This window comes from Marmota flaviventris, chromosome X (genome assembly GCF_047511675.1).
Source record: "Marmota flaviventris isolate mMarFla1 chromosome X, mMarFla1.hap1, whole genome shotgun sequence".
Taxonomy (NCBI): domain Eukaryota; kingdom Metazoa; phylum Chordata; class Mammalia; order Rodentia; family Sciuridae; genus Marmota; species Marmota flaviventris.
Genome location: NC_092518.1, coordinates 44,075,280 through 44,147,368, shown reverse-complemented (window position 1 = coordinate 44,147,368; position 72,089 = coordinate 44,075,280). Strand labels below are relative to the sequence as shown.

The following is a 72,089-nucleotide window of genomic DNA, read 5'->3' as shown; positions in this document are numbered from 1 at the left end:
GAGGCTGAGGCGGGAGGATCACAAGTTCAAAGCCAACCTTAGCAACAGCAAGGCACTAAGCAACTCAGTGAGACCCTGTGTCTAAATAAAATACAAAATAGGGCTGGGGATGTGGCTCAGGGGTTGAGTGCCCCTGAGTTCAGTCCCTTGTACTCAAAAAAAAAGTATAAGGGATAGACTGAAATTATATGTGTGTGTGTGTGCGGCGCGCACTGGGGATTGAATTTAGGGCCTTGTGCATGTGAGACAAGCACTCTTCCAATTGAGCTATATCCCAAGCCCTTGAAATTATATTTTTAAAGTATTTTTTTTAGTTGTCGATGGACCTTTATTTAGTTAGTTTAGTTAGTTTTTTTTAATATTTATTTTTTTAGGTGTAGATAAGACACAATACAATGCCTTTTTTTTTTTAATGTGGTGCTGAGGATAGAACCCAGGTCCCGCCCATGCTAGGCAAGCACTCTACCACTGAGCCACAATCCCAGCCCCAGTTAGTTATTTTTATGTGGTGCTGAAAATTGAACCCAGTGCCTTACACATGCTAGGCAAGCACTCTACCACTGAGCTTCAGTCCCAAGACCAAACACTAAATAACAGAAAATAAAATAAAACCACAAAATACAACAACAAAAAGCAGAACAAGAGGAAGAGGTAATAAAGGATAAATGGAACAAAGAGAACAAAATCAGCCACCAGAAGAATCCTTTGCCCCTGGGAACAGTGCCATCCTGTGGGAAATGTTGCTTAGTTTAAAGTTGTAGTTGCATTTCAGAATACAGTAGTTTGTACCCACAGAACTTGCCTACCACATAAATGATCCTCAATAAAAATTTGAACTTGGTGGGAAAGAAGTGTCTGGTGCAGAGAAGGGGCTCAGAGAATTATTACTGTCTTCCTTGTTGTGTAAGGCCAGAAGCTACTAATGAGGGATCAGTGCTCACCGCTGAAACAGAGAGGGGACATTGTTTGAACGTGTTCTCCACCACCCACCAAGCTGTTCAGACCAGGCTCCTGGAAGTCCTTGTCTTCTGAGCAGGTGCCTCTCACTCTCCAGAGAAGTGCCACCTTAGAATATCCACCCCCCATCCCCAGCTTGGAGAGGAACCCTGAGGCAGAAAGCAGGATATGGATTCCTTTATAGGTCCCTCCCTGACCCCTTGACAAGTCTCAGGTTTTCTTTCTAAGTGTTTCAAATTCCCAGCCTCTCCATGTTCAGTTATATGTATTAACAAGGGTTATATAATACCCTGAAATATGAGGGTTATCACTATAATATGACCTTTCCCTTCTACTAAAAAACAACCAAGAATAATGAAAATGATTGTTTTTTCCTAATTACTTAATGTTGAACTCCCCAAACTATACTAAGAATTACTAGGCCCAGTTAAATTAGAACAAAGCTAAGGCTCAGCAAACAAAAGTAAATGGACCAAGGTTAATATAGCCAATAAGTGACAAAGCCCTAATTTAGCACCTCAGACTATGAATTTTCTTTCACTTATTACAAAAAATAAAGGGAGAATATTATAACTGAAAGGAAGATTATTATAAATGAAACACAAATATTGGGATGGAACTCATAGTCAGATATGAATCATTGACCGGTTTCCTGTTCAACAGAGGTTAAAGCTGATGAAGAATTCACAAATAAAAAACATAAAGTTTTACTTGTTAGAATATGGGGGAGTCATTAAAACACTCTGAATGGAAAAATTTAATTTTGGCTCACTTAAAGGTAATTAGAAGTATAATTTTTAAATTATTGATGTATTCACTCTACAACGTATGTGATATATCATATGAAATATTATTTTGCTTGAATAATCTTTAATGTTATTTAATTAGCCATTTTTGTCACAAAGGTAGAATAATACTCAGGGTGTCCTATAACTGCAAATACATAAAGAAGAAAATATCTCAGACACAAACACTATAAATTTTTGATATACCTCTATATAATCTTTCCTCTATTTTTTATGTGGGTATATATATACTTATGCATACCTTACAACATTCAAATTATACTTTATATAAAATTTTTCCCAGCATGTTTTGTTAAATTCTCTTATTTTCCCATTATTTTTATTTTATTTTTTAAGTTGTAGTTGGACACAATAACTTTATTTTATTTTTATTTATTTTTATGTGGTACTAAGGTTTGAACCCAGCACCTCGCACATGCTAGGTGAGCAGTGCTCTACTGCTGAGCGACAACCTCAGCCCCTCCCATTCTTTTTAAAGTATAATAACTTTAAAAGCAAATATTTTTTAGAGGACATCTAGGAGAGCAATAAGGAAAGAAATTTCTCAACACAAATCCCACATTAAAATCTGTGTAAAATAAAAATTGAGTCACTGGCTGGGTGCAGTGGCGCATGCCTGTAATCCCAGCAGCTCAGGAGGCTGAGGCAGGAGAATTACGAATTCAAAGCCAGCCTCAGCAACTCAGCAAGGCTGTACACAACTCAGTGAGACCCTGTCCCCTGTCTCTAAATAAAATATATAAAAGGGATGAGGATTTTTGTGTAGCCTGTAAGGATCATTTGCCTAGGATATCAAGAGACTCAGTGGGAAAATATTTTATAACAGTGAAAAATCCTAAAATGAAATCTGTAGAGCTTCATAGAAGAAAAATATAACTTACTTACCACTCTACAAGAGAGTTTAAATAAATCAAGAGACTCACAGGATAACTTGATAGTAAGGCTGGTGGTTGGCTGGAGTGTTGATAAAGGGACAATAGTCACCATGGCCCTCAATGGTCATGAATCCCCCAGGACCCACTGACATCATGGGTCTACCTCACAATCCCATGGCTGTGTTGCCATGGCACATCATGGCTGCCTTGTGGTGAAGTAACTTCATCAGAACCAGATCAGACGACGCCTCTTCAATCCTAATGCCCCTGCTTGGCCTTGCTGGAGTGGGGAATAAAAATATAGGAGGTAAGAAGGAGGCATGGGGGTATTCGTGCCCCCAATGCGATTGACAGAGATTAGACAACTCACCACAATAAATGAACCACAAGTTATTATGCTTCTCCCATTACCACCCTTGAGGGAATGGAAGCTCTTCTGGGACTGAGATCTTTGTTTTGTGCACTGCTGTATCCCAAATATCCAGAACATTGTCTGACACACAGTGTCACTTAATAAAACATGTAGATTAAACAAACATGTCTGACTCTGCCAAGACACATTGAGAACATTCAGAGCAAAGACCCTAGTCTTTAGAAATCCTGCTAGGCACCTTTGAATATCACATCAATCAATGAATTACCAGATTTAGGTCATTAATTATCACCTTCAAAGTCATTATTTTCTTGATGCTCTATGTGACCATGGCTTGATGACTTTATTTCAGCAAATAGCTTCACCTAACCAAAACAAAACTGAAAGAAGAAAAGTGGCACAGGATTGACCACACACACCTGGGATAAGACGCTGGTTTATTGTCAGGAGCCTGACAAGGCTGCTCTGCACAAAGACAGGGACAGCAGCAGCAAGCTAGGGAGAGCAGCACAACAACCCCTTGAATGTTACCTTTTATAGGCTAGAATCATGGCCTCGTGCTAGGGGCAGGTTTAGTCTGGACTGACATAGTAAGTATCCCCTCATCTTGTGGAAGGCGAGTTTGTTTCTTGGGAACAGAGACAGGCAGTTTTCCTATCTCTCAGAGGGCAAACAGGGAAACCGGCATGTCCCTTTATCTTCTCAAGGAGAGAACAGGGAAACCAGTACGTCCCCATCTCAGGGGCCAGTAAGTTGTCTCCTATCTCTCAGTGAGAGAAGAGGGAGAGACCAGCAGGTGTCCAGGCCAAATGTTTCTGGCCCACTTCTGAAATTCATATGTTGAAATACTAACCCACAAAGTGATAGCATTAGGAAGTGGGGACACTGGATAGGTCTTTAGTTTATGAAAGTACTATTCTCATTAATGGAATTAATCCAATTAATACATGCCTGTACAAAGGGTAAGTTTTTCCCTTTCACTACATGAGGATACAGTGAGAAGTTGCCATCCATGAACCAGAAAGCAGGCCCTAACACAACATAACATCTCCTGAAGTAACTAAAAGATTAATCCCTGTCGCTAATGCCAATCAGTGCCAATTTAATAATGAGGACATGGTTTTGAGAAAAAGTAAAAGAAATTTTATTGCTTTGCTAGCAAACCAGAAACACAGGGGGCTCCTGTCCCAAAGACTGTGACTCTCTGGACCAGGAGAGACAGGGGCTTTTAAAGGAACTCATCAAGGAATACATTCCAGGTGTGCTCTGATAGGGGGTTCCAGGGCGCCCTGATGGCCTGCTAGGATTCACTTGTTAATTTGGGAGATATTCCCTTCCCAGATCCTCAGCAAGCATCTCCTTCCTGTAGTTGGTGTGTTCAAGGGCAGTTAACCAGGGGAAGAAAAGATGACACTGTCTCCCTAATCTTGTTAGGGAGGGGGAGAAGGGAGAAGAGAGGGGGAAAAGCATTTTTAAAAATAAGCCTTAGAACAATGAGGGCAACATTCAGAAGGTAAAGGGTCCTCTGTTACACTGATGCCTTCCTTGATCATGGCCTTCTCAGTCTCAAGAACTGTAAGGAATAAATTTCTGTTGTCTATAAACCACCCATTCTAGGTATTGTGATGGCATCTGGACACAGGAAGATAATAGTAAAATCCTACACTTTCTACAAATTCATAGTGAAAGAAAGTTGAATGGTGGTTGCCAGGAACTGGGAGGAGGGAGCAAGGGGGAGTTGTTGTATGGGTACCGAGTTTCAGTCTTACAAGATGCTCTGGAGATTGTTTTAAAATAATATGAATTTAAAGAACAGTACTGAACTATACACATGAAATGATTAAAAAGGGAAATTTCATGTTATGTACCTTTTATCACTACTAAAAACTTTCAAGAATTAAAATTACAGAAGACAACCTGCATAATTATATGTGGTTTATGTTTTATAGTCATAGATAAGAATTCAGAGATCCAGAGACATAGGTAACTTTCTCAGAATCAAACAGGTAGAGTAAGGGAAGACTGGGACTCCAACCCAAGTCTATTTGATGCTAAAGCCCATTGCAATACAGAAAGTCCCCAAGTTTATTACTTCCAAGTGAATCCCCCTGGTTTCTTGCACCTTTTTCTCACTGATCCAGCACTCCCTGGCCCTCAGTCCATCTCCTCTTCACAATTTCAGCTGCTCCTCCTTTCAGGGAACACCCACAAGATCCTCTGACAGGCTGCCAATAAATCCAACACTGAAGCCTGCTACAACAGAGAAAGAGGGGAACTTAAATGTCTTTGGGGAGCATTAAACAATAGTTCCTTCCACTTGACTACAGACCATTAAGGAGTGCACACTCCTAAGAGGAGGGCTCTTAGTTGCAGAGCTACTTTGAAGAGTGAGAACTGAAGTAGGGGCCCTGCAGAGAGTGGAGCAGTGCCTTCCTTGTGCAAAAGGCAGAGAAGGGGGTTAGCCTGGAGGGTTTATGTGCTTCTGTGAATGGGAGGAGCTGAGGCAGGATTGCTGGGCTGCAGGAAACACACAGGGACAAGAGAGGGCACAGGGCCTATCTCAAGCGGGCACTTAGTAAGTGTCCTTAAGCTCCAACCCAATAGAAATGTGGCAAATTTCTATATAATAAGGAAGTCACCTTCCAAAATGAAACTGTGACCAGGAACTTTCTCTCTGGTTCCATAAAATTATTCCCTCTGTTCTTTGAAACTGAGTCATCAGATGAAGGACATTTGAGGCAAGGGCGATTTAAGCAGAGATTTGGTCTTCACCATCTAGTAAGTGAAACCAAGAGATAGAAAGCTCAGTAAGAGAACCAAGGAAGGGAACTATTGTTTATTGGCACTGTCCCTCCAATGTGTCAGGTAAGACATTATGTGTTCTTCTATGAGATCTTCATGAGCCAATTCCCACAGCAGATCCCACCACACATGACAGAAGATAAAATTGGTACAGGTGATTGAATGTATTGCTAAAGGTCACAAAGATTGAAAAAGGGAGAATCCAGGGTTTACCTTCTGGTGATTTGTTTCCTAAAAAAAAAAAAAAATGTAAGAGGACTCCTGGATTGTCGAATGGTAATGAATGTTTGATGAATGTTCCTTTACTACCATGGCAGAGAGCTGTGCATGATCCAGGGCAACCACAGGGAAGATTTAGTTTTTGGAAATCACATAATTGTGGTCTAGGCGACAAGTTCTAAACTGCTGAAGTGGAAGCAAAATTTGTTAAGTGGAAAGAAGTATTTCTGTCAAGATTCTTCTTAAAGATTGCTGTAAGAGGAGTTGGCAAATTAGTGCTTCCAACCACTTTCCACAGACTGCACTTTGTCTTTCTTGGGTGATGAAGCAGAGACAGGGATTTTCTACAGCAGTAGCATTGGCAATAGTACTAATCGAATTTATGATGGTTTGTTGAACATGCACTCTGTGCAAGCAACTATAATAAGTAGCTCATATTTGGTCTCATTTAAACCCTTCTCATGTTCCTCATCAGGGCCTCCTCCAGGCAATACTTCCTGTTGAAGCTACTGAAAAATGAACATCATGCATATTGTAATTAATCCCATTTTGTAGATGAGGAAATTAAGGTTCCTAAAATGGAACAACACCAATACAACATCATATAGGCATAATCTGGAAAACCTAAGATTGACAAGTCATGGCAAGTCATTTCTCATCTCTTCATCTTCTGTGTAAAATGAGAAAAGAGTACCTACATACCTACAATGTTTTGGAGGCTTACTGGAATAGCACGTTTGACTCCTTAGGTCAGTGCTTGAACATGCACTCAATGAGTGTTTAGAGTAACAATGATAATGAGGGTTAGAGATGCTGTATGCCTAGCATCTCCTCTGAAAATCAAGTCCAAGATGACGGCTAATCCAATCAACAAACAGCCAAATTATACTTATAGTGACAGAGCAATGACAAGGGTTTTCATATTGTTATTTATCAGAATATTGCACTGAGGACCTAACTTTAAATAAAAGTTAATGTTGGAGAACTAACATTTTGACATTAAGATGTAACACATGGCACAGTAAAGTTTAAATCAAATCCATATCACACTTGCATACCTATTTTAGAAGGTATTATAAAATCTATAGTGGGATGTTGAGAAAATAATGGAAACAGAATTTGGAAGCACAAAGGGTGATGCATGCCACATAGTAGGAGCTATGCTTATGGTCAACAATTCATTTAACCAGAACTTGCAACCTTCCCAAAGGTGATATAATAGTGGTATATTCTGCCCTTCCTCCAAAGACATCACCAGCCTGGAAAAGAAAATGATTTACTTGGTAACCAGGGGTGTGTATTGAAGATCTATCACCACAGGCCAGCCCCTACAAAAAGCAGAGAGATTCCCACAGTCATGAAAGAGCTCCTCCAATTTCACAGGTTTCTAAGATGAAGATGATAATCAACACACAAGTATTTATTTTGCCCTCAAAATCTGCATTCAGGAAATTACCCATATTTCCTGTTCTGCAGTCAAAACCTCAAATACCATCCAAAAGTGAGTATGATGAGGTACAGTCATTAAAACTATGAGCTCAGAGATCAGTATGATACCTGAGCAGTCAAGTTTAGGAGAGAAAGCCTTCTTTTTTCAACTTATTTGGGGCTATTTATGTCAGAACTAATTTTAGCAATCAGCAGTTGTGTCAAAAGAGCTTTCAAATCAGAGACAGAGTGTATTTTAATGAGGCCTTTAGATTCTGACCTTTATTTATGTTTTTCTGGATCTTCTTTTCTTCAAGAGAAATGATTTTTTTCATTATACACATGTGTGTATGCACAAACCCACACACACACAAATTTTGATATTACAATGTGATGAACCATGCCTAGATCCATTAACCACACAATGATGTAGAACATTGCCAGCAACCATGGAAGCTCCCATCATTATTATTTCTTAATCATTACCACAGAAAAATTTACCACGGTTCTTTTTTTTTTTTAATGAAGACTATGTATTTTAGAGAAATTTAAGGTTCACAAAAAATTGTGTAAGAAGCACAGAGAGTTCCTGTAAGCCTCTTCAATTAGCTTTATCTTTAAAATCTTGCATTATTGTGTACATTTAGTAAGATTAATGAATCAATACTGATACAATATTGTCTAAAGTGTATACTTTATGTTCAGATTCACTCTGTGTTGTGCAGTTCTATGGGTGTTCATAAGTGCCTGGAGCCATACATCCACCACTATAGTATCACACAGATGAGTTTCACGACCCTAAATATTCCTTTTGCTCTACCTGTCAAGACCATTCAAATCACCAAAAAAAAAAAGCCCCCATCACAATACTTTCCCAATGCAATCCTTACCCAACAGAAAAGAACAAATTTGCCAATTATTGAATGCCATGTGAATGGACTGACACTATACATAAACTTTTCTTGTCTAGCTTCTTTTAATCCATATTATGTTTGTGAAATTAATTCACCCGTGCTGGTGTGGGTATGGTAGTTTAATATGTTTCATTTCTTGTGGTATATATACTCAATGGAATATTTCTCAGCCTTAAAGAAAAATGGAATTATGGCATTGGCCAGTAAGCGGATGGAGCTGAAAAATATCATGCTAAGTGAAATAAGCCAATCCCCCCCCAAAACAAAGGCTCAATGTTTTCTGATGATAATTCACAGTAAGTGGGGTGGGACTAGGGAAAATAGAGGTATTTTGGATTAGACAGAGGGGAGTGAAGGAAGGGGAAGGGGGTATGGTGGTAGGTAAGATTATAAAATGAATCAGACGTTATGACCCTATGTACATATATGATTATATGACCATTGTTAATCCTACATCATGTACAACCAGAAGAATTAGAAGTTATAATACATTTATGTGTAATGTGTAAAAATACATTCTGTTGTCATGTATAACTAATTAGAACAAAAAAGAATGTAACAAATATTTTTCATTTCTTCTTAACAATCCATTTTTAAATACTTAACAGTTTTATTATTTATTCTAAAGTTGATACACATTTGGATTATTTCCAATTTTGCCATTATGAATTAATATTACTATTAATATTTCTGTACATGTCTCTTAGGTAAACATATAGGCACATATCTGTTAGGTATATACTACTATTATAGGAGATGCTGTTTAAGTATTGTTTTAACTGGTTCTACAAAACAGTGTCAACAGTTGGCAACAAGTGGTTGAAATAAGCTATATTCTAAAAGCACTGTGGGAGATCTTTTTAGTTGCAGTTGTTTTGGATCCTTGTCAACAGAAGGATTTCTATCTCCTTCTCCCTCCTCCTCCTCTGTCCTCTCCTCCTCTTACCTTCTCATCTTAACCCTTACTGTAGCTGAATCTCCTTGTGGTTTTAATTTGTATTTCTTTGAAAACTTAAGACATTAAGCATTTATTGTGCACATATTCATACTATTTATTTTCCTTTTGGTTATTGCAGGTGTTAGCAGTGTATTGACATGGCACTCTATACATGCTATTGAAAGGTGTTTCCAGATTTGATGCAGTGAGTACAATTTTGTAGTGAAAATTAAACATTATTTCCTTTAATTTGTAGAACTCTATAAAAGATGGTATTTTTTAGGCACACAAGAGAATCGTTCAAGAAAAATGGAAAATACTTCACAGTGAGAGACTACATAAAGTTGAAAATTATACTCTTTCCTTTTCTAATCAACTTTCAGGAAACCTTTGAGGTCCTTTTCTAATGTCGTCTTTCCTCCTGTTTCTGGTGATGTCATAAAGCATGATGCACACATACACCTTAAACACTCTGGCATTTTGCCTTCTTTTCCCTTTACCTGGAGCCTTAGGCTCTCCTTCCTGGCCAGGTATATCATTTTGACTTTTAGTTAATGGCTCTTCTTATTGAGGTTGTTCATTACCAAGATGTTCAGCCTGTTGGAATATGTGCATATAAATAAAACTTGTTTTATTACATGTTTTGTAATAAGTATACATAATATATAAGCCTATCTAATCACAAAATTAAGTCTAAAGGCATTAATTCAACATGATTCTAAGTTATTCTTTTTTGTTTTTTGTTCTCAGTACCAGAGATTGAACCTAAGGGTGCTTAACCACTGAGCCACATCCCTTTTTATTTTATATTTTGAGAAAGGGTCTAACAGCCTCCCTGTGTTTCTCAGGCTGTCTTTCAACCTGTGATTCTCCTGCCTCAGCCTCCCAAGTCATTAATATTATAGGTATGTTCCACCACACACGGCCTAACTTATTCTTTTTTTTTTAAGAGAGAGAGAGAGAGAGAGAGAGAGAGAGAGAGAGAGAGAGTTTTTTAACATTTATTTTTTAGTTTTTGGTGGACACAACATCTCTATCTTTTTATTTTTATGTGGTGCTGAGGAATGAACCCAGTGCCCCATAGATGCCAGACGAGCGTGCTACCACTTGAGCCACATCCCCAGCCCCCTAACTTATTCTTTTTTAAAAAATATTTTAGTTGGGGCTGGGGTTGTGGCTCAGTGGTAGAGTGCTTGCCTAGCATGTATGAGGGAGGCATTGGGTTCAATTCTCAGCACCACATATATACAAATAAATAAATAAACAAAGGCCCATCAATAACTACTAAAAATTTTTAAAAATATATTTTAGTTGTAGAGGACACAATACCTTTATTTTATTTTACAACCCTAGCCCCTAACTTATTCTTAATAAACTTATTCTTCCTACAGTTTTCACTCCCAAAATACTTATGTACAATGATTTTAGAAGGTATTTTCATCTATGGTGAGGTGGATATTTGCCATCTATTATTAGTCAGCATAAGAAGGAAGTCATCAGGCATAATTCCCATGAATGCCAGAGCATCCGTCCAGACCTCAGCAGAATGAAATCCTCCTGGATAAATGTTTCCTTCACAGGACCAACTATCACTCTTTGTCAGCAAGGAAGAAATTTATCAGTGTATCTACACCATTCTACATTTTCCCAAGCATATATTTCTGTCAATAGAAAACATCAAATAGAGAAATCCTCACAACCAGAGGCTCAAGCAGCTGAAAAGATGCTTCTTTGCTGCTTCTTCCTCTAGATTTAGGTCTTCATCTTACTTTCTCACTTTGTATTGAAAGCAGAATAATATGAATTACAAAATACACTGAAGAAGATAACTATATTTGGCCATGTTCATGGCCAAATGTCTACCTGTATTGTTTTAAAATTTAGAAAATACTTTAAAAATAACTCCTAGGATAAGTATATGTGTGGATGCTTCCCAAGTGTTTGCAAAGGTATTTATGTTGGCCATACTGGTAGAGAAATTGTCTTAAGGAACATGGCAAAAGAGGGCATTTCCAATGATGATGTTTAGCTGGGCAGCTAGATTCCTTCTCATGGAGACAGTTGGGGAAACACTGATGGAGAATTAAATTTTGAGTGACTACTCCTTTGTCAGACTCCCACTAAGTAGGCCCGTTTAACCCATAAAATAAAGTTTGTTTGGATGCATAACATCACACGTCCTTTTGGTACCTTGTATGGCTATTTCTGTACCATCCACAGCAGAGTTGAGAAGTGGAGGTACAGAGCAATGGGCATGTTCCTCACTAGAACTCTACATGTCTCCAGGACTCAGTAACAACCCTACATTGTCCCCAATTTCCAGCTCCTTTCCCCACCGTCCACACTACCCCTAACCAGAGTTCACACTGGGGACTCACGAATCTATTTTGTGGACCCAGATGACACCTCCAAGATTTGGATAACTCCATCACCATCCCCAAGCCTTTCCCTATCTATAATAACAACCTTACTGAAGGCCACCTTGCTCCTTTTTCCCAATCCTTCAACAATCACAAATGCCCATGACAATGGTATCATCTGCAGAAGGACAACATCCTCCAGATCCTTCCTACCACCAAGGCCATGGAACCCTTAGCTGAACCTTCCAAACACAGGCCATGAAGCACCCACCAAACCTGCCAGAAGCTCACAGGCACCTCCTCACACTCCTGGACACTAGGATTTCTGATAGGGATGATCTAAGGACCTACCTTCTAACATTCAGCAGGAAAGAAGAAGACACTACCTGCCTTGGCATAGCTTTGGGCACAGAAGACAGACAATAGGGCACATGTGCAATGACAGATATGCAGCAAGGATCAGTAAGCACAAAGTCACATAGTAAATTTTACTTGCTTTTTTTTTCTTCTTCTCTGAACCCAGTTTCTAGTGTAGTGCACTAAAGAAGTCCTCAAAGAAATAGTATTTATTAATTTCTGGATGTAGCCTTTCTGTGAACCCCTACCCAGGAGATGTCCAAATTCATGTAATCAGATGCCTCAACAACTGTAGGTCATAACAGTCTCTTGTTAGTTCCACCTATAGCTCCTTGATTTGCAGCCCAGAGAGAGATTTTGGGTCAATTCTTCTTTTCTCTATAATGTTATACATGCTTTATAATGTATGAGAGCCATTTTGAAACTTGGTTTACCCATATATTAGTGCTATTCAGCCATAAAAAATAATGAAATCCTGTAATTTTCAGGAATATAGACTATATATTAAGTGAAATAAGCCATACTCAGAAATACAAGTATCACATATTTTCTCTCATATGTGGAATATAGAAAAAAATACAAGGGGGACTATTAGAGAAAGGGAAGAGAACCAGGGAGAAGCTAGGGGAAGAAAAGAGGTAAATAGTGTGAATAAGATCAAAGTATGTTATATGCATGTATCAAAGTACACCACATGCAATATGAAATGGTAACAATGAATCCAATTGTCTACAATTAATATGCATTAATAATTATATTTTTAAAGAAGCACAAAATAGCTACAAGAAATGAGAAATTATTCTGATTCATACATTTATTCTGTCCCTACACTGGTAAATTTTTTAAAGGTAACTGAAATACACTTGGACTTCCAAGACAGTTGGTGGGAACTGTGAAATTTACCTTTTACCCCCAAAAGATCTGTAATTCAGATTGGTTGTCCATAACTTATTGTCTTGTTAGTTCCATTTAAATAACATCTTTAATATGTACACATTTGTGAGTTTTCTCCATCAGACAGAAGAATATTGCCTCTCATACCAAATCATTTAAAGCTAAAATTTAAGAGAATACTCCATTGAAGTTTTTTAAACCAAGTGGGTTAGTCAGCTTTCATTGCTGTGACAATACATCTAAAACAAATCAACATTTAAAAAATGAACGATTTATTTTAGCTCATGATTTGTAGGCTTCACTCTGTGGTCAGTTGTTCTGTTGCTTTGGGACCTATAGCAAGGCAGTAGCACATCATAGTAGAACCATGTGGCAACAGAAGGTGCTCACCTCATGGCAGTGGGGAAGCAAAGACAGAGAAAGAGGAACTGTGTCCCAATATGCTCTTCAAAGACATGTCCCTCCCCAAGTGATGTAACTTCTTTCCACTAGGCTTTATCTCTTACAGTTACCATTACCTCCCAATAGTGCCAAATAGTGTTTTTCTCAGGTATTTTGTTCCAGTGACAAAAAGCTGACTAACACTGGGTGGTAGGCTTCAGCTCTTCATTTTCTGACCCACTTATGCTCTGTGTTTGCTACATGTTTAAAAAAGTGCTTTTCTATTTTTGAGAATGCTGATTATCCTCCCTCTGATCCCCGTTTGAGAAAAAGGTGGAGGTATTTCTAGAGTTTCTGAGTTAGCTTTGCTGGCACAAATGTGTGATTATTTCCTCATTGAGTTCTGACACTTCAGCAGAATTGGATTTGGCTTAATCCTACTGATATCATTTTATTTTATTAAGGAGGCTTCTGTGCTGATTTTTCTTTTTCCTTTTTTTATACTGGAGATTGAACCCAGTGGTGCTATACTACTGAGCTACATCCCAAGTCCTATTTATTGATTATTATTATTTTTATTTTTAGACAGGATCTTGCTAAGTTATTGAGGAGCTCACTGAATTGCTGGGGCTGGTCTCAACTTGTAAATCCTCTTATCCAGTCTCCAAAGTCACTGGAATTACAAGCATGCACCAGAGAGCCAAGATGTTGATTCAACTGATTTGGGAGCTTTCTCCATTATGCAAGTCATAACAGGAATTTGGGTCTGTAGGGCAACTAGTTCATCATCCATAAGTGGTCAGCATGCTGCAAAGTGATGCCTATCTAATGGCAAATACATTTGAACTGAGTCTAGGAACTTTTTTTTTTGTACCAGGGATTGAACTCAGAGGTACTTGACCACTGAGCCACATCCCCAGCCCTATTTTATATTTTATTCAGAGACAGGCTCTCACTGAATTGCTTAGCACCTCACTTTTGCTGAGGCTGGCTTTTTAATCACCACAATCCTCCTGTCTCAGCCTCCCAAACTGCTGGGATTACAGGCATGTGCCACTGCGCCCGGCTGAGTCTAGGAACTATTTACAACAAAAACCTATGAGTAGGTGTTTGCCTGACTATGTGATCCAGAGTCTCCAAGAAACAAATTTTGGAGTGGCGGAAAGCCTCTAATTGTAAGTCCTACCTTCAATATGCTAGTGAGAGAAGGCAAGTAACAGCCTCCTTAAGTTTATCTAGTGCCTGTTGCTCAGGTCCTACTGGAAAGTAAAGAAAGATTAAATATCTATTGAGGTGACTCATAAACAGGGACATCAGATGTTGGAAGTGAAGAACTTGTTTAGCACCAGAATCCAAACATTCCTACCAAATGTTGGGTTTCCCTTAACAACATAGGAAGTTGGAGTTCTAGGAGCTTGTCCTTCACCAGATCAAGCAAAATAATACATCAAGAGGAGCCTTGTATCTTATAGAAGGACCTTTGCTTAGCCCCTCCCAGTGATGTGTTCATTCACAGTTGTGATGGTGTGTGAGAAAACATCATTAGACCTTCAGTAAGGAGAGTGTCATTAATATTTCATTGATAAAATATGCCTTGTGCTTTTTGTAATTTGGAATCTGCTTGCATTCTTTCCTCATTGGTAGCAGTCCCTGCTTTTACATCATGTCACTGTGCTCTTCTAGGCTGCAAAGAGTGCTCCTGAGCAACTGCACATTTGCAAGGACTCTTGTGTGACAAACATTTACTAAGAATCACAGTTTCATGTCCATGGGATACTTCCCACAATATATGCTGTGTCTCATTTTCCACTCCTTTGTTTATTTTTCTCTTGAGTCAGGTGGATTCAGCTTCAGTTTCCCTGGTAACCAACTTTGGGTCTTTGTCTCAACCTCTGCTCACAGGAAGAAAAGGAGTTGGCGAGTCACCAATTCCCATCTGTCCTGGCCTTTCCACTTAGATGGTTCCCAGAGCTGAGTGACCCAGTGCTGATGAGCAGAAGAATGTGGACCAGACAACAGAGTTCATGTCCAGCATGGAGGTCCTTTTCCCTCTCCTGCCTACCTCCATCTCAGTTAAGAATGGAATGTGCCTTGGTTAAGACCTGAGTCACCGATATATGATAGAGAGGTGAAATGTTGGGATCTTCTCAGAAAGGATCTGAGAGACCAGAGTCACAAAAAAATACCTGCTGTCCAGCACTGAGATCCCAGGAGATGAGGATGACTATTAACATACAGTGGTTCTAAAGTGGGGTTCTGTGATTTTCTTCAGCAGTGCATGGTGCTACAACTCTATTTTTGCCCAAGGTTGCAGGGATCAGAACCTGAGAAATGGATTTATGTTTTTAAACATAAATTGGTATTACTTGGGGAGGGCAATGAAAGACTCTGAGGAGGCTCTAGTCACCTCAGTGACAACTCTCATTAGTTACTCTCCACTGTCTATCTTCTGGTCCTCTCCTCTTTCAATGTTCTGTTTTCTGGAAGTTAATTTTTTTTCTAGGTTAAAGGAGAAGAAGAGGCCCAACACCCCATTATCCTGCTCACTTGGACTGATAAGATGCTGGACAGAGGGGTTGCTGTGAGGCCAGGGACAAAAAATCAGTGTAGGTAATAAATAATTGGGTCTGATCCGGAAGATGGGGACTGGTTGGAAAGAAAATAAAATGCTGATATCTCTAACCTGTTGATCCTGCTGATGCTCTAACCTGTTTCCAAGATGACCTGCCTCCAGGAATTTTTTTTTTATATTCTTTTCTTAGTTGTAGCTGGACACAATACATTTATTTTATTTATGTGATGTTGAGGATCGAACCAAGGGCCTTACATATGTGAGATGAGTGCTCTACCGCTGAACCACAGCCCCAGACCTCTAGGAAATTATTCCTCCCTGTAGGGAGTTGTAGGAGTTGTTAATTAATGCCTCCTAGGCTGCTGGCTTCCTGCCCAGGATCACTCAGTCTTTGGCCCACCTTTTGGTCACTTAGGCAGGATGGGGAAGGAGAGGCCATGAGAACAAAAGAACTCTAAAAAGTATAAAAGGGGTAAATACCCCACTTCCTTGGTCACCCATCACCCATCTCTGGGACCCCTTCTCTACAGAGAAGTCTATCTCTGTTTTATCCTTTAAATAAAACTTGCTTTCTATGCTTGCCTCAGCATTTCTCAGGTGTTGAGTCTTCACATGTGGGGAAATGGAACTCAGTCTTCGTTCTCATCACTTGTATCAGCTGGTGGAGATTCTATATGGAGACTTTGCTCATGCCTGTAAGACCCAATGAGCACTTTGGATCATTTTTTTTTTCTCTGACTGATCTGGTCCCCATTATGGGTGTCTACCCTCTGGACTGGGAGGTAAAAGGGAAATAAACACTGAATTTATGTGTAATCTGATGTCATCCAGTACAGTCTCATGAATGGTTCATTTGAGTAAATAATCTGTTTGAATGAAAATCCTCAGTGTCTGATCATCACCCCACCTTCCTACTCTTCCAAGATAGGGATAGGGTCTGTATGGCATTTTTTAAAGTATTTATTTTTTATTTGTAGTTGGACACAATATCTTTATTTTATTTATTTATCATTATGTGGTGCTGAGGATCGAACCCAGGGCCTCGCACTTGCTAGGCAAATGCTCTACCGCTGAACCATAGCCCCAGCCCTCTGTATTTTAATGTCCATGGTGATGTGGGAAGGGGTCTGTGACATTCTGATGCTGCCTGCATTGTCCTAAATGATGTCTGAGGAAAATAAGACTCTAAGTTTTTGGGTCCTGCTGGTGATGCTGCCTGCTCTCCTATGTCTGTGGCTGCTTTAACTTGTATTTTTGTCTCTCTAATCTTGGTCAGGACCTGATGCTCCTAGGCTGAGTAAGTCTCGTTCCACCTTTATTGACATCTGCAGACCCTTCTGAATCTGGGTCTTATACTACTTCCTGCCCTTGTCTAGGGATGTCCATTTCACAACACTGGCTACAGGGTCACCTGTCACCTAGCAGGTATAGGCTTCCTTTATGATAGCGTAACAGTGGTCCACTTTATGCTTTGAATATAACCCTTGCTGCTCAGCCACTGAAGCTTATTTTTAAAACTGGACCTGTTTCTTTCTCTTCCCCTCTCCCTGATCCTCCCTAATCTCTTCCCCTCCCTAATCTCAGGGGAAACAGGATTACCTTTCTTCCCCATCCTAGGCAGAGTTATCTGTCCCTGACTACATACCCACCATAGGAATGAAGCAATCCAGACTTTGGGGATGGTACAGATCTCAGAAATGACTATCTCCCAAATTAACAAGTGTATTACAACTCCAGACAGAGAATACTTGGATTGTAGCCTTTGAGTCACCTCTTTAAAAGCCCCCTGTTCCTGCTGATGGGCAGAATCACATGTGCTTTTCTTTTGCTAACAAAGCAATAAATCTTCTTTTTCCTTTTTCTCACAAAATTGTGTCCTTTTTCTCACAAAATTGTTATTGGATTGACATCAGGAACAAGGATTGAGCTTTTAGCAACAGTATCACCCCTGGCTTTTGAATCAGCTACTTTCCACACTCCTCCCTCAGAGAAGTCAGTTGTTGTTGGTGGGGGGGATATCACCTACAACACAGCAGGAACCAAGATCAGTTCCTGCCAAGACATTGGGAAGATTCTGGCATCCTGCAGCTTTCTCTCAGGCTTCTCAATTCTCCAGCTGACAGCAGCCTACAGGAAAGGCATTGACCTGTCAAACACATTTTGAGAGCTCACACATGCTTATTCTGTTCCAAAAAATGGACCGTGTCAGTCCCCATATGTGTATGGATCCTGACTGCTCCTTGTAAGAATAGGAAAACCAAGGTACAGGGAGATTATTTTTGTCCATTAATCCATGATAAATGAGAGAGAGGAAGAAGAAGCAGCTAGACAATTATAAGGTCACCCAGGGTGACCTTATGACTTAATCTGAAAAACACTGTGTCATGGAACCATGACATTTGCTACAATGTTATTTTAAATAGTGTGGAAAAATGTGAAATTTGTAAGAATAAAACTGGAGTCACTTGTGTCAATTTTAAAAAGAAAATATACATAAATGAAGCAAGGAGGTCATGAAAAAAGGAGTTTTATGCATGGTTTCTTAACAATAACTATCAGAGAAGATTCTGCCAGACTATAAGCTTGCACAGAAGACTGCAACCTTATACAAAAGGTTCTTCTACAAGGACATCTGCCCAGTAACTGTCTGTCCAATCTCACATGGCTGTCCAATTATTAATCATCATGGCCAGAGATTGCTGTTTCAAAATATCTGATGTAAACATTCTCATTTTTGTCTCTAATTTTTTCCATTTGTTCCAATCTCTTTGAATATGTTCATAGTCTACTATCGTATTGTGTTAAACAGCTTGAGATTAAATCAACTTATAAAGATAAAAGGTTTCTTTTGGCTCACAGTTTTGGGGATTTTGGTCCGTGATTGCTTTGTTGCTTTGGACCTATGGCAAGGCAGAACATAATGTCAGAAGTGTGTGGCAGAGTAGAACTGTTCATCTCAAGGTCTAGAAGTGAAAGGAAGAGAAAAGGGTCAGGATCCTGAAATCCCCTTCAAGGGCACATTACCAGTGAACTGAAGACTTCCCCAAATGCTCCATCTTTTAAATATTCTACCACCTTCTAAAAGCACCATCTGGTGGGGAACATCCCTATAATCCATGAATTTTTGGATGACACTTAAGGTGCAAACTAGAGCAGGCATGATTATTTCCATTGCAATGCTCTGCTATTCCCAAATCAATATCAGTATTCTTTGGAGAATCTCTCTTTGTTTTTTTCAGACAAAAATAAAGAATTTACTTATTTGGATGGGAAAAAAGGTAGGGCAAGGAATTCCTAACAGCTTTAATAGATGCATCCAAAATTCTATGGGAGTTATTATGGAGGACATATGCATCGCAAATAAACTGCAGATTTGAAGACAGTTTCTTCAGTACCAACCCCCTCTCCTGCTCCCCCCAACAAAAAAAATGCAAGGAAGCAATAATGGGTCTCAGGTGGTCCTTTATTCAGCATTCAGTGGATATTAATAAAAACTCTTTTAATAGATGTACTCTTGTAATGGCTGGTAATTTGCCAATTATCTGGGGAGGATATAGAAGACCAACTAACCAATGAATAAATGAGTTAGATAAGTGTTAGGAAGAAAATAGTCCAGATCCTGGGCTAAGAACAACCTACTTTACACAAGGTAGTCAAAGAGAACCTCCGCGAAAAGGTAAATAATGCAGTAGAAATCCTAAGGCTGAGAAGGAATCATCCATGTAAAGCTCTGAGGGTAGACTTTCCAAGCAAAAGCACCTGCTATATCAAAAGCCTTTATGATAAAATGTTCTTGGCATTTTCGTGGAACATACACAGGCCAGAATAACTGTAGTGAAGGCAAGAAATTATGGGATTGTTCAGATACTAAAATAGTGATGGATAAGCAAAGAAAGAGATGGGTACAGGATATATTCAGAAGATCAAACCAAGAGGACCTGCTGAGTTACCCTACTGTATTAGGGTTCTCTAGAGAAACAGAACCAACAGGAGATGTATATATGGATTTATTAAGTTGGCTACACAACCAGAAACTGAATAGTTCCATAATGACCATCTGGTGGCTGGAGAGCTAAAGGAACCAGTAGCTGCACAGTCCAAGAATCTGGAACATCAGGAAAAGAGAAGACCATATGCTACCCCAGTCCAGACTGAAGGCTTGGAAACTCCCTGAGGAGTCACTGGGCAGAGTCAGCTTTGAAAGAGTGTAGGAGCTGGAGTCTGATGTCCTCAGGCAATCACAGCAGCAATCAGAAGGATCGAGAAGAGAAGAATCAAGCTTGCATCTGCTGCTGCTTCCTTGTTTTTCCCATTTTTGTTCCACTGAAGCCTCTAACCTATTGCACAGGGCTTCCCACACTTAGAGTGGGTCTCCTGCTTCAGTTTACTATTCCACATGCCAATCATTCCTGGAACACCCTCATTGATACACCCAGAAGCCTCTTAGGTGGCTCTTAATTCAATCAAGTTGACAATTCAGACTAGCCTTTACACCTACCTTTCAAAATATTAGCTCTCTTCCTGTTAAATTAGGATAAAAACAGTCCTGGCTGCACAAACTTTGTGAGAGGAGTAAAGCACAGGGTAATGCATGCACTCAGCATAATGTCTTACATATTGTAAGTACTCAATATTAATCTGAATTATAATTTTATATTACCATTTTAATGAAGATAAAAGCACTTCTCAAAAAATTCAATTTGAAGAAAATCAATTATATTATTACATAATTATTTGATATTTGCCTGCTATTTACAATTACCTGATGTAATGGTCAAGTAATGATATAAAATATATTTCTCTAGAGATGCATATCAAAAAATATTAGGGCAAAATGGTCTAATGTGAATTTATTTTAAAATACTATAGCAAAAAAGAGGGGTAATAAAACAATTGTGGCAAAATTGATTACCTTTGAATCTGGAGGACAAGTTTGTGGGTTTATTATACTAGCCCCTCTGAATTTTGAAAACTTTCCTCACTAAAAGTTTCAGGAGAAAAAGAATGACATGCAGATGGATTGCAGTGGAAACAAACAAGATACAATACTTTGAGGACCTGTGCTTGGGACCTGTTCAATATATGATACCTCTTGTTCAATCAAACAAACGGACAAATTGAGGTCTCAGAGGTCCTGTTGGTGGGTGAAATATAAATGTTGGAGTCATATTACATCCATGCTACTCGAAGCAAAATGGATTAAAAATAATCAAGGAAGACAGAATGGCATGAGAAGGAGGCCTGTTAAAATTCATGCAGAAAGCAAGAAGTAATATCTACTGAGAAGGGGTAATTGTTGCCATTGTGGTTGGAGGAATACCGGGAGAGTATATGGTCACAAACCCAAAATTAAAATATAAAATTAAAGGAAGGAGAGAGAGAGAGAGAGAGAGAGAGAGAGAGAGAGAGAGAGAGAGAGAGAGAGAGAGAGAGAGAGAACAAGTATGAGAGGGCAAGTATGAGAGGGGCCATTTTAAAAAGGATAGGTTTATCAAAGGTACCAAAGGCCTCTGAGATATACTAAGTGGAGGATGAGGACATAAGATTAGACCTTGGTAACCTGGATAAAAATCAGTTTTCTTGGCAGTGGAGGGAGGTATAGAAGAAGGACTCAAATGGTTTGCAAGAATGATAATCAAAGTAGAGATAGATTTCCTCTTTGAAACGTGAAGGAAATGTGGCAGAACCTTGGAGGTACTCAGGATAAGAGAGTGGTTTTGTTTTATTTATTGAAATTTAATAGAATTCTTCAAGCACATATCTGACTTGAACACCTTCTTCCTCCCAAAAGGAGAAAAAAAAATGCAGGCAGGTACATGAGATTAGACCCTGGTAACCTGGATAAATAAACCAGGTAACCTGGAGGCAATGAGATAAGGGTTTCTTCACTTCAGCCTTTGGAAAAACAAGTCATTACTTCTGACCTTTTGTATCTGACCTAACATTCTTGTGACTACTAGGTAAACATTCCTGGATGTATGTTGGACTTTGTTAATTATCCCCTCCTTGACAAAAAACAGACCCTTGACTTAACCAATCTTCTAAAAATTCAGTATTAGCTCAATAGTCAGATTTTCCCCTCTTTATCTTAGTCCAATGTATTAATTTATTGTCTTTGTTCCCTGCCTGTAAGGTTGTTACAACGTCTTTTTCCTTAAAGCACCTTTCAGGGCAACTTGAATCTGTGTTTCCAGATCATGGTGACTCATATTTGGTTCGGAATAAACTGTCTTCTTATTTTTATTTAGTGATTGTGCCTGTGTTAATGGGAAGTAGTGAGTTCATGTCCAATTGCTTCTTTTTACTCAACAAACTATTAGCGATTATCATGAGAAAAGTTGGTGTTGGTGTTGGTGTTGGTGTTGGTGTTTGTGAAGAACTATTGTCAGTGGACAAGAGAGAAGATACAGATGTGGAGGGTGCAGAGAGTTTGTCCTTACCACTGTTACTAGGGATTAGGGAGGAGTAACAGCAGAATCATGTTTGAGAGGGAGAATTCATATCTCTGGGTAAGCTGAGCAAGGAAGGACCTAATGGATGATAAGGAATTTTATGCAGTCAGTGGCCTGGGCCTCTAAAAGGTTGAAGGCTGTCTATGCAGAGACATTATGGAAGAAGCTGGAGGAACCCAAGGTGGTACTGTTGGTAATGAGGGGAAGGATGCAAGAAACACATGAGGCAAGTGCCATTTGTCCTGATGCCCAGGCATGACTGGGGGCAGGGAAAATTAGGAGGGAAATAGAACATCCGTGAGGATGGAAAGGCTATGGTGGTGGTCTGCTCAACCTCCTAGGCGCTGAGATCACCAGGAAGGATCAGAGGGGTGAAGGCTGAAAGGAAGTGTGTGCATGAGATGCGTGCTCAAAGGTTGGGGTGCGTGGGAGACAATGTGCAGGGGACTGGTATAGATCTTGAACGTGGGCAATAGGTTCTAGACATTACTGGTCTCATCCCTCCTCCGACAAGTAATCCGAGCATTTGAAAGAAAAGCCTAGGACCAAAAGAAAGAAGGAGACTGGCCGCAACCTCACTGGGCTCCCAGGCGCAGGCCCAGAACCTGCCAATCGTAGGTCAGTCCTGTTAAGCCCGGGCTGCGTTTTTCCGCTGGCGCCGGGACTTCCTGCTCTAGTTGCTATGGTTCCAAGGACGGGACTAGGCGAAGCTTCAGTCCGGGTAAGGTTCGCCTGGTCCGAATTGGCCGGTACCAGTCCGTTCTGTGGTTCTTGCGTTCATCTGGCTTGGCTTCCCTAGCCAAGATTTCCGTGCTTTTGTCAGATTAAAAGCGGAAAAAATGAATTTTCCCGAGGTTGTTGGCTGTCCCCGGCCTCTAGATGGCAGTGTTGCTCCGTCTGGCGGACCTGGGAGCGTTTTATCCCCGCCCTTTTGTTTGAAAAAAAATGCTGTGGAGCCTTTTTCTAGAAAATGGTCTCCTTCCCTTGCCTGTGAAGCTCTGGAGCTGAAAATTGAGATGCGGGTTTCTGGGCGGTCCCTAGGTAAAATTCGCCTCCTAAGGACAAAGCCTTTTGCTTTTCAAAATTTTTTTTTTCCTGAGGGGCTGCCTAGGTACCCTAGCAACACATATTTCTGTTTCTCTGAAATGTCTTGTCTTTCTTTTCCCTAATAGCTCTGGGGTTTATGGACCTGGTCTTATGTGGAGAGCATGTATTCTCTCTTTATAGATGTAGCTCAGTCTCACTGTAAAAAAAATTGGAAAACAGATAAGGTGTAATAAAGCTAATGTTATCCACAATCGCATCACCCACTGATGACCATTAATACCAGTTTGTAATAATAATAATAATAGTAATAATAATAATAATGAATTTATTATAAATTCCTTACAGGTTTTTCATTTATAAAGGTGCATTTTATTTCATTTTATTTCACTTTACTTTTCATTTAAGTTAAATTTATTTTTAACTGATACATAGAAACAAAAATTGCATATATTTACTGGTATTTTGATGTTTTGAAACACGTGTACATTGTGTGATGTTCAAACGGGAGGAACATTATTTCTTTTTTATAGAAACACTTAAAATATTTTCTTCTAATTTTTAGAATAAAGGTGCATTTTAAATACAATAAGGATAGTGTTGGGTAGTGACATATTTTTAGCACGTCTTAAAAATCATTTGAAAAAACATTCAAATGTTTAAAAATTCATTTGTCTTCCTAAAGCAATATATAGCCTAGAAGAGTGGTAAATTATTTAAAAACTGAGATTTAAAGCAAAACTAACTCCTGATCCCCTATCTGAAAAGTAAATATAATATAACCTTCCTAAGGATAGGAGGGAGGTAGGGGTATTTTGCATTGCTTTTGCTCAACACTGCATTTTTAGCATACCAACAAAAGGGTATCTAGCAGGGTGTTCTCAGTACATATTTGCTGGATAAATGAGCAAGTAACTTATTTATTTGATTCTTATCCTTGCAGATATCATGTATTTTTTCATATTATTAATGAATATTATACTTTCTGAATACTGTATGAATTACGTGGCTTTTTTACTTTCAATTTAGCACTTTATTGATTGGGAGCAACAATTATTACTATTTAAAAAAATGTTTTGCTGACTGTTTTACACTTTCCCAGTGTATCTTTTATTTCATTCTTTTACTGGATTCAGGAAAGCATTCTGCAAAACAGTGGGTGATTTCAAGTCTGAAAGACCAGGGACCTGAATCTTGGTGCCCTCTTCCAGGAGCCCTGAGACCCTCTTGGCAATTTACTGCTCCTTTGCATACCACAGTTTACTCGGGTGAAAAAATGAAGATTGTAGTAGCATCTGGTTCATTGGGTGGTAGTCACCATAAAGTAACAACAGGTTTTTATTTTGTTCTTGGCAGTTGTAGATATGTAATTATTGTTGTTGTTAACTCCACCACATGTATTAAGTATGTATTAGGTACTTATTTTCAAGTATGAGACTGAGTTTGGTAAAACATACTCTTTAGATTTCCTTAAAATAGATATCTATTCTTCAATTTCTTGTTTCTGCCTTCTGGTAGAAAACTCACAGGAGTAACTTCTAGGAAAATTCAGTCAAGGATTTGTGTAGGAGGAAAACACTTAGATACAGTCATCAATGTGTGTCTCTCTGTAAATGAAAGGAATATTTTTGCACATATATATTTTTCGCCATCTTTGATTACTTATAATAGAGATCCAGAGTACTGGGTTAAAAAATGTAGACATTTTTTAAACTTTCCTGGTGCATATTGCAGACCCATTTTTATTGCCACTTACATACTATAAGAATTCTTATTTTATACTCTTCCCACATTTATTAATGTTTTAAAGTAATTATCTTATTTATTTTAACAGGTATGTGTGAAGATATTGAACCCCCTCCCTGAATCTGTCACATAATTACAAATACTGTTTCTGGTTTTTGCTTATTTACTATAGCAAATTTTGTCAATCTTTCCTTAAGTAACTTTACTCTTTGGTGCAAAGCTGAAAAGGACTTTCTAACCCATCTGTCCTGTTTATTTTTATGGTTATTCTTTTTTTATTTTTTACTTGTAGATGGTCACAATATCTTTATTTTATTTTTATGTGGTGCTGAGGATTGAACCTAGGGCCTCACATGTGCTAGGCAAGTGCTCTACCACTGAGCCACAACCCCAATCCACAGTTATTCTTTGTGTTTGACTCAATTCCCCCACTAAAATGCCTTGCAGATGTAAAACAAATGAAAAATTACAGTAACTACATAGAGTTACAGTTGACCTCCAAGTACTTGGCAAAATCTAAGAGGGTTTCAGAGTAACCAAGAGGTTGGCTGAAATGGCTCTCAGATCTGTATCAGCACACCTTCAGTAGAACCAGGAAGTTCCAGAACCTGATGTGATAAAGCCAAATGGATCATCATAAATGAGTATTTAGGGCTGGGTTTTGGCTCAGTGGCAGAGCGCTAGCCTAGTATGTGTGAGGCACTGGGTTTGATCCTCAGCACTGTTACCGCTGTTGACTGGTGACGAGTCCTTGCTTCCCCGATGTTGAAGAATAACACCAAAGAAGCATGCTGAGGCAAGGTCAGAGTAGAAATTAGAAGTTTATTAAAGGACAGCAGAAAAGACTTCTCCCAGAGGAAGAAGGGGACCCAAGAGATGGAATCTGTGGAAGGGATGTTGTCTCCCCTTTTTATAGTTCTTTCAGTGATGGAATGTAGGTGGGAAGGCCCCAGGGGTGGGACACAGGTGGGCCAAAGAAGTAATCTGGTCAGGAAGGACTTCTGAGTCAGCACCTTTTTGCTGGGGGCTGTTCATTAACATTTCTTTGAGGTGGACTTTGGCTAGGGCCTTTTCGGGACTTCATTAACATTCCATGAGTTGTCCTGTGTTTTCCCTGAGTCATTCAGCATGGCCTCCATTTTAGATTTCACTCAATATTAGACGCGATTTACCTAACTACACTGACTACCTAACTTTAAATCTGGCTTCAGCACCACATAAAAATAAATGAATAAAATAAAGGTCCATCAACATCTAAAAAAAATTAAATGAATATTTAGCTAACCCTGATAGAAATAACACCTCCCTGGTGTAAAGGGCAAAGGTCAGTGGTAGAACTCTTCTTGGGTTCTGTCCCCAGCACTGCAAGAATATTTTTTTTCCTATGATACTAGGTGGTGTAATTCAGTTGTAGAGCACTTGGTTATCATGTGAAAGGCATCAAGTTTCATCCCCTGTGCCAGGAGACCATCCCCCCAAAAAAAGAAAAAGAAAGAATACCTCCTCCATGCTGAGAGCCATAGCCAAGTAGGAATGACGCATGGCATTTTTGGTTGAAAGGTGACCCTGCTCAGGGATTAGGGTGGCTCCAGGTTTAGGGTGGATCCTGCTGGATTAGGGTGGCTCTGGGAATAGGGCGTATCCTGCTGTGTCAGCCCCCCCCCCCCTTGAGTTTCCCTGGAGTTCTGGGAGAATTGGTATGCAGAGCCCAGTGGAGGGAGTGAATTTTGCCAGAACGTGCGTGTAGAGTGCCAGTGAGAGTTCGGGAATAAAGAGTTGCTGTTTGAATCTACAATGTTTTGTGGTGGCTCAGTTATTTTGTGCCCAGCCAGACTGCGGCACCTCCACATCCACTAAAACCCTAGAGATAGGAGAAACTCTTTAAAATGGTATATTGATGTCTTCCCTTTCTCACTGAGAAACAATCCAATCCTATTGACAGGGACAGGATGAATCTTTAACAATAAAGACCTATTAGAAACCATTTTAAAGAGTGTGCTGGGGCTGGGATTATAGCTCAGTGGTGGAGCACTTGCCTAGCATGTGTGAGGCACTGGGTTTGATTCTCTGCACTGCATAATGATAAATAAATGCCCATTGACAACTAAAAAAAAATTTTTAAAAAGAATGATCTGGAAGTGGGCATTAATGCTAACAATACCAATGAGATTTCCACCTTTTTTTTGTTGTTGTTGTTAAAGCCCTAAGCCTGAAATATCAGAAGCAGAAAATAGGCTGGCAGTTCATGCATATGGGTGAGTTACAGGTACTTGGCATTTTGAAGATTCCCTGAAAAAAAAAAAAGAAACAAAGATACAAACTTACAGCACTAATAACTTAAACAAATTGAGAAAAACACAAGGCCCTCCACAAATATAGCACAGATAGATAAGGACACTTGCATATATTGGAGAGGCAGGTGCATTGGCATTACAATTGCATTGTGTTAACCAAGACACATACAGCCTAAAAAGCTGCTCATTTAGAAATAAAATTACTCCATTCTAAGGAAAGAACCCTTCAATGTCCCCAATTACCTTTGGTGTAGCAAAGAGTAATAACCTATTAATAAATGGTCATTGTATGTTTTTCAGAAAAACAGAACAAACATGGAGTGTGTGTGTGTGTGTGTGTGTGTGTATGTGTTTAAAGTGATTGTCACACAATTGTGGATGCTGGCAAGTTAGAAAAAATACAGGTAGTTTAGCAGGCTGGACACTTAGGGAAGAATTCATCTTGTAACTCATGTCCAAAGGCTGGCTGCTGTCACAATTTTTTCTTCCTTGGAGAAAACCAGTCTTTTTTGTGTTAAGGCTTTCAACTGATTTGGTGAGGCCCACCCACATTATAGAAGGTAAACTGCTTCATTCAAAGTTTACTGAGTTGTGTCAGTGTAATTTTTAAAAATACTTTAATTTCAACATCTAAAATAGTGATGCAGTGGCCTAGCCAATAGCCATTGCAGTCATCAGTCTAAATTTTTGTACCCATTGGAGGCATAGACTACCAGTAATTTTTGCCAAATTCCTTTCAACTTTACTTAAAAAGTGGAGGACTTACCAATTGTATAGATTCTCTTTCTCTCTGACCCTCTGCCCCGTTTGATGGATCAATTAACTTCTCAACATGTGTCCCCAGTTCAAGAGAATTATTATAGAATTCTTACCACTAGAATTACCATAATTTTCTGATGTTTTTTCAGTACCGGATATTTTCTGTCCACATCATCTGTAAACATGTTTCAAATAAGCAGTATTGAAGCCTTATAAGTCAATATCAACACCACAATCCTTCTGCCTAAATTGACCTATTATCTGCTTAAATCCTAAATGTTAGAGGGACTAAAATCCGTAGTTGCAAATTTAACAGCTAAAGGCTGACTCCTTCTTTATACTTATCCCTCCCTGCAGTACTCCTATCCTTTAGATAAGAAGTAGAAATGGATGTGAGTAATTCTGTGCACAAGATTTAATGGCTACAAATTGTATAATGTGTACATTTCCCTGTGGTCTGCAGCCCAGATATTATGCTGGCTTCTCTACCTTTAAATTAAACATAGTAGTATATCTCTGCTTGGCCTTCTTTAGTGTTCTTTTATCTTGACTCCCTTTGTCTTTTTGCTTTCATGTAGAATAAACAACAATGGACTTGTATTATTGCATGCTTCTAGTCTTCACTGAAGTCCATTTGTATTTATCTCAGGTTCAAAAACCATTTACATAAAAAAGGAAGAACATTGGGAAAGGAATAAGTATAGGCAAAATAACATTGTTTTTAATTGATTTCATAGAAGATTTTCAAAATAGTAATAGAAACAAGCTATTCAATCGTGTGTGTGTGTGTGTGAGGCACTTATATTTGAGTGGTATGAATGACAGCAGTTATACATGGGACTAGAGAGAATAATGAAGCAGTATGGCATTATTTGAAAGTGAACTTGTTCACAAGTGTAGGTATCATGCTACATGAGGGGCAAGTTTTTCGCTAACACTCCATTCTGACACAATGAGTAGAGTTGGTAGTACTCCTTGCTAAAAGTTAAAAAAAAATGAAAGTTAACTTGTATTAGTTGTGAATGTATATTGCAAACTCTCTGGCATCCACCAGAATTTTTTTTTAAATATAACTGAAAGGCTGAGAAGGAAGAGAAAATGGAATCATATAAAATGTTCAATTAAAATCACATATGTCAGAAAGTGAATGGAAGACAAAAATAGAGACACAGAATAAGTGCAATAAATAGAAAATAATAACAAATATGACAGATGTTAATCCAACAATATAATAATCATTTGAACATCAGTGGTCTAAATATACCAATTAAAAGACAGAGATTGACAAAGTGGGTCAAAAAACATTACCTAAATATGTATTGACTCAAGAAGCTCATGTTGCAGGGATGGGGTTGTAGCTCAGTGGTGGAGCACTTGCCTCGCATGTGTAAGGTACTGGGTTCAATCCTTGGCACCAAATAAAGATAAATAAATAAAATAAAGGTCTTGTGTCCACCTACATCTAAAGATATTTTTAAAAAAGAGAAACCCATATTGAATATAGGGACACCTACAGATTAAATTGAATGAACGGCCAATGATATACCATGCTAACACTAATCAAAAGGAAGAGTAGCTATATTAATTTCAGAAAGCAGACTTCAGAGCAAGAAAAGTGATCAGGGCTAAAGAGGGGTATTCCTTAAGGATAAAGGGTCAGGTCTCTAAGAAGACATAACAATCCTTAACATTTATGTGCCTAAAAACAGAGAATGAAAATATGTGAAACAAAATCTGATGGAATTGCAAGGAAAAATAGATTAATCCACTATCATGGTTGGAAATATCAGTAATTAACACATTCTGCAGGATGAAAGCAAGTAAGGACACAGCTTAATACCACCATGAATCAAATATAATGGATATCTATAGACTACTCAATCCAATCTTAGTGGAATACATATTCTTCACAAGCTTGTATGGAACATTCACCAAGATAGACCACATTATGGGCCAGAAAATAATACCTCGACAAATAAAAAAAAAATAGAAATCATACAAAATATATCAAATGAAACTAAAACTAGAAATCATTAACAGACATATTCCTGGAAAAATCCCAGCAGGTTATTTAGCAGCTCTTGACAAACTAATTATAAGTATCTGTGAAGAGGCAGAAGACATGGGACAGCCATAATAAATAACTCCTAAACTCAACATTAGAAAAAGGAATAACCCCATTAAAATGAACCAAACACAGAAAGACAAATGCCACACACTGTTCATGTTTATCAAAGTATAACACTATACCAAAAACACTCAAAAATAAGTATAAATATTATATTCTCACTTATTTGTGAAAGCTAAGAAAGTTGATCATATACATTCATGTTTATCAAAGTATAACACTATACCAAAAATACTCAAAAATAAGTATGAATATTATATTCTCACTTATTTGTGAAAGCTAAGAAAGTTGATCATATACAAGTACAGAGCAAAATATAGGGCACTAGAGGCTGGGAGAGGTGGGGAGTAGAGGATGGTGAGAAGGTGGATAATTAGTAACAAAACACAGGGGGAGTGAAAAAGTAATTCTAATGTTACGTAACAAAACAGTGCAACTATAGTGTACAGTGATCAATTATATGTTTCAAAATAACTACTGGAAAAAGTTTCTAACACACAGAAATTATAATATTTGAGGAGATGGAAATGCAAATTACCCTGATTTGATAATTATATACTGTGCATGTTTATCAAAGTATAACATTATGCCTCAAAAATAAGTATAAATATTATGTCATTTTGGAAAGAAAATTTAGCCGGGAGCAGTGGTGTGTGCCTATCTTTAATCCCAGTGGCTCTGGAGGCTGAGGCGGGAAAATTGCAAGTTCAAAACCAGTCTCAGCAATTTATTGAGGACCTAAGCAACTTAGCAAGACCCTGTCTCAAAATAAAAAATAAAAAGGGCTGGAGGGGCTGGGGTTGTGGCTCAGCGATAGAGCGCTCGCCTAGCACGTGTGAGGCACTGGGTTCAATCCTCAGAACCACATAAAAATAAATAAATAAATAAATGTAGTGTCCAGCTACAACTAAAAAAAATATGTATTATTTAAAAAGAGGGAGCTGGAGATATGACTCAGTGGTTAAGTACCTCTGGGTTCAATTCCTGGTACCAAAAAAATTAAACTGAAATAAACTAAATAAAATTTAAAATAGGTCAAAGACCTTAACAGACACCTCACCAAACAAGATATATAAATGGAAAAATAACCATAAGATGTTCCACTCAAGTCATGAAAATGCAAACTAAGGAAGTAGGATAACCAGAATCTTATTCATTGTTTGCAGGAATGCAAAGTGATACAGCCTTGGAAGGCAGTTTGGCAGTTTCTTACAAAACTAATCACATTCTTACCAAATCTTCCAGCTATAACACTCCTTGGTATTTCTCCAAAGAAGTTGAAAATTTATATCTACACGAAAACCTGCTCATAGATATTTATTATAGCTTCATTCACAATGTTTTTTCATGAAACTTGGAAACAACCGAAGTATCTTTCAGAAGTGAATAGGTTATCAAACTATGTTATAGTCAGACAATGGAGTATTATTAAGAATTTTTAAATGAGCCATCAAGCCATGAAAAGACATGGAGGAAACTTGAATGCATATTGCTGAATGAAAGACCCTAATCTGAAAAATTTGTGTACTGTATGATTCTAAATATACTACATTCTGAAAGACACAAAGCTATGGAGACAGAAAAGAATCAATGGTTGCCAGGGATTGGGAGGAAGAGAGAGATGAATAGGCAGAACATGGAGGATTTTTTTAGGGTAGTGAAACTACTTTGTATGATAGTATAAAGGTAGACACATGTTATATATTTGTCCGAACTTATAAAATGTACAACATCAAGAATGAACCCTTAGGTCAAAATTTTGTGTCAATGTAGATTCATTGATTGTAACAAATACACCACTCTGGTGGGGAATGTTGCTGGTAGAGTAGGCAGTGAGCGTGTGTATGTATGTATATGGATGTATGGAAACTGCATTCTGCTAAATTTTGCTAAACTGCTCTAAAAAGCAAGGTTGATTGTTTTTAAAATAGCATACCAAAAAGTTTTAACTTTATCAGGTAGGTGATGTTTGAAATAATTTCAATTGTATGGCTTTGGGGGAGGATGTTTGTGTGCGTGTGTGTGTGTGTGTGTGTGTGTGTGTTTTAAGTACTAGAGAGTCAACTCAGGTATACTTTACCACTGAGTAACATACAGAGTCTTCCTTCCTTCCTTCCTTTCTTTCTTTCTTTCTTTCTTTCTGACAGGGTCTTACTAATTTGCTGAGGGTCTCGCTAAATTGCTGAAGCTGTCCTCAAACTTGAGATCCTCCTTTCTCAGCCTCCAGCGTCTCTAGAATTATAGGAATGTGCCACCATGCCTGCTCAAGAGTATGATTTTAGAAATTCCTAATATCACAGTGTAAGAAATAAACAAGAGTGATGTAGGCCTCCTCTCTCATGTAATAAATAGCACACAAACTTCTTAATTTGTCATTGATAGAAGGTTTCTCTTAGAAATCTTCTGGATAGTGGGGTGTGGTGGCACATGCCTGTAATCTCAGTGCTCAGGAGGATTGTGAATTCAAAAAGCACAGCCTCAACAAAAGCAAGGTGCTAAGCAACTCGGTAAGACCCTGTCTCTAATAAAATACAAAATAGGCCTGAGGATGTGACTCAGTGGTCGAATGCCCCTGATTTCAATCCCCAGTAACCCCACTCCCTGATTAAAAAAAAAAAAAGAAAGAAATCTGGATATTTCATGATGAAGTAGCCATGCCCCTTTCTGAGATACTGTTTTCAAATCCTCTCTTTTTAGCAAAATTACTCATGCTGGTATTTTTAATGATTAGATAAAAATAAATCTACTAAATAGGAGACTTAGATTCAGAAGCTGTGAAAAGTCCCCTGCACAAGTGACTGTTATCAACTATGACCATTAAACACCAAAGCAAGTGTTAATAGGCTGCAAAGTGTTTTTCAAGTTGTGTATTGTATTACAATCACAAGTCAGTATTATTAACAAGACTGGCAACTCAATCTTTTAGCCAAGTCTGCTTGGCAATATTCAGATGAACTTTAATAGAAAAGTTCCCCCCATACTGAAACCACTTTACTGGGGTATTTTACTCCCCTTTTCTGAAAATGTTTTAAGGAATACTTAGTATATGACTATTTCACTAGGATTCAATTTGAGTGATGGCACCATGTGAGATGGGTGTGATCTCAGTGGTGCATTTATTTTGGGATGGTAGAGGAATGTAGGCATGACCAGAGCCTATGGGAACAGAGAATTGATTTTCCAGTGTGGACAAACTGTTATGGAACAGGCACTTTAGGGTGGATTATAGAGACTATAAAGAACACACCACCTGTTTATATGGAGGCATATTTAGAAACTGACTGTCAGAAAGATTTATCTCATCCTATTTTGACTCTTATTTCCAGTTGACATGGGACTGTGTGGAATTTTTGTTCAAGTAAAATGTTTTTCTATATATAATTTATCTATCTATCTATCCATTTATATATCTATTCATCCATCTATTTATCTTCTAGAACCATGGAAAGAAACTGATCTGATTATAGAAAAAGTAGGCCATGTTTGAAAACTGATTTTGATGTTAAAATCTCAAACATACCAAATTTGAAAACTGTTAAAATGTGGGCCTTTGACAAAACAAATGTGAATCAAAAAGGGAATTTCATTAAAAAATTTAAAAGAAAAAAATTAGCATTAAATGCTCAAGATTTTGAAGTTTTAGTCACACTGTAAATTGTTCACATAGCTTTGATTGATAACATAGAGTTACATTTATAAAATATTATAGGGTGAGGTTTATGTAAACTTAAAAACAAAGGATAATGATTTCATAAATTTATTATAACATTTTCATTCTAAAATCAAGCACTACACAAAAATATGAAAATAGATGTAATAAATTATGAAATTTCAACATCGAGAGATAGCTAGTTCTAAATAATGTAATAAATTATGAAATTTCAACATCGAGAGATAGCTAGTTCTAAATAGTGGATCAAAATCATTATATACAAACATCTTTCTGTTCACTTAAGAAATAAATGGAGGCTGGGGTTGTGGCTCAGTGGTAGAGCCCTTGCCTAGCACAAGTGAGGCACTGGGTTCGATCCCAAGCACCACCATTTTTAAAAAAAACTAAATAAAATAAAAGTATTGTGTCCATCTACAACTAAAAATATTTTTTAAAAGAAATAAATGGGTAAGATAAAAAATAGCAAGAAAGAATAAATTTACATAAATGATTTTTACAATGATGGGCTTATACTGTATATGCTATTCAAATTCTAAAAGTATTAGATTTCACATTTCTTGACTTTTGTAAAATAAAGGGAAAGGGAACAAGAAAGAGGTGAATCTATGGTTAATTATTTCTTTAACCAAAAATAAATTAGTTCCTAGAAGATTACTCCAAGGTTAAGAGTATTTCCAAAAGAATATAGATTTGGAACCACAGTTATTTTTAATTGCATATAAAACTATGCACATTCAGAAAATTCCTTGCTATAGGAGATTAAATTTCAGGAGAATAGAGTCACTATACTTCCTTCAACACTGTCCTTTATATCCCATTTTTTTTCACATACAAGTATTTATTAAACTACAACATTCAAAAAAGTAGAGAGGTTATAAATATACTGCTCCAAGAAATTTCACAAAGTGAACATACATAAATAATGGCCACTTAGATCAAAAGTAGCATATATGAGAGTTCCTACAAGTCCTTTTATGCCCCTTTCTAGTCATCTTGAACCTCTTCCTACAAAAGTAAGCACCATCCTTACCTCCAGTACTGTACTATACTTTTGTCTGATTTTAAAATTATGAGAATATAATCATGTGGTACAGAACCTTTTGTGTTTGGCTTCTTTAGCTCAATATAATTTTCTTGTGTTTTAGCCATACTCTCGAGTATGGTAGTTAATCATTGTATTCCATCATATGAATGGCACAATATGTATTCATTCATTCTACTCATAATGGATATTTTGGTGATTTTTTTCTTTTTTGTCTCTAATATTATATATTGCAATATATGAGCAATCTTATACATAGTTTTTAGTGATAATTATACTCGTGTATGTGGATTTCCCTAAGTATTACCTGGATGTGGAACTAATAGATAATAGGACATTGTGTATATTCAGCTTTATTATATGCTATTAAAGAGATTTCTAAAATGGTCATATCGATTTACATTCCTGTCAGCTTTGTGTTACAATTTGTGATTGTACACATTCTCACCAAAATTTGGTATCATTTTTTTTTCCTTTTAGACTCTCAGGCTGACATACAGGGACAATATCATTATAGATTTAATTTCCTGATTCCTTATGATATCAAGCACACTGTCATATATTTTTTTATCTTAAATTTGGAATTTAATACAGTGCCTATTCTATACTTTTTTTCATTTTTCCTATTAATTTGTCTGTCTTGTTTGGACTGATTTCAGTGTTTTCTTTTTATTCAAAGTTTTTTTAATTCTAATTTGCTATGTATGACAGAAGCCTGGGGACAAGTGTATGGAGTACTGCATACATGGCATATGTTAAGAGCGTCTGAGTGGCAAACCACCCTTGCGTGCTAGGCATGTGATCGGCAAACCACTTACCCCTTAGGCACAGCCCTGGGCATGAGGCCATGTGTTGCAGTCCCTGTGCTTGCTCCATAGTGCACTCCTCAATTGGTCGCTGCAAGGACAGTTAGCAGAAATTGCATTGGTGGCTGCCTGTAATCTGCTTAGCTACTGCCTGAGTATATATACATGGTAACTGTGCAATAAAATCAGACCCGTTTCCTGCTTGGTCTCCGGAGGTCTTGATTAGCGACTCCGCAGCCACAATCTCTACACTATTCTGTGGACCTCCTTGCTGGGCGAGAGAGAGCCCACACAGAGCAGAATGCATTACAATTCATAGTACACATATAGAGCACAATTTTCATATCTCTGGTTGTACACAAAGTAGAGTCACACCATTTGTGTCTTCATATACGTACTTAGGGTAAAGATGTCCATCTCATTCCACCATCTTTCCTACCCCCTATACTAGAGTTCGTCTAATTCACCCATGCCCCCACAACACCATTATGGATCAGCATCCACATATCAGAGAAAACATTCGGCATTTGGTTCTGGGGGATTGGCTAACTTCACTTAGCATTATATTCTCCAATATCTATTTCCCTGAAAATGCCATGATTTTATTCTATCTTAATGTTGAATAGTAATCCATTGTGTATCTATACCACAGTTTCTTTATCCATTCATCTATTGAAAGGCATCTAGTTTAGTTCCAGAGTTTAGCTATTGTGAATTGTGCGGCTATAAATATTCATGTAGCTGTGTCCCTGTAGTATCCTGTTTTTAAGTCCTTTGAGCATAGATCAAGGAGTGGGATAGCAGGGACAAATGGTTGTTTCATTCCCAGTTTTCCAAGGAATCTCCATACTGTTTTCCAGATTGGCTTCACCAACTTGCAGTCCCACCAGCAATGTATGAGTGTGCCTTTTTCTCTGTATCCTTGCCAACATTTATGGGTGTTTGTATTTTGAATAGCTGCCATTCTGACTGGGGTGAGATGAAATCTTAGAGTAGTTTTGATTTGCATTTCTCTAATTGCTAGAGATGTTGAGCATTTTTTCATATATTTGTCAGTTGATTGCATATCATCCTCTGAGAAGTGTCTGTTCAGTTCCTTGGCCCATTTATTGATTGGGTTATTTTGTTCTTGTTGTTGTTAAGGTTTTGGAGTGCTTTATATATACTAGAGATTAGTGCTCTATCTGATGTACTTGTGGTAAAGATTTGCTCCCATTCTTTGGGCTCTCTATTGACCTCACTGATTGTATCTTTTTCTGAGAAGAAGCTTTTTAGTTTGAATCCATTCCATTTATTGCTTCTTGATTTTAATTCTTTAATTCTTATGAAAGTCTTTTTAAGGAAGTTGGGGGTCTAATTTGACATGGTAAAGATTTGGGCCTAATTTTTCTTCTATTAGATGCAGTGTCTCTTGTTTAATTCCTAGGTCCTTGATCCACTTTGAGTTGAGTTTTGTGCATGGTGAGAGATAGGGGTTTAATTTCACTTTGTTGCATATGGATTTCCAGTTTTCCCAGCACCATTTGTTAAAGAGGATAAATTTTCTCCAATGCATGTTATTGGTGTCTTTGTCTAATATAAGATAACTGTAGTTATGTGGGTTTGTTTCTGTGTCCTCTATTCTGTACCATTGGTCTACAAGTCTATTTTGGTACCAATACCATGCTGTTTTTGTTACTATTGCCCTGTAGTATAGTTTAAGGTCTGGTATACTGATGCCACCTACTTCATTCTTCTTACTAAGGATTGCTTTAGCTATTCTGGATCTCTTATTTTTCCAGATGAATTTCATGATTGCTTTCTCTATTTCTATGAGGAATGTCATTGGGATTTTGATTGGAATCACATTAAATTTGTATAGTGCTTTTGGTAGTATGGTCATTTTGACAATATTAATTCTGCCTATCTGAGAAAAAGGGCGATCTTTCCATCTTCTAAGATATTCTTTAATTTCTTTCTTTAGAGTTTTGTAATTTTTGTTGTAGAGGTCTTTCACCTTTTTCATTAAGTTGATTTCCAAGTATTTTTTTTGAGGTTATTGTAAATGGGGTAGTTTTTGTTGTTTCCCTTTTAGATGATTTGTCACTGATATGCAGAAATGCCTTTGATTTATGAGTATTTATTTTATTTCCTGCTACTTTGCTGAATTAATTTATTGGCTCTGAAAGTTTTCTGGTGGAATTTTTTGGATCTTCTAGGTATAGAATCATATAATCAGCAAATAGTGCTAATTTGAGTTCTTTTTTTCCTATCTATATCTCTTTAATTTCTTTCATCTGTCTAATTGCTCTGGCCAGGTTTCAAGAACTATGTTAAATATAATTGGTGAAAGAGGGCATCCCAGGGCTTGGGTTATAGCTCAGTGGTTAAGTGCTTGCCTCCCATACATGAGGCACTGGTTTCAATCCTTAGCACCATATAAAAATAAATAAATAAATAAAGATATATTAATTTTTTTAAAAAAAAGAAAGAAAGAGGGCATCCCTGTCTTGTTCCAGTTTTTAGAGGGAATGCTTTCATTTTTTCTCCATTTAAAATGATGTTGGCCTGGGGTTTAATCATAGATAGCTTTGACCATGTTGAGATATGTTCCTGTTATCCCTAGTTTTTCTAGTGTTTTGAACATGAAGGGGTGCTGTATTTTGTCAAATGCTTCTATTGCATCTATTGAGATGATCATATGATTCTTATCTTTAAGTCTATTGATGTGATGAATTACATTTATTGATTTCTGCATGTTGAACCAACCTTGCATCCCTGGGATGAACCCTACTTGATTGTGGTTCACTATCTTTTTGATATGTTTTTGCATTCGATTTGACAGAATTTTATTGAGAATTTTTGCATCTCTGTTTCTTAGAGACATTGGTCTGAAATTTTCTTTCTTTGATGTGTCTTTGCCTGGTTTTGGAATCAGGGTGATACTGGCTTCATACAATGAGATTGGAAGTGCTCCCTCTTTTTCTACTTAACAAAATAATTTGAAGAGTATTGGTGTTAGTCCTTTGTTAAAGGTCTTGTAGAACTCAGCTGTGTATCCATCTGGTCCTGGGTTCTTGGTTGGTAGGCTTCTGATGGTATCTTCTGTTTCATTGCTTAAAATTGGTCTGTTTACATTATGTCTATCATTCTGAGACTATGCTCTGGCAATTAATCCTGAAGAAAAAAATTAAAGATTAATAGAAACTTAAGGTACAGCATGCCCAGTGTAATAGTACTGGAATAATAAAATACTATACATTATATATCCAAGACTTTGGTAGTATTTCCATTTAACCAACTCTGAGTAAACTGGCAATCATTAACAAGAGGCAAAAAGAGTGGTCAAGGCAGTAAACTACCACAGCAGCTAACTCCCACTGGATCAAATAAGCCACCAAGATAGGCATGCCATTCACCCCCAGGTGTGCTATCCACTCCCAGGCTTTCCCTCTCCTGGCCTCTTTTCCATTTTTCTCTTCTAATCATAATAGATCTATACAATTTGGGCTTATAAAAGCTTAGGTATTTTACCTTGATTCTACTCAACACAGCTGGGGAAATGACAGGCAGATTTTAAAAAATCAAGAATCTCTCAAGTTTACAGGATCAAAATACCACTTGTGTTTAGCCCGAAGTCCTTCTTCACAAGATGTCACACTTTATTCTCTGGACAAATATCTCCCAAACCTTTCCCCAAATGAAGTTCACAAGAGCCATCTATCTCTGTTCTTGATTTCTTTTTTTTTTCCACTTGGGACTGGATTTGCCCATTATAACTTCAACAGTAAACATGCCATGAGACAGGGGTGTGGTTCCTACAAATGAAGATACCTGAAATAGATTTATTCATTTCAATTTTACATGAAACTTTTCTACTCGCTCAGATTCCAACTATATTTTCAGCTTGGTAAATTTTGCAGTCCTGGGGCTTGAGAATATTGGCAGTCTTTTCTTCCTATCTTATCTGTCTCTCATATTTTACTGATCAAGAGTTTTCCCACTAAATACATTAATTTAGTCATTTCAAAAAATTGTGTGTGTGTGTGTGTGTGTGTGTGTATGTGTTGCTGAGAATTGAACCCAGGGCCTCGTGTGTGCCCTGCAAGCACTCTACCAGGTGAGCTACATCTCCAGCCCCCCTTATTTTAAGACAAGGCCTCACTATATTGTTCAGGCTGGCCTTGAACTCCTGGGATCAAATGATCCCCGTGTCTTAGCCTCCTTTGTAGGTGGGACTATCTGTGCATACTAGTTCACTGCTCCTCTTGACTTCTTCTAACATAAAATGCAGCAATCTTTTTTTTAAAGAGAGAGAGAGAGAGAGAAAGGAGAGAGAGAGAAATTTTTAATATTTATTTTTCAGTTTTCGGTGGACACAACATCTTTATTTTATATTTATGTGGTGCTGAGGATCAAACCCAGCGCCCTGCACATTCCAGGCAAGTGCACCACCACCTGAGCCACATCCCCAGCCCAAAATGCAATCTTTAAGTATGTTGCTGGAGTCCTAGGCTAGAGGCCTGACTCTGGGGGTACCAACAAGTGAGATCTAGTCATTCACCCTAAAAAACAAGCAGAAAAGGTAATAGGGGAAATTTTAAAATAAATATAGCTGTAATGGGACAGCAATGTGAGATCCAGTGTCTCAGCCCTGTCTTCAGGTTATTGTCAGGAGCTTTAGATTAAATTAGAGGAAGACCTGAGGCAGGAGGAAAGAGGTATACATGAGTAAGCAGTCTTGGTCAAACTGTGATCTGGTTGATCATTCTCTCAGTTACTGGTTCTGCAAGGTAGCTCCTAGCTCTGAAGAAGTCTTTATTGCTTGAGGGGACAATTTCCACTTGTTGCTCAAAATGCTTATCAGATCTGTGATCCTGGAAGGGAGTCATTGGGTTCCTAGGAGATGATTGCTCATGCTGGTGAGAAGGGGAGGCAGTCTCAGTTTGTGGTGCTATGCCTGCTTCCTGATGTTCAAAAGGTGAAGACCTTCTAGAAAGTGAATGAAGACTTCTAGGTACCACTCCAGGAGTCTGAGACAGAATGCTCCATGTCTTACCTCAGCCCTGAAGGGAGAGGAGATAGGTTAGGTAAATTGAAGGCTAGTAAATTTTGTATTACCCATTTTATTTTAGATGAACACTATTTTAATGATTAACATGTTCATGTGCAGAGCTGAGCAGGGACCTGAAGAAAATATAAAATGAAGGCAGAGATGCCAAGCTCTGTCATGCTTTTTGTTACTCATTGAGCATCTGCAGGTCTAAATGAAGAGTCACTGCCTAAATCCCTGTTAAAGCATAGTTAACAATACATCTGTACCTTTAAAAACTAGTCAATTATATCTTGTTAGTTAAAGCTGTATGTTTTCCAACTTACCATCAAGAGAAAAATCTAAATGACTTTCAATTTGTTTAAATAAATTATGACACATCCATACAATATTGTCATATTCAAACATTAGTAAATAACTAAAGATTATCTAAAATATACAAATACAAGAGAGATAAAATGTATTAAGGATTATTTAGAATATTATCTCCATGTTATTTTTTAAAAATAAATATGAGAGCCTCTAGCTAAAAATGACTCATGTTGCTTTTAGTTAGAAATGACTTGTGTCAGGCAGTCTTCAATACTCCTTCCTTCAAAATATCATTTAAATTGCTATTAGTAGGCAAGCCACTTCTGTTTCAGAAGTAGAGTGTCACAACAAACCATTGTGGCAATTGTATCAGCTAAGACAAAACCTTGATAAGTTTTTAAAAAAACACCAAAAGTTCACTTTATATATATATATATATATATATATATATATATATATATATATATATATATATATATATTTTTATTTTTTTTTTTTTTTTTTTGGTGCTGAGGATTGATCCCAGGGCCTCATGCATGAAAAGCACATGCTGTACTACTGAGCTATTTATATAGAACACCCAAAGTACACATTTTTAAAGGCAGAAAAGAACCATGGATAGAAAAAGGGAAAAGCAGCTAAATTATATGGCAAGTCAAATCTTTGCTTGGTGAGCAGAGATCAGTAGCCATTAGAGTTATGTGCTGTGTCTGTGCAATGGTGAACAGAGTACCAGAACAAGAATATACAAAAGGACTTTGCTTGGTTAAGAAAAATCCAGTAGAACTTTTTAAGAGCATGAAGAGGGCTTCACACATTGGTGAAGGGGAGCAAACAATGGATAGTAATAAGGTAATAAGGTAAGTTTGATAAGCGTCAAGGCTCAGATTTCTTTTCATATGGATATTCAACTGATCCAACACCATCTATTGAAAAGATTTTCCCTGAATACTTCTGATGTGTGTTCAGAAATACTCAGAGCATCATTCCTACACCTGAAAACAACAAGAAAAAGCAGACAAACTGAAAAAAAAAATTAATGACATTTTTTGGAACTCTACAGAGAATTGTTTTCATGGAAAACATTCAACATGAAATTCAGTGAAAGGCACCTATTGCAGGTACAAGAAGGTTCTGAGAATTTGTTTACTTGGGCTAGGCAATGCCTGGATACCACATAAACCACTAAGAAGGCTAAATTAGAAAATTTCAAGAAATGTCTAAAGGATGATTGTAAGCTTCCAGGGAAATATGAAGTCCTTGGAGGGGTTTCACAACAGTATCTGAGCTTTTCCTCCAGGAACCCCATTAGATACCCATGAAAAGGATGAGAGGATCCTTATAATGAACACAGTGGTGCTTTCTGGGAGAGAGAAAGAGCACCCCTTGCCCAAATCCTGACAGATACAACTTTCCTGTTTCCCTTACAAAAGGCTTAATCCAGCCAGGTGTGCCTGTGCATACCTGTAATCCCAGTGACTCTGGAGTCTGAGGCAGGAGGATGGTGAGTTCAAATCTAGCCTCAGCAATTTAGCAAGACCCTGTCTCAAAATTTAAAAAGGGATGGGGATGTGGCTCAGTGATTAAGTTCCCTTGGGTTCAATCCCTGATACAAAAAAAAGGCTTAATCTGCATAGGAAAGGATATTAAAACTACAAACAGGGGAGCTCTGGTAGAAAATAAGTCTGGCTGGACAAGAATATGGGAAAAACAAAAGAAAAGAAGCAATGCTCCTGAGGGAGGAGGAGTAGAAGATTCCAGATCCTGTATTACCTCTAGAAGAGTGCAGGGACATTTGTAAAGGCCTTATTTATTTGTCCCAGGTTCAAAGCACCTATCTAAAACAGGCTTAATCATAACATCAGAGAACATCACCTCCTCCTTCCCTGCTACCATAGTAACAAGACTTGAATATATACAACAGATGAAAGAGTAGCAAGAGATGCCTTCTGAGTGAGACAGCACAAAGGGAAGATGCAAAGAAAATGGGGAAAACAAAAATAAGGTATCAGTGTAGCAATTTTAAATATCTGGTTCATGCAAGGTAACCATCACAACATACTTTAAACCTAGCCTGACTCTTGACTACATTAGCAACCCCCCCCATAATGAATTCTAGCAAAACTGAAAACCATATTGATTTCTAAGCATAGAAAATAATATTTATGTTGTATATTCTGTCCTGTATACATGTCCTGCTTTCAACAAAAAACATAAAATATGCCACAAATTTTAAAAACCCACATTCTGACAAGATAAAATGATCATTAGTGCAAGATCCAAGTATGAAATATATGTTGTAATTATCATACAGGGGATGAAAGTAACATTAATAGTTCAAAGTCTAACAAGAAGGGTAGAAAATTCAAAATCAGATTATTTTAGCAGAGAGATTAAAAATGATGAGAATGGGTCAACTGTAAATGGTAGAAATGAAAAACATCATAGCAAAGATGAAAAATGCTCCCAATGAAAACTCAACACAGCCAAGGGAAGAATTGGTGAACTTGGCAAAATGTCATTGAGAGCTTTGTAAACTGAAACAGTGAAAGAATGAAGAGTGAAAAGAAAAACAGAACAGAGCTTTCAACATCTGTTGGACAATCAAGTGGGTTAACATATGCACAACTGGAATTGTAAAAAAGAGAAGAGTCATGGGATATAGTTAAATAATAGCCCATAATTTTCCAAAATTAATGACAGATTAAAAAAAGCTTCCACAAATCATAGGATTTTAGAAAATATCAAGCAGGATAAATACCAAGATAAAAACCACATTTAGTTTATCAAACAAAAATTTGGGGGAATTAGAGAAAAACAGAAAATATTGAAGGTGGCTAGTGGATGGGAAGTGGTACATTACTGCAAAAGAAATAATAATAATTGTAATGGACTTCTTCTCAGAAATCATGCAAGCTAGAACACAATAGAGTGGCACATTTCAAGGGTTGAAAAAAAACCCTTGAAAAAGAAAACCCAGAATTCTATGCCCAGTGAAAATATCCCTTAAAGAAATAAAGGCTGGGCTGGGGAATGTAGCTCAGTTGATAGAGCACTTGCCTAGAATGTGGAAGGCCCTGGGTTTGACCCTCAGCGGTGCAAATAAGTAAATAAAGGCTTTCTCAGATAAATAAAAAATAAGAGCATTTATTACTGGCAGACTACTTGTAGAAATATTAAAGGAAACTCTTCAGGTAAAAGGAAAGTGACATAGATCAGAATCTTGGATCTACACAAAGAAATGTAGAACACTGAAAATGAAATAATTGAAAGTAAAATACAATCTTACTTTTCTTATATTTGCTCTAAAATATAATTTAAAGCACTAATAGTTTTAAAACACCATGTGTTTATATCTTAGCTAAAAATGAAATGTAAAATACAATGTCATAAGGTAAAAGGGTGAAATGGGGAATATACCATTAGAAGGTTCTTATGTTACACAATAATTGGGGTAATAATATTTAAAATTGGACTCAGATTAGGTTTAAAAGGACATTGAAAATGCAAGAACAACCACACAAAAATGTTGAAATGAGATGTGATAATTCAATAGAGCATATAAAAGTAATCATAAGATCAATTAAACCCAGAGAAGGCAAGTAAAAGAAAAAAAAAGAAGACAAATAAGTTCTAAAAATATTATAGGTTTTAAGCTGGGCACAGTGGCATACACCTGTCATCTTAGTGACTAGGGAGGTTGAGACAGGAGGATTGAGAGTTCAAAGCCAGCCTCAGCAATTTAGCAAGACCCTGCCTCAAAATTTTAAAAAAGGAGGGCTGGGGATGTGGCTCATTGGTTAAGCACCCCTGGTTCAATCCCTGGTATACAAAAAAAGGATTATATATTTTAATCCTTGTCTCAAAAGAAAAAAACAAAAAGTGCCCCTGGGTTCTATCCAGAGTACCAAAAAATTTTTAAGAGAATAGGACTGATACAAAATATATTCTGCATAATATGAAAGAAAACAACTAAACAAAACAAGCTGGGTTTTTTGCCTACTATACTCTCAATACAGATCACTTCTTTTTTTTTTCCACAATTTTTTTCTGGTACCAGGGATTGAACCCAAGGGTACTTAACCATTGAGCCATAGCCCTATCTTTTTAAAAATATTTTATTTTGAAACAGGGTCCTGCTAAGTTGTAAGTTACTCAGGGCCTTGCCAACTTGCTGAGGCTGACTTTGAACTTGTGATCCTCCTGCTTCAGCCTCCCCTCCTGAGCCACTGGGATTACAGGTGTGTGCTATTGCACCCTGCTCTACTTTTTTTATTGCTAAATTACAGTTATACATAATGATGGGATTTGCTGTTACATATCCATTCATGTACAAAATAAATAATATAATTTGGCCAATATCATTCCCTAGCACCTCCCCTCCTTTTTTTCTCACACCTTTGCCCCTTTCCTCTAATGATCTCCCTTTGATTTTTGTGAGATTTCCCCTCTTAACACTTTTCTTTTCCTTTTTCCTCTCTACCTTCCACATATGAGAAAAAACACACAACCCTTGACCTTTTCAGTTTGACTTTCAATGCAGATCACTTCTGTGACCAGCTGTAAGTTTCCCAACATACCAAGTAATCCTTCTACGAACACTAATCATGTGTGTTCTAATTTAATTCAATACTGACACTATTTATCTAGAGTCAGTCACATCCGACAGGTTAAGGGTGGAGTCCCACAAGACTGCCTTCTACTTCAGATGCCAATCACAAGTTTGGGCTTCCAAAATTCTGACCAATCAAGTATAAAGAAAAGAAGCACTGCTCCTGAGGGAGGAGGAGTAGAAGATTCCAGATCCTGTATTACCTCTAGAAGAGTGCAGGGACATTTGTAAAGGCCTTATTTATTTGTCCCAGGTTCAAAGCACCTATCTAAAACAGGCTTAATCATAACATCAGAGAACATCACCTCCTCCTTCCCTGCTACCATAGTAACAAGACTTGAATATATACAACAGATGAAAGAGTAGCAAGAGATGCCTTCTGAGTGAGACAGCACAAAGGGAAGATGCAAAGAAAATGGGGTTCAATCATTTGAAGAGCAGTTCGCAGAACTCATTTTAATTTACTCACATTTAGTGGTTTATTATAAAGAACATTACAAAGGACACAAATAAATGGATGGAAGGTACACAGGGCAAAGTATGGAGAAAGAGATGTGGAGCTTCCATGCCCTCTCAGAGCATGACATATGCCTATGTACAAACTCCATCTGGAAGTCCTCTGAGCCCAGTCCTCTTGATTTTTTTTTTTTATAGAGGCTCCTTTAGTTAAGTTTGACTGATTAAATCAGTGACCATTGATGATTATTTTAGTCAGCTTTTTCACTGCTGCAACTAAATGACCCGACCAGCACAACTGAGAGGAGGAAGAGTTTATTTAAGGGCTCACAGTTTCAAGGGTCTCAATACATAGACAGTAGGCTCTGTTCCTCGGTGATCACGGTGAGGCAGAACATCATGGTGGAAGAGTGTGGTAGAGGGAAGCAGCTCACATGGTGATCAGAAACCTGACAGAGAGAGGTCTCCAGTTGCCACTTACAAATATATACCCCAAAGCCATGCCCCAATTCCCACTTCTTCCAGCCATACCCTACCACTTCAGTTAATCCCATCAGGGATTAATTCACTGATTAGGTTAAGGTTATGATCTGATCACTTCTCCTCCAAGCCTTCTTGCATTGTCTCACAGGTGAGCTCCTCACATCCAAACCATAACAATGGTCAACTCAATCTGCAGTGTCTCAACCCCCTAAGGAGGTCAGGGGTTGGGGATGAATGTTGGAACTTTCTAATCACAAGGTTTGTTCAGCTGTCAAGCCCCCATCCTGAGGCTTTCCAGAAGTCTCCTTCTGTTAGTCATCCTATTAGCATATGAAATGATGCTTATTGCTTCAGAGACTCCAAGGGTTTTAGGAGCTCTGTATCAAGAACAAGGACAAAAATAAATATATATTTTTATTATAAATTACAATCTCACACATTCTTAAACTATAATTGAATTAAGCTAGAAATCAATAACACAAAATGGAGAAAAAATTCCAAAATACTTGTAAATTGAGATTTCTAAATAAATCATGACTCAGTAAATGAGTCTCAAAGGACAAAAGATGAGACACTTCTCCAAGGAAGACATACAAATGTCTTATACCAATAGGTATATGAAAAGATGCTCAATCTGGGAGGCAGGGAACTGCTGATCTGGACCACACAAGTACTCATACAAGTACTCATGCCATATACCTGGTGGTTTGTCAATGGACCCCCTCCCCATTGACGGGGGAAAATAAGTACAGCATAGTGAGTTTTTCATTACATTTATCTGTTGATTTAAATAACTTCCATTTTTTCTGGAAATACGTCCTTTTTACTTTTTTGGTAGGAAAAAAAAGTACTTTTTAAAAAGCGTGTGATAATGTGACAGTAGGTGGCAACATTTTTGGTATTTTTTTTTAATATTTCTATTTGTTAGAATAAAACATGGTAACACTCCAAAATAGAAAAAAAGAAAGAAATGTTGAATATCATTATCATCAGGGAATGCCCATGGGGTGTCTCCTCATACTTGTTAGAATAGCCATTACCAAATAGACATATAATAAGAAGCACTGGCAAAGATGTGGAGAAATTGGAAACATTGGGCATTGTTGGAGAAAATATAAACTGGTGAAGTTGCTATGGGCAGCAGTATGGTGATACCTCAAAAAATTAAAAATAGAACTACTTGTCACTTCAGGGTATTTATTTGAGAGTATTAGAGTTCCCAGAGAAACAGAACCAATATTTATTTGTTTGTTTATTGGGTGTCTCCAGCCATTATGGAAGCTTAGGATTCCAACAATTGTCATCACCCAGTTGGAAAACTAGAAAAGCTGGTTAGTATAATGCAGTTTGGGTCCAAATGCCTAAAAAACAAGAATTATATCTGAGGGCAGAAGAAGATGGGTGTACCACCTCAAAGAGCAAAAAATCGCTCTTCTTCCACATTTTTTTGCTTGGTTCAAGCCCTCAACAGACTGGATGAGGCCCACACACACTGGTGAGGATGATCTTCCTTACTCAATATTCTCCTCTGGAAACACCCTCACAAACACCAAGAAGTAATGTTTTACAAGCTCTCTTGGCATTCCTTAGCCTAATCATGTTACTTCCAAGTCCCTGACCACCCCCCAAAAAAACATTGACTTCAGCTCATCAGATGCCCATCATAACCTCTCTCTGGACATTTCTCCTTCCAAACAAAATGAATAACCAGGTACATTGTTTGAAGTTCTGCTCACTAGGAAGATTTCTCTTCACCACTATCCTTCATGGATGTCCCAGAAAGTGGCCATGACTGCATATTGTTACAGGGAAGAGGCCTGAGATAGCTGTGAAGGGCCCCCCTCACCCTCATTCATTAAATCATGTCAGAAAGATTTGAGATATATCTCTAAGAATAGCAGACATGTGTTTTTTGAAGGTATGTGAAAAGGGAAAACGGGACACTCTCAAAGGAGAGAGTGGATCTTCTCAGAGAGAAGGATGGTGCACTTCTCCTGTTCTCCAGTTTTATTGATTGTCCTAGGTAAGTGTCCAGAGAGTCTCACCCAGGTCCACCCTTTGTCTTTTGAATGACAGCATAGATGCACATGTACCATCTACATGAGAGGTTGGTGTGATACTCATGGAGTAGGAGTTTTTAAGGAAATTGAGTCCCCCTATTTTTGCATCAGTTTCCTGCCCCTACAATCAGTTTATCACCCTTTGCATAGCCGTCAGCCATCTTTCTTTGTGAGTATCTTAATGTTTTAGTTGCCAGGGTGATTTGGGACACTGTGGTAGTTTTAGGAGGGTTCAGGCAACCTTGTAAGGTATGATATGATCTTCAAACAATAGTTTTTCTTAAGGGGATGTAATTATGGCTAGGGGAGCTTTTAACCTACCAAGTCCCTATATTCCAGGAGCTTATCTGTTAGATAAGGTTCCCTGTGGTTTTCAGTCACCTTTCTTTGTCCTTTCCCTGCTCATGCATTCATGGCTGACTAGCTACCTAATAATACCATGCAGAACTGTCTGTAAAACAGGTCTGAATCTTGTGTTCTGTCAGATGATTGTGGGAACTCTTTAGGAAGCCATAGGTTCAGGATGGAAAACAAAAGGCACTGAAGCAGAAGTGAAGATGTTAGATATTTGGGTCACTTCTTCACATAACTGATTCAGCCCTCTAGGGCCTGTTTAGGATGGATCAAGTATATGCCATTTCCATTTGATCACAGAGTGCTATTGTGCATGCCTAAGTTTATAGCTTGGTGGCTCAATGTAAGGGTAAAAGAAATTGAAGTTAAAGGGTAAAAGACCGGGTGTTGTAAAGTTTCTAAGCTGCAAGGTCTGAGTTAAAATGTAAAGGATTAGGTATTGTTAGGTTCCTATGCTACCTGCAAAACCTGAAATTTCTGTAGCTGTTAAGACAATGCTTGGAACTGCCCAGTAAATATTTCCCCTGACTATTTGGTTGTTTAATAAAGGCTCTGTGTGGTCGCACGAAGGCATTGCAGGGCCTGGACCAATCAGTTTAAATGTAACCCCCTCCTTAGGAATGACCTATCACTCCAGCCTGACCTGTTCCCGCCAATGAATGAACTAATCATGTTTAGGAGTTGTTGTTCAATTTTCCTGCGCCTCATGATGATTTGTTCTGATGTATACAAAGCCCTCCGCCCTCCCCAAAAAGTGTACTTAAGCAGTGCTCAGCCCCTGCTCAGGGCTCTGGCTGCTTTCCCTTCTTGAGTGGGCACGGAGCCCCAGCATGCTGGTTCAATAAATCCCCCTTCTGCCAATTGCATGAGTGGTCACTTGGTGGTCTCTTTCTCCGACGTTTCGCGGGACCCTTACATTTGGTGCGTTGGCCGGGAAAAGCGCATCGCCGGACAAGGAGACCTCCAACGGACTCCTTTAGGGGGTAAGTAAGGCGCCTCTTCCTCTTCTTCTTCCTCCTTTTCTTCTCCTCCTTGTTCTCCTTCTTGTTTTTCCTTTGTGATCGCTTAGAGCTTTTTGGTTTTTGGCTCGATGGAGAGCGTAAGTTCTCAGAGCTTTTTGGTTTTTGGCTCGGTGGAGAGCGTAAGTTCTCAGAGCTTTTTGGCTCAGGTTTGGTTTTTGGCTTGGATTGGTTTGGTTGGGTTGGCAGCGTGGCCGTCAGCGGAGAGTGTAAATTCTCCCTGGCAGTGGTGACAGACGTGTCCTAATCCACAGGCCACTCCTCTTAAGGGACGCCTTAGAGGATTCAGGGGGGGGCGAAAGTGCCCCCAGTTGGTAGAGGGACAAGAGTACCCTCATTTGTACTCTGCTGCCAACCCGTTTGGTTTCGCCGGCAATTCTTTCTCTCAGATTGGATTCACAGTCTGTCTTTAATCTTTGCCTCTAAACTTGTGTTAACCGTTTACTGTTTGTCCTTGTCTCTGTGTCACGTTTGTATTGTCCCTGTCTCTGCCTGAGTAACTCCCAGTATGGGACAAAGCCATTCCACGCCTCTGTCCCTGAAGCCTTTCTTGGTCCCTGCTTCCACTCCGACCCCTTCCCCCAAGATCCTATCACTCAATCCTTCTGCTCCTCCCCCTTTTCCCTCCATTCTCCTTGAGTCACAAGATTGTAGATCTTGGAGTTGTGAATGAACGGGAGCTGCATGATGATCTTTGTGTGTCTTTTTGTCTGTGTCTCTGTTAAGTGTGATGGCATTGTTTTACTTTGTACCGATGCAGAGTCCCAAATTCCAAACAGCCTTAGATGTGTGGAAGTAACTTTAGCTAAATTTTAACCTAATGCTTCTCCTGTGAGGGACCAAAAGTCAATAGAACCGCCAGCTTTTCTGTTCTCACCTTTTACACCTCTCTTAGCTGTGTTTTAAAGAACTTTGATAAACTTTACCCCCCTTTGTTAAGCAAGATTAGGGAAGCAGTGTTTTATTTTCTTCCCATAGTTGGCTTGAGCACGCCCACTGCAGAGGGAAATGCCTGGGGTCTAAAAACTTTGATATCTCGCTTAAACTTTTCTCAAACTCGAAACAACTGCAAGCAGAAGATGAACTTTTTGGGAAGCTGACTACTGAAAAGTTAGGAGATGTGAGAAATGCCTAGTGCCTGGGGTCAAACCAGGCCAGAGGAACTAATCCTATAAGTAAAAGGTGGAACTAAGGGGCTCCCAGCAGCTGCCAAAGCCATTTTGCTTTGGGGAGTCTCCTCCTTCCTTACCTGCACTTTAGGGATTACCCCACCTCTGTTTGCTTAACTAATGAGACAATAAATGCAGTAATGTGTTGATGTTATAGATTGTTTCTTGGGGATAATCTTGGCTAAATGTGTATCTAAAAGATAATTTTTTTATTGTAACAGTTTGGTATCTGAATGGGTTTCTAAAGCATTGCACTATCTTGCAGTTAAAAGTTGGGTTTAAGCAATTGTTTAGTTTGATTTCAGATAGTTCATGCTAGAAAACTTAAATACTTAGGGTAAAAAAAAATTAGAAAGTTTCAATTTTGAACTGGGTAGCCTGAGAAAATTCCACTAGGTATTCCAGTGCATTAACTTGGGCAAAGATAATAAATTATGATATGATATCTGTTCCCCTCAGTGTGTAAGATTCAGAAAAAAAAAGGGGGGGGTGCTAAATTAAAACGTTGGTCTGGCTTATTGAAATGACATTAATTAGCAACAGTCTTGGAAATTTTTAAGGCTTGATTTTGGATATACATGATAAAACTTAATACTACTTTAGGAACTTCAGAACAAAGGAAGCAGCTTAATGATCCTGAGGAAATTTCCTCTGATGGTGGCCTTTATATTATCAGAAAAAGATCCTATTTTCAGTTTTGTGTGGGCAAGTGTTTCTAATGTAAAGAGATATAAAGATATAAAATTTTGAAAATTGTATCTTAAACCTGAAAATTATGACTTATAGCTAAAATGCCTTAGGCATGAGGTTTCTGCTCAGAATTCCAGTTTTCCCAGTTCCTTCCAGACCTCAGCCAGGACTTAAGCTGATATGCAAATAGAAGAAGCTTGGAGCACTCAGCAGGAGACAGATTTCAGGCCCAAGGAAAAAAAAAAAAGGTTAAAGTGTCTTTTTACCTGAACTCAAACTAGACCCCAACCAAAAAGTAAATTATATGGTATTTATTAATTACTGGCCAGTCATCTTTTTAGGACTCTTGCTTTTTCTTAGATTCTGTATTTTTTTTGGAGCTCATGATTTTAATCCCACAGACGGGTTAATGTTTTCTGATCAGTTCTATTTCTGATCAACTGTGGAGTTTTTAAACATTGCAATGGAGATTTCACCTGAAAAAGCCACAAGGGTGTTACACTTGTGTTATGTGTTGTATGTCGGTATGTCTGTATGTGTGTATGTCCATATATCCTGCAGTGATATGACAATTGACAGATGAGGAGCGCTCATAAAAAAATTTAAAAATGGATCCAAATATCTTTGATTCACGTGATTTAAATGGTTCAATTTAAATTGGGTAAACAGATAAAATGATGGTGTCTATAAAATAATCTGCTTAAATTCAGAAATTTACAGATATTGTTTTAAAGTGTGAACAAAAGGAGGTTAACAGATGGAAAAGAAAAACTAGAAAGTTTTAGGTATGGATTTAATAGAGGGAAAATGTGTTTCTGGATAAGAGAGTCTATGTGATTAAGTAATTAAGAGGGTTTAAATAAGTGATAAAAAGGTCTGTGTAAGTTGGTTATATGTGTAAGTTTTTGAGCAAGTAATCTTAAAGAAATTAAAAATTATACAACTATGGTTAAACAACAACTGTTATTTTTCAGTACTTTTCTTGTGCTCTCTTACTCTGCATAATGTTCTTCCAAAACCAATTGCAGAAAGTTTCTAATTAGACTTTCAACCAGCTTCTGCTTAGGCACTACCGGCCTCTGACGACCGATGAACCCCTAGCATCTTCAAGAGAACAGTTCACTCAGTGCTGAAGCTCACTACCAAGCACGATGGAATGCAACAGACATCAGACAGTGGGAGACAACAAGTTTGGAGAATCTCATAATCTGCCATCCTGGATTCATGAGTCTTTATGTCCTTCTGAGCTTCCTCATGGCCCTTGGTCTCTTTTCTGTCAGTCCCCCAGCATGGAACTTCTGCCAAAAATTTACCTTTGCTTTAATCTTTATCTTCATTCTGTTTTTATTCGCTCTGATTTTCTTCAGGTGCTGGTAACGCCAACTTGGCGCCTATCTGGAAGAACTTACTAATAAACGGGTTGCCTGCCACTTATCTAAGCCCTAACATCTCCCCCTTAGTTCTATATAAGCACACAGCTTTTTGCAAGGTTAATTATGGTGCTGTTAATGTGTTCATATCTTCCAGGTATACAAGTCTGTAAGGTAGAAGCTTCAAAAGAACATTATATCGAGCTGGTGTTCTAAAGTTGTATGGTAATTTTAGGCTTAAAAGAAAAAAAAACATGTTGGAGATTTATTCATATCATTTGTGTTCTACAACTGGACTTGTTATCAATAAGATATGTACAGTCCCATGTTACTTTCTACTCTGAGATACAATTTATGTATTTTTAAGTTAATGAGAGCCTAATCTGTGTGAAGGTTTTATTGCAAAACACAAAAGTACATTACTACTTTTCTACAAGAGGTTAAAAGCTTTCAGCCTTTAATTCATGTTTTAAATGTGATATTATGTTGTGTTAGCTAATGTTCATGTAAACTTGAACAACAATTTATGTAAACTTTGTAAAATGATCAGCTTCAGAACTATAGTGCTTGAGATTTATAAAGAGCCCTGCCTTACTTGAGATAATCTCTGTCCCATCTCACTACATGTGAAAGTGGCTATGAAAGAAGTAAGCCAGATTTCAGTACAGTTAAAGTTGTGTCCAAAAGTGGGTTTTTGCCAAGATTACTAGGATCTCAAATAGGAAATTATGATGTATAACCCTGCCAGAATTCAAGGTAGCTATTATGTAAGCTAAATATGTTTTTACCCTAGTTAGTTTTATTTTGTAGTTTGCTTATAGATGGTTTAAGGATTGCCTGTTAATGTTTTAAAGAGGTACTGCTTTAAGAACTCACAACCTGGGTCAACTTAAGATAAGGAGTTATCACCTACAGGATAGAGAGAGAGACATTAAAGCCCAGTGCTCTTAATAGAAGGCTGTTAACTTATTTGCTGGATGTTTAAGATTAAGTTTTAAAATTAAAAATTTGGCTCTTGCCCTCTGAGTCAGTCTGAATCAGGGAATAGGGGACTTCTCCAAAGGGCTCTGCAACTCTAGGCCACATAACCTCCTGAACAGGGAGATTAATGAGACCAGTGGAGGACAGAAAGCCAATCGGTGCATTTGCTGTGAAGAGGAGGGTCATCAGAAAAGGGAGACATCCCTGATGCTTCCAAGGGAAGCCACATGGTCAAGCAAGGCCTGGACCCATCCTGGCGCAAATGGCACTAGCAGAACTGAGAAGCTGCTATGAAGTTCCCCGAGGACTCCCAGGGAAACTCGGCTGACTGTTGACAATAGATAAGAACAAAAGTCAGTTTGACTTGCTTCATCTTAAACACTTAGCAAAGATAGTTAAAGCCAAAGCACAGCTGTTCCTGGACATTTTAAATGATAATAATAGTTAAATGTAACTTCCAAAAATAAGTAAACTGGAGGCTACAAAAGAGATTCTCAGACAGAAATGTCTGATAACTATTAAAAGGAACTGCCAGAGTAGTTTTTAGTTTAAGGCCCACAGATATTCCTAACCTACACAGGTAGGCTTGGTGTTTGCTAGTATGGTTATCCAGCCCTAAGTAGCAGAATTAAAGGTTTCTCTATTAGACACAGGTCATACTAGTAAAAGGATTTTGCAAGATCAGATGACATTAAATTATTAGACTATATCTTAAAGGAAAAGGACATCTGTAAACCTAAATGTTAGTTGTTGTGTTTGCATCCCCGACATTTCTGGCAAGGTGACAAAGGTCCTTAAAGATTTACATGCTCAGATAGAAGCCATGTCCTCAGCAACTTTGTCGTGGAAACAATATCTTAGCTCCTGGTTCTTGGTACTTCCTGGTGAAAAACATTGTTAGTCTCTGTCTTGGCCATTATACTCATTGGCATATTCCTGTGCTGTGACATTTATTGCTGCATCAATATGGTTCCAGTAAATTAATGAATTCTTGTTTCTCTTATAGACCACCTATCACTCGAATGGCCCTCCAGCCTAATACTTCTCAATTGGACTTTTATCATGGACCACTCGATAGACCCGATATTTTTAAAGGGGGACTCCAAACTGCTTGCCCCACACCGTCCCTTTTAAGCCTGAAGAAGCCAGAAAGATTCTATTCGCCCCCCCTTCCTTACAGCAGTAAGGAGTTCCCAAATTAGAGGGGGAAATGAAGCCAGATTTTAAGTTAGGTAGTCAGTGTAGTTAGATAAATCGGGGTCTAATATCGAGTGGAATCTAAAATGGAGGCCATGCTGAAAATGATTCCAGGGAACACAAAACAACTCATGAAATGTGAAACCCTTCAATAATTGTGATGCATTACTTTTAAGATTAAAAGTAGTCAGAAAAAGGAGTGGGGAATGTAAGGGTAAAAGAAATTGAAGTTAAAGGGTAAAAGACCGGGTGTTGTAAAGTTTCTAAGCTGCAAGGTCTGAGTTAAAATGTAAAGGATTAGGTATTGTTAGGTTCCTATGCTACCTGCAAAACCTGAAATTTCTGTAGCTGTTAAGACAATGCTTGGAACTGCCCAGTAAATATTTCCCCTGACTATTTGGTTGTTTAATAAAGGCTCTGTGTGGTCGCACGAAGGCATTGCAGGGCCTGGACCAATCAGTTTAAATGTAACCCCCTCCTTAGGAATGACCTATCACTCCAGCCTGACCTGTTCCCGCCAATGAATGAACTAATCATGTTTAGGAGTTGTTGTTCAATTTTCCCGCACCTCATGATGATTTGTTCTGATGTATACAAAGCCCTCCGCCCTCCCCAAAAAGTGTACTTAAGCAGTGCTCAGCCCCTGCTCGGGGCTCTGGCTGCTTTCCCTTCTTGAGTGGGCACGGAGCCCCAGCATGCTGGTTCAATAAATCCCCCTTCTGCCAATTGCATGAGTGGTCACTTGGTGGTCTCTTTCTCCGACGTTTCGCGGGACCCTTACAAAATAATATCCAGATCATGATGGGCAGCTCAGATTGCATGGTGACTCATTGGCCCATGGTCAAGCATTCAGATTCTACTAAGACCCAGTAGCATGTCAAGAGCTACTGTAAAAAAAAAAAAAAAAAGAGTAGTTATCTGCAGATGATAGCAGGCCCTTGCTCCCAACCTTGTAGGGCTCCCCTTTGAATCACCCACGGGGCTTTCAAAAGACTCCAAACAGCATACCAATATTACACTGACACCCCAAGCACATTGAAACTGCTGGATAATATGGCCCAAGTTTCAGAGCAGATTGCCTATGAGCCTGGACCTGTTGCAGTGCCACAGTCTGGCTGGGCACAAAATCACGAGCCACTCACAGCCTTGTAGATTCAAACAGCAATTCTTTATTCCTGAACTCACTCCAGCACTCTACAAACACGTTCTGGGCAAAATCCACATTCTGGGCAAAATCCACGTTCTCCACTGGGCTCTGAATCCCAAATACTCTCTGAATCCCACGAGAACTCAACGGGAACTCAAGGAGCGGGCACCCCTGAGGCAGCAGGATATGCCTTATTCCCAGCAGGGTACACCCTAAACCTGGATCCGCCCTGGTCCTTGAGCAAGGTCACCTTACATGCAATGTCACTGCAAATGACCTGGGTCATGCCATGTGTCATACCTACTTGGCAATGGCTCTCAGCATTGCAGAGCCTTCTCTCATTCTAGACCTCACATAAAACAACTTTTGAGTCACTTGGAAAATGGAGTGAAAGGAATGTTTTGCCTCCAAAATGTAAACAGCCCCCCAGATATTGTACCTCTCTCTTTGTTTTAGGAAGACCCATATATAATAACTTATCCTTCACTTTAGAAGGGATATCTTGACATTATCTATGCCACTACACCCCTCAAAATTTTACTGATATAGAAGGTCATTGAATTTTGGTCATATTTATTCCCATTTTGATCACTGGGTCCAGTCAGCATAATGAAATCAGTCTAATGTACCAGTGTGATATCTTGTTGAAGGGACAAAGCTATCAAAATCTTAGCAAACTAAATTGTAAAATAGACTGAGAGAGTTGATATGCCCCTAAGGTAGGACAGTGAAATTGTATTGCTGGCCTTGACAGCTGGAAGCAACCTTCTTCTCGTGATTCATATGGACAGACAGAAAGAAAAAGACACTTTTCAGATCAGTAGCTTCAAACCAGGTTTGCATTGTTCAAACAATGAAGCCACTTGTTATAGCAATTTCAATTGGAGTCACCACCTGGTTGAATTTAGGATAATCCATTGTCTTTCTTCAAATTCTGCCTACCTTCTACACAAACCAAATAGGAGAGTTGGATACGGATGTGGTAGAAATCATCACCTTTGTATTTTCCAAGTCCTTAAAGGGGATGCTAATAATTATAATATCTCCAGCAAAAAATTGTTTTGATTTACTATTTTCCTAGGTAAAGATAGAATGAATAGCTTCCATTTGGCCTTTCCCACCATAATAGCCCTCACTCCATAGGTCCGAGAAACAATGTGTGGATTCTGCAAACTCTTAAATATATCCATTTTAATGGTGTACTTTGGATCCAATGGATCTTGATGTTAAGTAAAAGATATAATAAATTGAACAGGAAAACAAATAAGAACGGTATCTTTTTATAGCACCTCAAATAAAATATGTACCTAGGTACCCTTCAACAGATGAATGGATAAAGCAAATGGAGTATTACTCGGCCATAAGGGAGAATGGCTTTATGGCTTTATGCAGGTGGATTTGGAGTCTGTCATGCAAAGTGAAATAAGGCAATCCCCCCAAAACCAAAGGTTTAATGTTTTCACTGATATGTGGAAGCTAACCCACAATAATCGGTGGGGGGTGGGGTGGGAATAAAGGTTCAGTATAGTAGACAATGGGAATTAAAGGGAATGGAAGGGTATGATGAATCTTACCTAACTTTCCTATGTACATACATGAATCTCACTATCAGTTGCACCCACAAGAAATTAATTTTAAAAAAACAACTGGTAAAATGGCAGGAAGATCAATAGAGGGAAGGGAGCAGGGAGTGGAGAATGAGAAAGGGGAAGGAGCGATACTGGAGTCTGAACTAGAACATGATATAGTTCATGCTTTTATTATTATGTCAAAATGGATTCTACTGTCATGTATAACTAAAAAGAACCAATTAAAATTAAAAATAACTATATTTGAATATGCACTGATATAAATAAACGATTGAACAAATAAATAGTGTAATATTCATCTTCCATATGAAATAATACTCAAATTACATGTGGCTACTTTGCTTCAGGATTTGAAATTTAATTATCCTCCCCAAGAGTGTAGACTGGACTTTGTGACTTACTTCCTAAGAGTAGACTATGGAAAGGGTAAATAGTAACTTTTCAGTGACAAAGCATGACAGATATCCATCTTAAACAAGTGATCTCTATACTCATTGTGTAGTTCAATGAGAAAGGAACCTCACTTTCCATGACCAGTTTTAAATCATGGGACTGATACCACCTGATCAGATGTAATGGGAGGGAACCTCATCTTTTTTCAAATTCTTACTCCAACAAATAACCTGGTTTAATTAGGAGAAAATATGACATATATTCAAATTTGGTAACATGCTACAAATTAGCTTAATGGTATGCTTTAAACATATCAAGACCACGAAAAAAGGGAAAGACTAAAACTAACAATCTGGGGGAAAATACTGAGACATAGCAAAATGCAGTATAACATACTATATAATATCAGATTAAAGACATTAGTGGAAAATTGGTGAAATCTGCTAATGTCTACAGTTTAGCTATTGGTATCATACCAGTGTTAAGTTCCTAAATTCAATAAATGTACCATTGTTGTGTTAACACTAAGGGAAGTATACAAAAATTCTCTGTACTATTGAAACTGGAGTTTGAGATGAAACTCAAATTCTCTGCTTCTGCTGGCAGATGGGGTCTGCATAAATTGTAGGTCTCTGCAGGCAAGAAAGACCATTTTAGTGAAAACCCATTTTAGTGTTAGCAGCTAATCACAGCAAGAGATACCTGCCGGCATCAGCTCAGATGCTCACAGCCAGCAAAGGCAGAGAGTAGCAGCTTTTACTGGCAGGCTATGCCCTCCAGTGTCACAGCAGACCTCAACAGCTCACTCCCAATTTCTTCTTTCCGGGTTCTTCTCTTGTGAATTCAAAGAATGGAATCCATAGAAGAGGAAGAGTGTTAAAGAGTAGGGAAAGAAAGAGACAGTGTTCTCACATAGCAAGAGGGGACCTAATAGAGGTTGCTGCTTGAGTGTGCTGGTCTAGGGATTTATTAGTCTTGGCTCAACACTATTGGTCCAAATTTATGCTAATGAGGTTTTGGAAAAATACCAAGCTCTTGGTTAACCCTTGAGCCTGAACTTTTTCTCCATTCGATTCTGCCTCCATTTTTCTCACTATTCATTGGGTGAGGCCACCACAGGGTCACAGGTCAGCATGCCCTGGCTCCCATTTGTATTGGCTTGCCATCCCTGGGGCCCAGGCCAGCATGGCAGGCTCCACACAGCTGTGGACTCTGCTTACCATGCTGTGCTTCAGCCCACAAAGGCCATAGCTATGCCACTGCTGCTCCCAGGAAAAGGGCTTGAATTTACTCTTTTCAGCTTTTCCATGAATCTAAAATTATTAACCCTAATAAAATTTATTTTAAAAAATATCTTTATCTTAGAAAAATAGAGAAAGTAGTCCATGGCATCCAGAAACTCACCCAGCATTCACAATACCATGTTCTCGTATTGTTACTGGCAGACAATCAGGGAACTTTACTGGGTCCCTGTCAGCCCTATCCAGCTGTCCACCTATATAGGAAATAAGCAAAGAATGTAAAAAGAAAAACTAAATTTTGTGCAATTAGATCCAACTGGAGAGAAGTGTTCTTCATAGTTTTGATTTTTTTAATTATAGCTGTTTCATAATTTTAAGCACAGACAAACAAGGTACATGTGCCACACATAAGATCACTATACATCCACTCCCTTGGACAAAATAAGTGACTGCTACTTTATTTTCCAATTATAATTTTATCCTTGTTCTAGCCTCTTCTCCTTCCCCATAAATTGTATTGAGATGCCCAATCAAAATTGCCCACACCTCCAAGAGCACACAATTCAGACTGACATCTTCCTTCCTTAGAACTTTTACCAAATTACTCAGTCAAAGCTCAGATCCTTTAGTAGGTTCTTTCTGACACCTTCTCACTGAAACATCCCATGATTCCTCCATGGTGCATGTTATCCCTTGTTGCAACTTGTTTAACTAAAAGTGTGTTTCTATATGTGTTTGACTGGAGGTCATTGACACCTTAACACCATTGGTTTGCTTGATGTTTAGGATGAAAGTCAGTTGACTGTGGGCCTATTTCTGGGGTCTGTTATTTTCCATTTATATATTTGTCTACCTTCATGTAAATCTCACACTGCCTCTATTGCTGTAACTTCATATCAACTCCTGAAGTAGGTTAAGGTAACTGATTGTTTTAAAGAATATTCTAACTTAAGAGCTTTTGCTTCTCTACATAACCTTAGCATCACTTTGTTCACTTCTTCAAAAATATTTGCTGCATTTTTTTATACTGGGAAGTGAATCCAAGGGTGCTTAACCACTGAGTCACATCCTCAGCCCTTTTTATATTTTATTTTGAGACAGGGTCATACTTAGTTGCTTAGAGCCTCGCTAAGTTGCTGAGGCTGGCTTTGAACTCACAATTCTTTTGCCTCAGCCTCCTGAGCCACTGGGATTACAGGTACGTATACTATGCCCAGCACTGCTGCAGTTTTTTAAAAAAAAAATTTTTAGTTGTCAATGAACCTTTATTTTATTTATTTGTATGTGATGCTGGGAATCAAATCATTGCCTCACACATGCTAGGCAAGCGCTCTGCCACTGAGCCACAACGTCAGCCCACTGCTGCAGTTTTGATAGGAATCATTATCAATCTGTAGATCAAAGTGGGAAAAAATATCATAAAAATTTTGAGCTTCCAGACCAAGAACACAGATGGCACCACTCTATATTTATTTGGTCTTTTAAAATTTGTCTTAGCAACATTTTGTAGTTTTTGTATAGGAATTTTGTACACATACTAAATTTATTCTTAGATATATAATTTTATATCATTGCAAATAATATTAGTTTTAAATTATATATTTTTAAATTTTTTTGGTAGTTGTATATGGACAGCATACCTTTGTTTTATTTGTTTTATTTTTATGTGGTGTGAAGGATCAAACCCAGTGCCTCACACAAGTGAGGCAAGCACTCTGCCACTAAGCTATAGCCCCAGTCCTAAATTTTATTTCTTAATTGATCATTAGTAGTAAACAGAAAGAGTTAATTTTTTGTTTGTTGATCTTGTATCCTACCATTTGTTAAACACACTTGCTATTTTTGTTAATTTTTAAGACTAAATGTGATCCCTGTGAACAAAATCATGTATTCTGTGAATCATAACATTTTTCACTTCCTCTTTTCCAATCTTTGTGACTTTTGCTTTATTTTCTTTTTTAATTACTTTTACTGGGATTTTCATGTGGGATAAATATTTACGTTTTGCCTCTGAGTGGAATGTGACAACATAGGTTTTTTACAAACATCCTTTATTAGGTTGAGGAAGTTTCCAATTCTTCCTAATGTGCTGAAGTTCTCTTTTTAAAACCATATTTGTGTGTGTGTCTGTCAAAACCTGTTTCTTAATTAAGATTGCCAAACTATTTTTGCTTTTATTCTTAATAATGAGGATTAATAAGAATAAATTATTAAAATAATTCATTAATAATAAATTAATAATATAAATATTATTAATAAATTATTATTTTATTGATATTAACAAATTAATTTATTAATATTAATGAATTAATTAATATTAATTAATTATGATACTTGATTTAAACATGTTTAAGAAACAATATTTTATCTGGTTGATTCTGGCCTTATAGAATGACTTGAGAAGTTTTCACTTCTATTCAACTTTCTGGAAGAATCTGTGTATAGTTGGCATTATTTCCCCCTTTAAATGTTCAAGTGAATACACCATTAAAGCTACCCAAGATGATGTATTATTTATGGAAAGTCTTTTGATTATCAGTAATATATGGGACAGTCTACATATTCTTTATTTTCATATGTCAACTTGTTAAATTGTATTTTTCAAAGAAATGTCTTACATTAGAAGTTTTCCAAATTGTTGTTCTTCAGTTTTTTTTAAATAACACAATACCTTTATTTATTTAATTAATATATTTATTTTTATGTGGTGCTGAGGATCGAACCCAGTGCCTCAAATGTGCGATACAAGCACTCTATCACTGAGCCACAACCCCAGCCCTGTTCTTTGGTTTTTAATGCTATATTTTTAAAATTTCTCCAGAGCCTATAGATATTTCTACTTTTATATCCTTCTGCTGGTATTTTGAGACTTTTCTCTTTTGTTCTTAATCTGTCTAGCTAGTATATATCAACTTTATTAATATTTTTAAAGGTGATTTGTTTTCTTTGTGATTTCCTTTTATATTTTTATTTTTATGATGCTAGGGAAAGAACTCAAGGCTTTATGCATAGTAGGCAAATGCTCTACTACTGAGTTACATTCCAGCTCTATTTTTCCTTTGCCCTCATTCAATTCTCCATCCCCCATGCAGTGCTAGAGATTGAATACAGTGCCTTGACACAATAGGCAAGCATTCTACCAATAAGCTATGTACCCTCCAGCCCTCGTTTTATTTTTTAATTTTGAGACAGGTTCTCACTAAGTTATCAAGACTGGCCTCATACTTGCAATCCTCCTGCCTCAGCCTCCCTAGCTAGTGGGATTACAGGCATGCACCTCTGCCGCAGTCTGGCTGGGCACAATTCAGGAGTCACTTGTCAAAAGAAACGAACTTTATTTTTAGAACACACACACCGCACCACACAGCTCTTCAGGAAAACCCTCAGAGCCCAACTGCCACCACTGGCTTCCCACAAGCCTCTCAACCTCCCCCACCCCTGGTGCTCTTGAGGCCGATTGGCTGGGTTGCGTGGGCGGAGCCAAAAAAATTCCCCAATGAGCCGCTCCGTGTTCTGAAAGGGCGAGGAAACAGCCCAATGACATCACCACAGAGGAGTCAATCAGTTGGCAGCTAGAAGTTTGCTGGGGCCGCTGTGAGCCAATCATCAGTAGGCAGCTGGAAGTTTGCTGGCAGCTGGAAGTTTGCTGGGGCCCCTTCGGCTGTGGCTCTCAACATCTCCCCCTCTCTGTTTAAACAACAAGCATGTGGCTTAGGGAACGTGCCTGCCTTAGGTTGTCCAATACTACATATGGTCCTTACCCGTCATTGGATGAGCTGACCTCAAGGCATCAGCCTCCTGTCTTAGGTTGGTACCATTGCAATTGGATCTTACCCATCATTGACTACTGGTCCAGCATACAGCCACACCTGTGGGTAGGTCTTTGTACCAGTGGGGGGGTGAGGTTCTTTGCCTCACCTCTGTTGGCCCCCAAATTTTAGCTGAACGACCATCACAAGCAGAAGGGAGGAAGATACACCAAGTCAATTGACGGCTCATTTTGGAAAAATTGTACCACCGATGACACCATCAGCAAAAATACCCCAACACTACCACAAGTCACTGCACCAACAGATAGTTCACAATGCATACAGGTGAGTTCACAATGCATACAAGTGATACATAGTCCAGGCAAGTTCTGCAAGCAGTTCAGTGATGGCTCCTTTTGGAAAAAGTGTACCATCAATGACACCATCAGCAAAAATACCCCAACACTACCACAAGTCGCTGCACCAACAGATAGTTCACAATGCATACAAGTGAGTTCACAATGTATACAAGTGATACATAGTCCAGGCAAGTTCTGCAAGCAGTTTAGTGATAGCTATTGCAGAAGCTGTAGATTGGTTTTATCTTTGTCTTCACCGGCACTGGGATGAAGATAGGAATTCTGGCAATAATGGCTAAAGAAAAAATTATGTAACATTCAAGAAGGCACTAAAAGAAAACAATTTTCTGAACAATTTACATTATCTTGAACAGAATTATTAAATATAATGAAAAGGAAAGGTGAAAGTAAACAGATCTGTTAACCTCCTTTTTCGTTCACATATTAAAACAATCCTCAACAGCTGTTTACCCAATTTAAATTAAACCATTTAAATCACATGAATAAAAAAAATAATATTTGGATCCATTTTTTCATGAGCGCTCATCATATATGATATATGGACATACATACATACAAACATACAACATAAAACACAAGTGTGCACACATAATATAATACATACAACACATAACATAATAGTAAAGGCCTTATAACTTTTTACAGGTGAAATCTCCATTGCAATGTTTAAAAACTCTATAGTCAAAAAATAGAACTGATCAGCAAAACATTAACATAGGTCTGTATGAGCTCAAAAAACAAAATAGAACTTCATGATGTGGGAAAGGGTAATAATAAAATAGATATTGAAAAAGCATCCTGGTTCTATCGCAGATGTAAGGATAACCAAACTGGAGTTTTGGATATCAGCTGTTATGGATTTGAGCCAAATCATCTTCTGTTTGGTCTGTAGAAATCGCTTTAGTTAGTCTCTCTGGAATCAAAATCGGCTGCTGTTCTCCCTGTGGAAACACACAAACAGACCTCCGACTCCAGACAATCACTGGGTCAGGACCTTTCCATTGTCCTGTTAAAATACCCTTCCAAAGTACCTTGGGTTTATGTACATTTTTTGGACACATATGCCTTTCCACAGCACTAAGTCCTGATGAATGCAAATTTTAAAAGTTTAGAGTAAAAAGGGTTATTTTATGTTTATCTTTGGGGAATATATACCCCTTTCCAATTCCTTCTTTTTGCTTTAATAAGTACATTTTAATAATTTGATGAGCTCTTTCAAATATGCCTTGTCCCTGTGGATTGTATGGGATTCCTATTATATGAGTAATGCCAAATGATGAACAAAATTGTTTAAAAGAGGTAGAAGTATAACCAGGGGCATTATCTGTTTTTAACTGTTTTGGAATGCCCACAGTGGCAAAATTTTGTAAGCAATGAGCTATAATATCTTTAGTTTTTTTCTTTCCTCCGGCATGAAGGGAGCCCATCAAAAATCCGGAAGAAGTATCAACTGTAACATGCAAATATTTTAATTTTCCAAATTCTGGCAAGTGTGTGACGTCCATCTGCCAAATATGGTTAGGTATCAGTCCTCTAGGATTGACTCCAAGATTAACTTGTGGTAAAAAGGTCACACAATTTTGACATTGTTTTATTATTTGTCTAGCTTGTTCCTTAGTTATTTTAAAATGCTTTTGTAAAGTATAAGCATTGACATGGAACTTCTTATGAAAATTTGTAGCTTCTTCTAGTGTAGGGAAAATATGTATGTCATGTGTAGTTTTATCTGCCAAATCATTGCCCAAAATAAGGGCTCCAGGCAATCCTGTATGTGCCCTGATATGTCCTATAAAGAATGGATCTTTTCTGTCCCAGATTAGACTTTGTATAGTGGAAAGCAAAGAGAAAACAGTAGAGGAAGGGGAAATCCTACCAGCATCTTCAAGGGATATTATAGCATTAACTATATACTGACTATCGGAAAATAAATTAAATACAGAATCTTTAAACATCACAAAAGCTTGTAAAACTGCATTAAGCTCTACCTTTTGAGCTGATTGTTTGGGTACTAAAAATGTAAAAGTTTGATCAGGTGTAACTATTGCTGCTGTACCATTATTTGACCCATCAGTGAATATATTTGGAGCATTCATGATAGGTGTTTTTCTTGTCATTTTTGGAAAAATTACAGGATGCAATGACCAAAAAGACAATAAAGGATTAGATGGTAAGTGGTTATCAAATGAAACATTAGATTTGCACATGATTATTGCCCAAGTATTTAACTCATTAGCTAACTCATCAATTTGATTCATAGTATATGGAGTAATAATTTTATTGAGAGAAATTCCAAACACTCCCTTTGCTGCTTTTATTCCTTTGAGTATTAATTGCCCTACAGCCTCAGGATACCTAGTAAGAATAGTGTTAGGAGAATAAGATAAATGTATCCACAATAATGGACCTTCTTGCCAAAATACTCCTATAGAAATATTTTTTGTTGGTAGTACAATAAATAATAAAGGCAAACTTATATCAATTCTATCCAAATGCATATTTCCATATATGTTTCAATAATTTTTAATGCCTTTCTTGCTTCAGGCGTTAACATTCAGGGTGAGTTTCGATCTGATGGACCTTTTAGGATATCAAATAAAGGTCCCAACTCTCCTGTTGGTATGCCTAGGTAAGGCCTTATCCAATTTATGTCTCCTAATAACTTTTGAAAGTCATTAAGTGATTTGAGTTGATCTACTTGTATTTGAATTTTTGGTGGACGGACCATGGTTGAGGATAATAGAACTCCTAAATAATTAATTGGAAAATTTAATTGTACTTTATCTATTGCTATCTCTAGATTATAATTTTTAATAAGTTTGTAAGTGTGGCATAACATTCTAGCAATGTGTTTTTATCTTTGTGTGCTAATAATACATCATCCATATAGTGAAATATTTGTAGTTCAGGATTTTGATTTCTAAGTGGCTGGATTACTTTGTTAACATAAATTTGACACATAGTTGGGCTGTTAGCCATCCCTTGAGGGAGTACTTTCCATTCATATCTCTGATCAGGACCTTCATGATTCAGTGCAGGGATAGTAAATGCAAAACGTGGACTATCCTCATTATGAATTGGAATTGAAAAAAAACAATCTTTAATATCTATAACTAAAACATACCAGGTTTTTGTAAAGCAGACAATTGAGGAATCCCCGATTGAGCAGGTCCCATAATAACCATCTCATTATTAATGGCTCTTAAATCTTGCAATAATCTCCATTTACCAGATTTCTTTTTGATGACAAAAATGGGAGTATTATGGGGAGATACAGAAGGTTGTATATGTCCTTCCGCTAATTGTTGTTTGACCAGGTCATGGGCTGCTTGTATCTTTTCTTTAGTCAGGGGCCACTGAGGAACCCATACTGGTCTTTCTGATTTCCAAGTAATTTTTATTGTCTCAGTGGCCCTTTCTGAAAATCCAACCCATGTCTGTCTGTTCCTTGATCTATTTGTATTGGTGCTGCTATACCTTGTTCTTGTTTTTCTAATGTTTTTCCTTTCCTAAAACCTTGTCTAGCCATAATAGTGGTGCATTTTGATTGATGTTATTTGTTAATGTCAAACCTAATTGATCTAGGACATCTCATCCCCATAAATTTACAGGAAGATGATCCAATACATATGCCTGTATAGTTTCTTCACATCCTTCAGGATCCTTCCAATCTAATACCATTGCACTTCTATGGGAATTAGTCACCACTCCTAGGCCTCTAAGTGTTTGAGTGGCTTGTTGTAATGGCCAATGTTTGGCCATTCTTGACGAGAGATGATGCTAAGGTCTGCACCTGTATCCAGTAGCCCATTAATTTCATGTCCTTGAATATTTAGTTTTAGCATGGGGCAAGAATCTAAATTTAAAGAAAGCATAGCCCAATCTACACCTGTGGAGCCTAATCCCTTGGAACCTCTTTCTACAGTATGACTGGAAAATTTACCATGCAGGCTGGGTATTATTAGTAACTGTGCTATTTCTATCTCCTGGTGAAATTACTGATATACCCTTTGGAGAACTGGCTATAATTTTTATTTCACCTTCATAATCGGGATCAATTACCCCAGGACTTAATATAAGTCCTTTTAGAGTAGAAGAACTGCGTCCCAATAATAAGCCTACTGTTCCTTTGGGAAGAGGTCGTTTTACCCCTGTGGGAATGATTTGAACTCCCATCTCTGGAGTTAGTACTGTTCTGGCGGAGGTGCAGTTGTCCAATCCTGGGCTCCCTCTGGTTTGTCTGATGAGGGATCTGATGTACAATGTGTCCTGGGTACTACCCTGATGGGGTTGCTGTGTTCCTCCATGCTCCGTATGTTTGTGGTCTTGGGCCCCGGAGCATTGGGCCCCCCTTTCCATTTTTTGGCAATGGTGCCCGATGCCTTTCTCCATGATATCGTGGATAGACACCTGGTCCTTGTTCATTTTTTGATAATGGAGTACCCTCTATGGTGGTTTGAGAATGGCATTCATTAGCCCAATGTCTCCCTCTATGGCATCGTGGGCAAATACCTGGTATTCTACTCCTTTGATACCTAGTTTTATTAAACCCTTTTCTTACTGGGCAATTCCTTTTAAAATGTCCTGTTTGTTCATAATTGTAGCATGTTTTTGGCCTGGGATCTAAAATCTGTTGTACTGAAGCTGTCATGACTTGCCCTTGTTCATTAATATCTCTACATAATTTAATATATGTGTTTAAATCTTCATGTTTCCATGATCTAATGACTTCTCTGCACCAATGATTCGCTTGCTCATAAGCCAGTTGTTTTATTAATGGCATTGCTTGTTATCTATTCCCCAAAACTCTGGTAGCTGTTTGAATAAGCCTATCTACAAATTCAGCATAAGGTTCATTAGCTCCTTGTATTACCTTAGATAATTGACCTTGTAAACCTCCATGTCCTTGTAAAGTCTTCCATGTCCTAACTGCATCTGCAGCAATTTGTGAGTATACGCCAGGATCATATGCAATTTGTTGCTGCTGATCCTCATAAGGTCCCTTTCCTAACAACATATCTAGATTTCTCTGAGGATAACCAGCTGCGGCATTTCGCCTAGCCATCTCCTTGCAAAATTCCTCATTGGCAACATTCCATAACAGGTATTGTCCTCCATTTAGCACAGCTTTACACATATTAGCCAATCTGCTGGCCTCATGTTCAAGTTGTTAATGGATTCGACCAAGCTTACAGTGAAGGGTGCTTGAGGACCATAGGTTGTTACAACCTCTTTTAGCTGCTTCACTGTTTTGAAATTTAAAGCATGGTGAATTCACTGCCCTCCTGCCTGCTCAAATACAGGGCATGTTAATATTTGAGATCCTGTCTCAAAATCCCATCTATCACCTGCGGGAGTTGGGGGCCTCCCAGCATATCGAGGTGGCGTTGTTGGTTGGACATTTACGTCCTCTGGTGATAGAAAGGTGTTAGTAGCAGTCTCCTGTAGAGGTGGCCCTGTTGGTTGGACACTTACGCCCTCTGGTGATAGAAAGGTGTTAGTAGCAGTCTCCTGTTGTAACTTTTCCCCTGATGACTTTTTCTGCTCTAAACTTTCTTCCTCTGTCTGACTAGCTCGAGAGACCTTCTCTTTTACTTGAATTTTTCTACTATAACTATAATACAACCCAACAAGATAACGCCTAACAAAACTGAAACAGAGTGAAACAAAATTGGAACAACACAAAATCATTATAATAGCCTCCTGAAATGTCCATCCGTCCTTTCTCCCTATCTGTTCCTCAGATGTGAGCTGTTTTTCTTCCATCTTACACATCTCCCGGGACAGGCAACTTAAAACAAAAGTGAAATGAAACAAAAGAAGAATCTTAAAATGGCTACCCATCCTCTCACCCTGCCCTCAGAGGCGAGCAGTTTACCTTATCACTTACCCTTAGTCATTCCCCTTGCGGGCCACCAAATGCCGCACACCTCCATCTCCAGATTTTTTCCATTTTTTCTTTTGATGTTTTACACTTTTCTTTTAATTATTTATTCCTTGTATTTTACTCTGGGTTCAATTTTGCATTGACTTTTAAGAGTCTTAAAGAATAAGAGTTTTGTTTTGAGATCTATCCTGCAATTTTTTTAATTCAGTTAAAATATTTCATAAATTACTTTATGATTTCTTCCTGAATCTGTTAATTATTTATATGTATGTTGTTTGATTTCCAAATAGATACTTATTGATATATTTTATTATATATAGCTCAGTTAATAATGATCTGACCAGAGAATATAATCTGAATAGTTTCAGTCCTCTGACATTTACTGAGACATGGCTTATGTTCGAGATACAGTCTCAACATCTTGGTAGATGTTCATTGTGTGCTCACAAAGAATGTATATTGTGAAGCTGTTAGGCATTATGTTCTATAATTGTTGGTTGGTAGTATTCAATTGTTAAAATGTCTTTTTTGTATGTGTGTGTTCATGTTTTGTTAAAAATTTTGGCAGAAATATATCAAAAGCCTATAATTATGATTGTAGATTTATTATTGTAAATATTTCCTTCATTTTTTAATTTTATTTTTGCTCTACTGGGGATTAATCCCAGGACCTTACAAATACTAGGCAAGTGCTCTGCCACTGAGCTACATCTTCTACCCTTTTTATTTTATTTTGAGACAGGGTGTCACTAAGTTGCCCAATTTGGCCTCTAAATTGTGACCCTTCTGTATCAGCCTCCCAGGTAGCTGGGATTGCAGTCATGCTCCACCAAGCCCAAATTAAAACCTTATTTTAAATTTTTATTTTATTTTATTTATTTGCAGTTCATGGAGTTGAACCCAGAGCACTCTACAACTGAGCTTCATCCCCAGCCCCAACCCACTGTTTTTTAAATTTTAAGACAAGGTCTCACTAAATTGTAAGGCTGGCTGGCCTTGAATTTGTAATCCTTCTGCTTCATCCTCTGGAGTAGCAAATATTACAGGTATGTACCACTGCACCTGGCTCTCTTATGTATTTTAAACATCTGGTATTAGCTGATAACAGATCTGTATGTTTTGATGAAATGATAAATCCCCCCCACAGTTTTATTAATATATATTTGGTATAAAACTACACATAATGTGTACAACTTGGTGAGTTTGGATATATGTACCACACTCATGTTTCCATCACTACAATAAACTTATCCATCACCTCCAAAAATGTCTTTGTGTTGCTTTGTTGTTATTTGAGAGGGGCCAGACAAGAACACTTAACATAAGATTTACCCTTTTTAAATTTTAAATATTTTTAGTTGTTGATAGATCTTTTTAAAAAAATATTTATATGTGGTCCTGAGGATCAAACCCAATGCCTTACACATGCCAGGCAAGTGCACTACCACTGAGCCATAGCCCCAGCCCGAGATTTACCCTCTTAACAAAATTTTTTAAGTGTGACATACTTTACTGTTAACTGTAGGCACTATATTGTATAGCAAATCTCTGGAACTTACTCATTTTATATATCTAAATTATACTTGCTGTACCCACTGAACAACTCATATTCCACAGCTCCATCCCAAACAGGACAAAGGGGTAGGATTACAAAAGAATAATTGAGTGTAGCTCAACCCCAGGGGTATGCCTACTCAGAAGACTGGCCTTGCTATCCGAGCAGGGGAAAAGACCAAGTCACGAGTCATGGCACTACAGCATCAGACTACTGTGATCTTTCAGATCCCTGTGGTGCATCAGAATTGGAAGGTGTGGTAACTCAATGTAGCTCCCCACAAGAGTATATGATCCTTTTAATATACTGTTGAATTCAAATTGTTACCATTTTATTGAAGATTTTTGCATATTTGCTCATTGGGAATATGGCCTTAAGTTGTAATTGCTTGTGATATTTTTGGTTATGATATCAGGGTGATGTTAACTTATGAAATGAGTTTGGAAATATTCCCCATACTTCCGCTTTTTTTTGGAAAGACTTTAAGAAAGATTGCTATTTATTTATTTTTATTGTTTTACAGAATTCCTTCTTTAAGCTTTCTGGTACAGGGCTTCTATTTGTTGGGAGGTATTAGATTACAGATTCAATACATTT

The 72,089-nt window shown here is 38.0% G+C and overlaps 1 long non-coding RNA gene across 1 annotated transcript; it reads left to right on the top strand.

The window, feature by feature from the left end:
- Positions 1–23,005: 23,005 nt before the first annotated feature.
- LOC139703300 (uncharacterized) lies at positions 23,006–53,331 on the top strand. The gene is made up of 2 exons (XR_011705701.1): positions 23,006–23,048; positions 53,062–53,331. It is a non-coding gene; the product is annotated as an uncharacterized lncRNA (long non-coding RNA).
- The last annotated feature ends 18,758 nt before the right edge of the window (positions 53,332–72,089 follow it).